This window comes from Bombyx mori, chromosome 23 (assembly GCF_030269925.1).
Source record: "Bombyx mori chromosome 23, ASM3026992v2".
In the NCBI taxonomy this organism is placed as follows: domain Eukaryota; kingdom Metazoa; phylum Arthropoda; class Insecta; order Lepidoptera; family Bombycidae; genus Bombyx; species Bombyx mori.
The window spans coordinates 9119271-9175946 of record NC_085129.1 but is presented as its reverse complement, the minus strand read 5'-3'; the positions used below and the strand labels follow the sequence as shown (position 1 = coordinate 9175946).

Genomic DNA, 56676 nt, shown 5'->3' with positions numbered 1-56676 from the left:
ATTATCCTTGTAGGCAGACGAGCATTCGGCCCACCTGACCACGGTGAGTGTTTACCGTCGCCCATGGAACTCAGCAATGCCAGGGGCAGAGCCAAGCCGTTACCTACCGTTGAGTACTCTCCACAAGTCTCGTTTGAAGAAGGACAAGTCATAGAGCTCGGGAAACACCGTGAAGGGGAGCTCATTCCAGAGCCGGATGGTACGTGGCAAAAAAGATCTCTGGAAACGCACTATGGATGAACGCAGCGGTTCCAGGTAATATGGATGAACTCTATTCCGGTGGCGGGCGGTGCGATAGTAAAAACGAGATGATGGAGTCATCTTAAATAATTACTCGGAGCACTCCCCATGGAACATGCGGTACAAAATGCAGAGAGAAGCGAAGTCCCTCCGCAGACCCAGAGGTTTTAAGGTAGCACATAAATAAATGCAGACTAAGCCTATTTATTGTCCACTTTCATAGTCCAGTCCTCGGCACATAACTCTTCCGCTACGCACTACTTAGCTCGGTCTTAAGCTTTTCCTATCACAATTTGTATTGGAAGAATCTATGTTCTTGAGCGGACGCACTACAACCGTTTCAATAGGCGGAGAGAGGTAGATGCAAAGAACTGTCGTCACCAATAGTTGACGTCATTATGTCAATATTGTTGAAGTTATTACTAACATAGTTTAAATTTAGAAAAACGCTTGATCATCAGTCAGCAAACAAAAATGATTAAATAATTAAATTTCAATATCCACTGCAACAATCTTACTATAACGCCTTAACCAATAGTAATAAGGTAGAATATTCCGTGCAAAATTTATGTTCCCTTCTCAATGGAAACTCCGATTGGAATTACCGATTCGCATATAGCGATGACGACCTCTTTTATTTTTTGGTACCAGTATCGAAACGTAGAGCTCATAATGAATAGAAGTGAAAACTAATAAAAAACTGAATATGTACTTCAAGAGATTTTATACAAAAAAAATCTCTTAACTGGAAAATACAGTTTTAAGTATAATATATATTTTGCCCGTACCAATATTGTATTGATGTTACGAGTGATAACAAGTTTACCTAATCACTACATAGTATATAACAAAGTCGCTTTCTCTGTCCCTATGTAAGATTAAATCTTTAAAACTGCGCAACGGATTTTGATGCGGTTTTTTTAATAGATAAAGTGATTGAAGAAGAAGGTTTATATGTATAATAACATCCATTAAATAGTGGAGAAATCAGTAATAAATTACAGTTTCCAAAGCGAAGCGAGGGCAGGTCGCTAGTACAATATAAAAACTACAATAATTACGATGGTAAGCTAAAGTAATAAAATTGTTATATTAAACATTGGTTTGAAGCATATGCAGATTTTCAAGTTAATCGCATACGTCATGAAATTGGTGAAATTTACGTACTCAGATTCCTTTACATAACTACAAACAGATTAACATAACAAAAGAGTGTTAAGAAACGCCCAATCGATAACATGAGTGTAATAAACGTAAAAAACACAAAATAATCACTATTTCCCAATTTAAGATAAACTAAAATGCCAAATCAGTAACTACGAATATTTTTTTACTCTATAGAAATCTAGGTTTCTGTCTTTGGCTCTTTTTTTAAATCTAAAATGATTTTTTTTGAATGTAGGTTCCTGTCTTTGGTTCTTTTTTTAAATCTAAAATGATTTTTTTAGGTATCAAGTTAGTATTAGTTATTAGTATTAGGTACGTATCTAGTATCCTGTGTAAGTCGTTTCTCCCGCACCGGCAACGGGTTGCGCGCAATCGGCCCTCCCTAATTACCGCCAGTAAAAACTAATTGCGAACGACTGAGCGCCGGCTCGCTCTCTTACACACTCGCGTTACGTACTCGCAAATATCGTGATTAATGCACTGTTCGCAAGGCAACTTCCCGAATTAGCGCAGTTTTGTTTGAGGAAAATTTCCTTTCGAGTTAATTACGTATTAACTGGTGTACTTCGGTGCGTCGTAATGTTTGATTGATGACAGTTTTTCTGTAAGCACATACGTATCTCGCGTGCCTAGTGGAAGTTTAAACTTAAAATAATATATCGATGTAAAGACGCGTAAGCACTATGTTAACGATGCGCATGCAATTATTGCATTATTGTACGCCAGTTGCTCGGTGCCCATGTACCCTCTTAGACAATAAACGGTCTTTTCATTATATATATTAATCTTTTATTATTGACGTCACTATCGCGGTAACAACCTCTATAGAAGTGACCCAAAAAACCCAAACTTTAGTGACTATAGTAAAAATTTGTTAACAAATAAAATCATTTCTTTTACAGTTTTATAAATTTCACTTTTTGTTTATAATATAATAAGTTGAGAAACAAAAAAATTACTTTATTTTTAAAATTAACCAAGTAATTGTTTTGTATTATTTACAAAGACCAGTAAATGCTATGTTTTCATTTAGGGCCGTATCGACGTTCTCGTCCGGTAAACTAGTTGGACTTGATTGTGAAAAAATGAGTTTTACTTACATTTGTTTCTTAAATTGCCGTATTTGTTATTATAGTGTGACAAATGTTTTTCTATTAAAATGGGAAAGTAAATGTTCGAAAATAGAGACTAATATAAAATCTAATATCTTGATTTTTTTGTATTCAGGAACATCTAAAAAACAGTTCATATACATATGGTGGTAGGACCTCTTGTGAGTCCGCGCGGATAGGTACCGCTTTGCCTATTTCTGCCGTGAAGCAGTAATGCGATTCGGTTTAAAGGGTGGGACAGCCGTTGTAACTATACTTGAGATATTAGAACTTATATCTCAAGGTGGGTGAAGCATTTACGTTGTAAATGTCTGTGGGCTCCAGTAGCCATTTAACACCAGGTGGACTGTGAGCTCGTCCAACCATCTAAGCAATAAAGAAAAAATCTATCTACCGACCTTCCTAGCCTTCTCGAGCAAAATATTCATGGTGGAGATATAAATAGCCTTTGAAAACTGCTGTTAAAACCTTTGTGATAACTCGCATACTTGTACCATGTTACAGTTAAATGTACGAAATGAGGATCATATCATTGCTTTAAATAACCCAGAGTTGATATTACAGACCACACTAAAACTACTGACGTAGCTTAATGGATCTAATAACTTATGATTATCGTGATAATACAAATATGAAAGCCAACTTCACGACGCCTAATTTAATTTGAGGCGGGTAATCCGCAGGACACGGGTAGCAACGGGTAATATAATTCAAACATTCAGCTCTGTTTTACGGAGTAAGCCTGTTAGGGTGTGAGCTATGTTATAAGTCCAGCCCAGTAAACGACGTACGAATTAATTCTTAATTTAGCGTTTCACAGTCACGAATCTCTCCATCATCATCATCATCATCATCAGCCTTTCTCTGCCCACTGCAGAACATAAGCCTTCCCCAATGCCTTCCACAGAATGCGGTCCTCCGCCTTCCGCATCCAACGACTTCCCGCCGTGCGCACTAAGTCGTCGGTCCACCTGGTTGGACGCCCCACGCTCCTGGTACACATCCGTGGCCTCCATTCGAGGACTTTCCTCCCCCACCTGGCGTCGTTGGTTGGCTGATTGGCTGTGATAAATGGTTTTTTTCCTATTCGCAAACCAAATCTTCATGAATTCAATATTTTAATCGTAATATTAATAAGCAACTTCAAAAGCCAAGCGAATAACCAGATTTTTTGTATTAAAAAAGAAAAACCTACAATGCTCGATTCGACATGATCGATTGTGTTTGAATAAACATTTCAATCGAAAGGTTTTCATCGGCGGTGACCGGCGGACCGGTGGTCGCACATTCACTCTTTTTCACAGTCCACTGATTTCCAATGAATGGACTCCGCTCGGAATATTAAAGTTCAACAATGTTGGGTTAGATTAGTTATGTATGTAGCGTCAATTGAATTCCTCTCCGTTTAAAATTGAATTGCATCATGCATCAGTGAAGTTGATTAATCTATTTTGGGCAATCAAAAATTTTGCAAAGCAAATCTGTTGGTTTAGCTGGAGATAAATACATGAAAGTGTTTAACTTGGAAAGACAGGTTATACGTGAAATTCCACTAGTTAACTTTGGTGCTAAATTGATTTTATCTTAACGTTAAATCAAAAATTATAATCTTACCAGCTGACCCGGCAGACTTTGTAGTGCCTCAATCGATAAATAAAATAAACATAAAACAAACAAAAAGAAACCGTCCGACGGGGGACACATCAAAGGAAAAACAAAATTGTTATTTTATTGAATTCCGAGCATTTTCATATTTATCTACCTTTTAAACCTTCTCTGGACTTCCACAAATAATTCAAGACCAAAATTAACCAAATTAATCCAGCCATTCTCGAGTTTTAGCAAGACTAACGAACAGCAATTCATTTTTATATATAGATAGATTAATTGAAAGTTTACGTTTTATAATATTCAGAAAGCACAATAGGAAACCTCAAAAACGAAACTTTAATCTGTCTGTCCTTCAAAGAGCGATCAAGCCGAGTTATCTTGACAAGTACTCACGCTAGTTGACTTGCTCGACGTTTAAAGCGGAAACTTTGAAGTGTCGCGAACAATCTACGGTCTTATCATTTATTTATAGCCAATGAGGAAACGTCTTTCGACAAATTAATCATTAAGACGATACTCCGTTGTTACAAAAAAAAAGTTTCATGAACATACTGCGGTTTTCATTTTAGATTAAAATTTTGGAAAACAAATACATAATGGCACGGTACGTAACTCAAACAACAATTTTGAAAGCAATTTGTGTATATTGATTAATGTTTGAGCATCATTAATTATTATAATATTTATAGAGATCAATAATAAACAACTTATGAAATTGTTTTTGTTTCAAGCGGTATTGTTTAATTTTTCTGGAACGCGGTGTTGAAACGCCGTGAAGAAAATTACTGTGGTTACTAAATATTTTTGGTCTCCAGTTGTAACTCAACGAATTGAAACACACATTTTCTCCAATGGACTTGTTTGCGCAGCTTAATGCCAGAGCTGGGTTCTCGGAGTCATCCTCAAGGGACTCTACATCTAAGTTAAGTTTAAGTTAGTGTTGGCTCTGTCGTATTCTATGTGCCTCTAGTGGCACATCCGACGACAAATTTTTGCCCAAGTCATATCCTTCTCGAACCAAATTGAATAAAACATGCTAAGATTTGACCGAAAATCTTGAAAATATTTCAAATTGACATCGAAAGGTACTATCGGGCTTTCGCATTTGAAGAAGTCTTTGAAATAGTGCAATGTCAACCCGAAAATATTTTATGAAAGTCGTTCGTGCAAGGTCGTGCCACGTACTCACCTCGCTTCGAAATGCGCAAAATAAAACAGCAAACAAGAATGTGGAACTGCCTCGAAATCGTAAAGTAGCCGCCGCGACGGCCTGCCTTTTATGCAAATGCTCCGAATTTAAAATGAAATTGATTCATCTCGCAACGAAAATATTAGAGTGAAAATACCATCTCATCCGGAGTACGGTGAACACTAGGAACTGTCAATTTGCCTTATTAATCAGCCAGGCTTGCGCTAAAATAATCGCAATTAAATATTCAAATTTGTGAGTGCAGATTCGTGTCGGTGCATCGGCGAGGTCTGCCGTGGCTGTCGGGACTTGCATTTGGCTTGTCGGCAAAATGAACGTGTCTGGCTCGCTATGGACTCCAGGAATAGCGTCGAACGGGACAGGTCAAACGGAAATAAAGCAAGCTGCACTCACCGAACTTTGGACATGTCTGATAGCTTCACTGGCAGCTCGTGAATAAAATACATGCTATTTCTGTCTGCCTTTTTCATTCCGTTATTTTATTCGTTAACCACGACTATTGTCATGTTTAATAAACAAACATAATGTACTTTTTTTTATTGCCCTTGTTGGCAGACGGGCATACGGGCCCACCTGATGGTGAGTGATTACCGTCGCCCATGGACTCCAGCAATGCCAGGGGCAGAGGCAAGCCGCTGCCTACCACTTAATACTCTCCACAAGCCTGTTTTGAAGAAGGACATGTACTTCAGCATTTTCAATATTAGTCAGTTTTAAACCCAGGCAATTTGTCTTTCCATACCTAAATATAAATCGCATAATTTTCACGACGCGCCAATAGATTTAATTTTTTTATTAAACAACTAACATATGCTCTCCAAGCAAACTTCGGAAAGTGCAGAAACTATACCAAAGTTTAATAGTTTATTGGGGTACGTGTACTGTATGGTGCTTAGTGCACGAATGTAGTCATGCAGATAAAATAATTTTCCACGCATTATCTTCAATCCGAAACCATTTTTTTTTTTTACTAAAACTATAATTTACTTCATTACGATTCAATTATATGAACACATTTTTACATTTCATATTATTGTTGAATGTATTGTATAGAAAATGTCGCTGTATCTAAAATAAATAAAATTACTTGAAAATTCTCAGTCAGCTCCTCAAGGAACTACTCGGGGATAGTGACGAAGCCTCTGCCTTTTATCTGTATTGGATGAGTAGAGCTCCATGTCCTTTATTTCTAGAGCATTAAAGTCAAGATCCGTATTTTATTAGAAAACCGATAACCCGCTCAGTGTTATGGCATGTGAAAACAAATGCACAACACATAAATTTCACAGTAAAAGGTAACGTTATAAGAAAATACATACAGTATATTATGAAAGCGAACGGTTTTATTGTGTGGCCATAAAACCGGTAACACGAAAGAATTTTGCATCGGGAATCGAACCAGGCACTTGCAAATCGACGACGATCGTAAAACCGATCCGGCGACGGTCACCGGTCTCATGAAAACATAATATGTACAAAACGAAACACGAAAGCCAACAAAATTTGAGACCTCGGTATCGGTTTTCTCGAAGGGCTTTGAGAATCGCTAATTTCTGTATTACTCTTTTTTTATTGCTTAGATGGGTGGACGAGCTCACAGCCCACCTGGAGTTAAGTGATCACTGGAGCCCATAGACATCTATGACGTAAATGCGCCACCCACCTTGAGATATAAGTTCTAAGGTCTCAGTATAGTTACAACGGCTGCCCCGCCCTTCAAACCGAAACGCATTACTGCTTCACGACAGAAATACTCAGATTTATAATAAGCTGCTCTTCTTTATATTGCTCCATCTTCCGATTTGTATTCGAGTAATTAAATACGTCTACGTTGCTATGCACACAACCAAGGATAGTCAGGAATGGCGCAGGATAATCCAGGAGAAAGTTATTAGAGGAGGTCACGGCCCTCAGCATTGAGGATTATCGACGCTAGGAGGAGGAGGAACTAAACTATTTGCTGAGTTAGTTTATGTACTGTGTAATTACTAAAGATACTTAAGCTATATTCATAATCATCATCGACCTTACAGCTTAAAATCAAATTTCATTTGTTTCCTATGGTATTTATGACTTCTAAAAAAAATATGTGTGGTGTCGTGGGACACCGGATAGGAACGAAGTTCCTTATTACAAAAATATTAATTTTAAGTTCTATTCGAGGTATAAAGAAAATAAAACTGGAGGTTTCGCAACAACCCACGGTCATTCGGTAATGTGCGAACTTATTGTGGTACACTTCATTCACGGTTGTTTGCATAAGAGTAACGAACGCTCTAAGATCGTGGTCAATGAATAATAAAAAAATAAGTTATTTTTTGTACGTTATTACAAAGTTAAGTCGTACACTGTGTGTGTATATTACTAATCTGTACGTTATTACAAAGTTAAGTCGTACACTGTGTGCATTACTAATAAAAATCTTACGTTATGGACGTTTTTCCCGCTTAGGGTACCCCTCCGCATCGTCCCATAAAGAACTTCGTTCCAAAAACAAGTTAGTGAGCCCTAATAATATCAAGATAATTGCTCCAGAATATAGCGTAAGTGCGTTAATTCTCGTTGAGTTTTTTTCCCATAAACATATCTCACGTGTGTGCGACGGGCACGTTCCGACAATATTTGCCGTATAAAATTCAGCAACTGACTCGGCGCTGTGTTATAAGCAGTCATCACGTGTGTTGCCTTTTTATGGTTTTTCATATTATATTCAATTGAACGCAAGACAAGCCTTTAATCTCTTGTTACGATGTTGCTGAGTTTTCGGGTAGACATTGTTTCAGAAAGCAGTACCTGTAAAATGTTATCCTGAATACATACATAGATTAAACAAAAAAGTAATTATCATGAGACATTAATTGTAGTCAGGTATCAGGAAACTCGACAAATGTTTTTATTTTATTTGCGAAGGCTGCCGAGCATACGGCATATTTAATGGTGGATATTCACCGGCGCCCGTGCTCATCAATAAAGTCAAACAACTACCACCACCGACTCAGAGTTAACTTATAGACACAGCCCACTGAGTTTCTTGCCGGATCTTCTCAGTGGGTCGCGTTTCCTATCCGGTGGGAGATTCTGCGAAGCACTGCTCTTGATAGGGCCATCGTGTTAGTATCACTCCCGGTTTGAGCCCCGAGAGCTCACCTACACGACAAGGAGAAGCTGAAATAGCCTATCAAGGCTATCAGCATAGGTAGGGAAAAACAAAACTCAGATCAATAAAAATTAAAAAAAATGTAAAAAATATCAACTCTGACCCATATATCCAAAATTTCATTTCTACTAAAATTTTAACGTCCAAAGTAAATTACTGAAAACAAATACATATATTTTTTTTTTTTAACTATGTATATGTAGTTATAATATATTTAATACTATAATAGTTATATTTTCTAACGGTATTAAACCAAATATTAAAAAATTTGCCCATAACCACTGGCGCCTCGAGATTTAGATACATTTCTTTTATACATTACCTACCTACATTGTTTTATTTTTGACGTTTGAAAGGCTGACCCTTCTCAATTTCTTTATAGACACATACCCCGTCAATGAAAACCAAACAAAAATACAATTGAGAAACAGAGAAGAAAACATTTATTTATTTATTTAACTATTTAAAAAAAGATTGAAAGTTGAAGTAATGTGCGAAGGACAATAAATTATGTCACACTCATATAGCCCAAGAGTCCCGAGTTCTGAACAAAGTTATGAACTCGACATATTGCTGGTCGAATTCATAGCACAGTGTTACAATATTAATGTTCAAAATAAGCGAACACTGAATTCGCAGCTCGTGCCCCATTATAAACACGGCTTTGTCAACTAGCCTTCTTATTCACATGTCAGTTTCTTCGTTACAATTTTAATTTGAGATTTGAGAATTTAGAACACGAACTGAATAAAAATAAATCACGAACTCTGGATGCCAATGCCAAATAATTAATCTGTCTGATAATAAATGGGCACCGTCCCTCATGCATATGAGCAAACAGCAAAAAAGCCGCTCCGGTACATACTTCTTCTTCTTGCTTCGGTTTCCTCAATACTGAGGGTCGTGACCCCCTCCTCGCAACAAGAGCTTATTACGGATCATTCCACGCCATTTGCCTCTATCTGCCACCGAGTGTAGAGCATCGTGAACTGTGGTGTCGAGGGTAGTGCGGATCTGGTCAGTCCAACGTGACGGGCCTCTACCTCGTTGGTCTTCTTCCATCCACATTGCCAGTCACCATTAGCTTCTCCAAGCTGCCGTTATCCTTTCTTATCGTTATCCGGTTTATACTAGTGTTTTAATAATACACATCGCATTCTCCATGGACAAGGAGTTGCTTGTGTCTTACTCTGGTTCATATAAAGTACACTATCTGTATCACACTGTGGTTTTTACAATATCAGAACTACCAGTTGCTCGGATCGTGTCGTTTACAATGATAAAAAGTATCAGATAACTTCAGGCTAACCCATTCAACCACTGAGTTTTTCGTCGGATCTTCTCAGCGGGTCGCGATTCCGATCAGGCGGTAGATTCTGCGAAGTACTCCATTACCAAGACCAGTGTTACAGCAGCCAACATATTCTCTCAAGTTAAACTCAACTGGGTTCAAACCCACCTACTAATCACAACGTAACTGGATTAGCCCCTTAGGCTTGATACCGTCCTCTCGTTTTTACCATCGCACTCCCCGCAACCGGAGTAGAGTTCATCCATACTACCTGGAGCCACTGCGGTCGTCCACAGTGCGTTTTCAGAGGTCTTTTTTGCCACGCACCATCCGGCTATGGAATGAGCTCCCCTCCACGGTGTTTCCCGAGCGCTATGACATGTCCTTCTTCAAGCGAGGCTTATGGAGAGTATTAAGCGGTAGGCAGCGGCTTGGCTCTGCCCCTGGCATTGCTGAAGTCCATGGGCGACGGTAACCACTCACCATCAGGTGGTATGTAGGTACCACCGTATGCTCGCCTATCTACAAGGACAATAAAAAAAGGCTACCAGGGTATAGGTAGGTAAAATAAAAAGACTACAAATATTATCTTTGTGTGAAATTTCATCCAAACACGTTCAGCCTTTTTTGTATGATAAGTTACAAACATCCAAAAAAACACAAACTTTCACATTTATAACATTAGATAGATAGCATGGTTTCGTGAAAGAAAATCCTCTAAGTACGACGTCAGTTCGATCCCACTTTAGACGTTACAGAAAGTAATTACGTAAATTAGTAACTTCGACACATAGTTACAGGAACAAACAGAGTGTCTAATTAGAAGTTCTTTCTTTCTTTACTCTCGAACCTTGATGTGTTCCTAATGTTTGTTTCTACTTGACTGCTGAATTATTGTTTATTTTCGTTAAAAAATTACGGACTGACCTTGGAAGTTCAATTTTCATGTTGTTAAATCGATTGACATGTCAAAAATGTATTAATACGGAAATATACCGAATATACGCTACGCTAATTTATCGACTAGTCTCCCATATGTTCTGATATGTTCACTATATACCTAAAACGCTATTGCCTGATCACTAGTATGAAATATAACGCTACAATGAAATACTATTCAATAGGTACTGCGCCCAAGCAAGGCTGCCTTTGAAAACAACAACTTTACAGTACGCATTCCATCCCCGTCATGTGAGAGTTGTGTCCACGTGGTAGGACCTCTTGTGAGTCCGCACGGGTAGGTACCACCACCCTGCTTATTTCTGCCGTAAAGCAATAATGCGTTTCGGTTTGAAGGGTGGGGCAGCCGTTGTAACCATACTGAGACCTTAGAACTTATATCTCAAGATGTCATTTACGTTGTATATATCTATGGCAGTAACCACTTAACACCAGGTGGGCTGTGAGCTCGTCCACCCATCTAAGCAAAAAATAAATCAAAAACGTGGTCTTGATTCAGAAGACATAATATTGTCTTTCAGAAACATATTGGCCTTATCGACAGACGAACATACAGGCTATCTGACGGTATGTAGTTACTATAAGTGATGGACATCAGTAGTGCCAGAAGTACAGCCAGTGCTCGTTGAAGTCGTTATTAGAATAATAAACTTGGCTTAATAAATTTTACAAAGCCAACAATTTATTTATGGACATATTGATTTCACTGCTGAAACAATGAAAATTAAACACTGAAGTTATTATGTAATTGAATGAATGATCGATAAGTTTAATTTATGCGGTGGCTCCTACTCGTGGCAGCCGGATAAGAGCCGGTTGTAATTTATTGTCAGGTAGTGGTGATTTAACGTTCACCCGGGTGGGTACGCGGCTCAAAACGTTACGCAGACTATTATTTTTGTAATAACGCTGTAATTTACCGACCCTAACTGTTTAAATGGGCGAAAAATATGAACCTGGCATAGCATGTTTAGTTCTACCAAAAAAATACTCAACCATTTGCAATAAGGTAAAAAAAGTCGTTTTTATAGTTAACGAAGAATGCAGATGGCTCTCGTTCCACCTGATGTTAAGTGGTCACCTGGGCCCGCAGAAGCCCATCCGAAAAATCAAAAGCTTGAAGTTTTCAGTGAGACACCAGTACTTTAAATCTAAACTAGGATATATCTAATAAGAGAACGAAAAGGCGCGTTCCATATGAGCGAGTCTCTCCACCATCTTGCCTCCACAGGACGCCAAGCCGACCGTCGGGTATCTCGAGCGAGCGTGCTGCTACTAAAGTTACAAAATAGTAAAATAGGACCAGTAAATAAGATTTGGTTAATAACAGTATTATTTTCTGATCATCATCACACACAACCACACACCATTATCCAAAAAAAAACTAATCATTTGGATTTGGAACTAAACATTGGAATTTTCTACAATTCAATTGACCACAATTGAAGTCGTCGTGGCCTAAAAAATAAGACGTCCGGTTCATTCGTATCTAGCGATGCAACGAGGTTCGAATCCCGCTGATAAGTATCAATTTTTGTAATGATATACGTACTTAACAAATGTTCACGATTGACTTCCACGGTGAAGGATTAACATCGTGTAATAAAAATCAAACCCGCAAAATTATAATTTGTGTAATTACTGACGGTAGGACCTCTTGTGAGTCCGCACGGGTAGGTACCGCGACCTTGCCTCTTTCTGCCGTGAAGCAGTAATACTGAGCATTTACTTTGTAGACGTCTATGGGCTCCGGTAACCACTTAACACCAGGTGGGCCGTGAGCTCGTCCACCCAACTAAGCAAAAAAAAAAAGAACACGTAAACTAAAACCCGAAGTCCATTTTCAAAAAGTTCTAAACGTTGTAATGAGCTGACTAATAATATACATTCGTTTCACAATTCCATTAAAGGCCCACGACTCGGACAGACATCACAGCCCATCGTAAGAAAGGTAATTTAATTCTGCGGCACATTGTAAAACGCGGACCGAGCCCGCTATAATTCATAACCAGGTGCCAGGATTTACGTCCAGACAATATGTTATAAAAATCCTCCTCATTTTATTTTTACGAACCGACGTAATAGAGGATTTTATTTCGTGCGAGTCCTGCTGCTTCCCTTAACGCCTATAAAACGCAATACGTTGGTTTAATACAAATTATAATGCCGTGGAAACTTTATTTACATATTAACGAATGCTTTGACAATGCAAACATAAATTTGAACAAATAAAAGTGCTGACTGCTGGTTTATTTGGTGTAATAAATCTAAATTTTGCAGCTCAGCACTTTGGTTTCAGTGCACTGAATTCACGTTTATAGCTAGTCGAGTATGCATAATCCTAGTTAGGTACTGTCTCAATAGGAATCCCTCACTTTATCTATAATGCAGTAATTTTCCAAACGTAAATATAAAACTTCGAGTAAAGAATCGTAATTACATTAACGAAAACTAAAACAAAAACGTTGTTTACAAAAAGTCGCGATTCCCATTAATCCCATTAAGAGATCATCCTTCGTAGCAGCCTCGTAGCTAAGAGCCCGTAGCGACGTAGCGACAGTCTTCAGCGTAGAACGTTAATGCAAAGTAACAAGTTTGTAAACTAACTTGGCTGTTGGTCTTGTATACCTGTAGCGGGGTTTCACTGGCCTAAAAGTTTTTGTACTCACTTCATACAGCGTACATATAAATTATAAACTTAAAATTTTGTTTGGAATTGTCTCTTGTATATTATGTGAGATTTCCATCAAAGTAACATAGAGGCAACAAACAGCTTGACAAAATTTTGGAGCGTAATTTTATATTTGTAGTAAAATTCCAAAGGCAGCTTTCAACACAGATTTCAATTTAAAAATAATACCTGATTTGCCACCACCCTTAAATACGTTACCTGGAAGTGTCTAAGAACCTTAACGGCTTTATAAATCATTAAATTAAATTATGCAACTTTTTGTGAAAATTATTCCATCAAAGGGCCAATAAGACCGAACCGAGCTGACCAATTAGCTAAGTGAATTTAAATTAAGAACTCGACCGACGAAAATCCGACCAATCAGCCGCTTAATTTGACAAGTAGATTCTACTTAGTCGCGGCCCGAGGAATTGATTTTATAAGAACATTTCAATTTAACTGTGATCTGTTGTATTTTTACGTTTTAAGGTATATAAGAATAGAGTCATATTTACAGAAGGAGATTTTCTTAAAAGCTAGCAGCAAAATTATCGTGTAGTTGTTCTTATCTCCAATGTGTTTCCGATACCCATAAAATAGAAGAAAACCCTGGCTTAAGTGTGAGATGTTTGTTTACTGGGCAAGATTATCCTGAAATTTCACCTACTTGTGTTTAAATATCTTGATCAGTCCTAATTGGTTTAAAACTTATTGTCAGTTCACCTGCTTTTTGTTTGCTAGGGTCAGGTGCTATTCTGAAATTAACCCCGCTTTTTTCGGAAAAACCACGTGAGTACCGTTAACCATCTTGAGTGTGCAGTATATGTATTTTTAACAGCTACCCTACAAACCCTAATGCTTGACTGCTTCACGGCAGTAATAGGCAGAAAGCTATACCTGCCCGGTGAATACCGATACGCTCTATATACCTAGTATTTATGTTATTAATTTTGTAGATTTAATTTTTATTACCAATCATTCTTTTTGTCTCTTCATAGTTAACATATGCAGATTTTATATAATATTATATTATACGATATATTATATGAATTAGAGTCTCGCTGTTTGTTATTAGATGGCTGCAGCAATAAGTACTGGTCGATTTTGATAAATCTTGAACACTGTGAACCAAGCCTACACATATGGTGAAACCGTTTTGACACATTAGTGACTTTTGTTGCGTGATAATCGTATACTTTCAGTTGTTTAAAAGTGTTTCATTTTGTACCAATTAAGCGTTGTTTACGGGAAGTTGCTGCTTGTATTCTTTCATACTAAGAAACGGTAGCTGAAGTGCATTTAAAAATAACCATAAAAATACATTTTTATATGAAATCAAATTTGTTTGCTTCAATTTTATAAAAATTCTGTTATAACTCTTGTAATTAATAGAGACTAGTCAGTGAAAAAAAGTAAGCCAATTGTACAGCGGTAATGAAAAGTAAATATAGATATCGATCGTTCAGCGCTTCCGGTCAATAAGCACTAAGAGAAACTCAATGTTCCTCTAATATCCGTTTCCTGGAAGAGTTTACGTAATAGTTAAAATTTAATTATGAAATCTACTTGATTTTTATATAACACTAGCTGACCCGGCAGACTTCGTAGTGCCTCAATCGATTAATAAAAGACCTAAACTTTTGTATAAAATAAACTTCAAATAAACAAAAGGAATCCGTCCCACGGTGGACATATCAAAGAAGAAACAAAATTGTTATTTTTATTTAATTCCGAGCGTTTTCATATTTATTTACCTTTTAAACCTTCTCTGGACTTCCACAAATAATTCAAGACCAAAATTTGCCAAATCGATCGAGCCGTTCTCAAGTTTTAGCGAGACTAACGAACAGCAATTCATTTTTATATATATAGAATCTTCTATATATATAAAAATGAATTCTAGATTAGTTTAGTATCTAGATTAGTTTTCATTCTTCGAGGAAATATTCAGGTGGTCTCATGATATACCTTGCACCAAAATATTAATTCATTTGATACAAAGTATCTCTAAGCGACTAAACACTTCCAAACTAGAACACAAGATTACTGCGACACACTATGTACCGCCAGCGCCGTATGAAATTATACACGCAATGTAGTATTTTAACTAAGACGTCTTTCTTACATTGCCCATGAAGTACTATTTTGATCAAGTAAAAAAATAGTTTCTAAGTGCAGCTGTCTAAGCTAGTATATTAAATGAACTCTTTTTCATTGCCCTTGTAGACAGACAAGCATACGGCCCACCTGATGATGAGTGGTTACCGTCGCCCTCGCTCGCTCGATAGGCAGAGCCAAGGCCCCTGCCTATCGAGCCAAGCCGCTGCCTACCGAGCCAAACCGATGGAGACAAATATGCAAAAGCTATATGTAACAATTTTGATACACAATTTGCGATTTTACAAATGTACGCGATTTTTACAAGGTCTGTGTTCTATTCCTAAGGAAATACTAATAAGTGTTATTATTAATACTAATAGTAATTGTCATATCGTAAGCATTAGTTACAAAAAAAAAAAACTGCGATTCGGTACCGTTTAAACTTATTAAGGCAACTAGTTCCTTTAAATGTGTCGGGAATATCGGTATTTTAAGAATGTAGTTATATTTATTTGGACTAGTATATTTTCATCAAAGCCCACATACTGTTATCTTAATCCTGTATGTCCAAACAAAACAACCATCTTTTATCACGTTAAACTATTATCCTTATTTTTACTCAACGGTAGAACGCGTATCGTCACAAAAGAATGAAAAAAGGAATGCGATATGTAGAGAGAGATCGGAATGAACGGAATCAACGATCCGTAAAATAGTCTTGGGACCGTTTCAAGGAATAACCACAAAAAGTGGTATTCCTCATGCGATACTGTAACTTATATTGTAGTTGCGATTCAGGAAATATTCTTTCGCAAAAAAAATCACGAGAACCAGAAGTGGAACAAAATTCCAATGAATTTTATATTCTAGATTATGATGTTCCGAAATAATGATTGAATTATCCGAATGAATGAATGAAAAAAGTCACAAATATTGTTAGTAATATCGTAACAATTGACAACCTAACAAATAATCTACATATGCTTAGTCGTTTCCAAAAATAATCAACATAGTATTTTCAACTTATTATATAGTGGCAGTAGTATATGATGAAAGTACCGGGCACTGGTCCGGGTATTATGATCTAAATTTATTATATCACCTTCGAAATTGTCCCCTTCTAAAATAGTATACTTGCTCCAAGGAATAATCTTATGATCAAAATAATATTACATCTCATTTTTTGAAATCGACTCTGTATTTGTCGCAAATTTTCTTTTTTGTCAGCCATCGATCGAAAAGGGAAAGGTCACTAACTAACATCTTAAGATTTGGAAAAAGCAAATGTCAGCCAGACCCGTATCAAGAGAATATGGTAGCTGTTCTATGTTGGGTTTTAGAGTAGAAATCCATTCACAATGATAGTCTTGTGAGATGGTGCGTTGTCGTAGTGCAAAATCTATGGGCTCTCGTTCTTCATATCTGGTATTTTTTAACGATCTTTTTCCTCAAATGCTGCAAAATGCTCAAATTATATTTTTCACTCATGTCTCAGTTTTGGGCATAACATGGAGGTAATTAAAAACGCTGTCAATAGCACCTCACTTTTGATCTAACAAGGCTTCAAACACCTTACCTTTTTAGACTATAGATTTTTAAGACCTACCTTTTCAACTGTCTTTTGCACAATATGTCACTCAGGTGCACATGCTTCTGGCCATTTGACCATTTGAATAGTCAATTAACATCACAGTGCTAACGCCTTATGTAACATTTCAATAATACCACAAACATTTAAAATTGAGTACATTGTTTTTACGAGCACAGGTGTTAGATCCTAGACCTATATTATGTTAAAAGCCCATAAACATAAGTACCACTGCCCATTTTATGACATGAGGTTGAAGTATCAGATGCATTAGAATAATGGCAGAAATAGGCGTGACGTTATATGCAGTCTTTAGTTTTGTGAAATTATGAAACACTTGTTTACCACTGTTACATACTTTATAAAAACGATGTTCAAGATTGGAAGCTGTCCCATGCGTTCATATATGTCAACGTTATTTGTATTCTTCAAAAATATGCAACCCATAAATATTATTATCTATTTGATCAAAATCATTTACAGCTCAAACTATACTGTAAATACAAACAGAAAACACATTACGGAGCATTCTTTTTAAAAATCAATTGGGAATACCACCCCTTGCGTATCCCAACAGGAAAATTCCATTTTCCGAATACAAAACCGAGAACAGACGACACAAACCTAAATACCTTGTAAGTAAACGAAGCGCAATAAGTAAATAGCATTTTCTGCTTTGAGGAAATTTGAAAACAAACGGCCGATGAAAAACCGAAGGAACAACTTTCAACAGATTTTCCGTTTACCGACGACACCGTTCGGAATTATTTAGATTATGTTTTGTTTACTACTGTGTTGCTTTGTTACTGAGTGAGCATTGTACAAATTTCTTTATAATCAATTTACGTGCTAAATCATTCACCTAAAATCAACTAGGTTTTACTATTTTTTAAATACAATAAACAAAAAAAAAATTATCACTAGTAGATACCATATTAAAATTAAAATCAAACAGTATTATTATAAATCAGTTTAATCAAATATTTACAAAAAATATTTACTGCTGTGTTACTTTACTCAACCGACACAATAATGAAGGGATTTTAAATCGAATCATTACTTGTGATGAAAAGTGATGAGAAGCAGAAGCGCCCGTTGCAATGGCTAAGCCTTGAAGACCCAGCTAAATCCTGCTCTAAACGAAAATAGACTCAGATAATGTTACTTGTGCGTGTTTGATGGACTAGCACCGGTGTCGTTCACTACAGCTGTCTAAAATCTGGCCAAGCGATTACGGCACATATCTATTGTCAGCAACTGCAAACCATGAAGGAGGAATTAGCTGATAAACAACCGAGATTGGTCATTCGCTCTAGGCCACTGCTGCTTCACGACAACGCAAGACCACACACTGCACAACAAACAACCACTGAGTTAGATGAGCTACAATTGGAATGTCCACGAGACCACCGTACTCCCCGGACCTTGCTCCAACAGATTTTTCCAGAATTTGGACAACTTGTTACAAAAAAAAAAATTCAACTCCTATGCGGCAGTCGAAGCCGCCTTCAAAGAGTTTATTGATTCTCATCTCCTATGAGATGACAAAAATGTATAGATAATAACGGTGCATACTTTGATTAATTAAGTATATTGTAGAAAAAATAAATACTTTATATTCCTCCCGTACAAAATGCCAACATCATATGTAAGGACCTAATATTGGACATTTTTAAGATAAGTTTGCATAGAGGTTCCGAAGAATAATAACATTTGGATTAAGTTAAGAATCGAAGAGAAGAAATTAATCGTTTTTTCCCAAATACCCAACAATGCTTAGATGACGTATAACTGACGAAAAACCTGAAAACTACATGTGCATAGAAGGAGGCTTCTGTTCCATAGTGTATAGCTTTTTTTACTAAAAATAGTAGCTAATAAGCATACAACCAATATTCTTATTAATTATTACGGACATCCATGCACCAATCCTAGTGGTATCATTTTAAAGCATTGTTAAGAAAATGTTATAATTCCCGGGAAATAATACGAAAAAAATACATTATATGGTGGCAAAAAATTATCTTTTGAATGCATGGTAGATAAACGGAGCTATTCCAGATACAAAACGTTGACCCTGCTCCAGCGTCGAATGACGCAGCTTCAAGAAGGTAGCTGGCTAAAGATGATAAGAGATCATGATAAATAAGTCATAATATAATAAGTTATAATTATGAACATATGAAGTCGTCGTGGCCTAAAGGATAAGAAGTCGGGTGCATTCGTGTTGAACGATGCACCGGTGTTCGAATCCCAGGCTGGTACCAATTTTTCTAATGAAATACCTATTCAACGAATGTTCACGATTGACTTCCACGGTGAAGGAACAACATCGTGTAATAAAAATCAAACCCGCAAAAATTATAATTTGCATAATTACACCTTTTGTGAGTCCGCGCGGGTAGGTACCACCGCCCTGCCTACTTCTGCCGTGAAGCAGTAATGCGTTTCGGTCTGTAGGGTAGGGCAGCTGTTGTAACTATACTGAGATCTTAGAACTTATATCTCAAGTTGGGTGGCGCATTTACGTTGTAAATGTCTATGGGCTCCAGTAAGCACTTAACACCAGGTGGGCTATGAGCTCGTTCACCAATCGAAGAAATAATAAAAATAAAGCCCGTTTATAAAATATCTATGTTTGTTTTTTTATATAATTACACTATGCCAACCATCGAATTATCAAAGAATGACTAACTGCATGAGTAATTACATTCGTAAAAAGATAAAATAAAAACAGTCATGCAGATATTGTTTTGACTTAAATTATTATACGTTGAGTTTAAAAACAATTTATCATGCTACACAATGCAATATATAATTAACCCTCGCTCCAAAAAAGTTTTGAAATTACTTACATTTTACTAATAATGTATTGATTGATTGATTGATGGATTTTTAAATATGCTTGTTACCAAACATCTTCCATACATACTTCGTGTTTAAATGGAACTACCGTATTCATTAAATGACGGTAAATTAGATATAAAAACCGGATCATGACTATTCTTCAATTATAATTAAACAACTATTCGAATATCCTATTGTGACGACAGACATTGTTTATAAAAATACCGATATCTACTGATTCACTATCAGATAATCTAAGGTTTGTTAGCAATTAAATATTACCTTAGCTGCTGATTCAGATATCTTTGTGGTTTTATACTAATGACTTTCACTGTTCAACATTTTGGATAAAGCTATTAGTAAATCTTTTGGTTTTTTATTTATTTGAATTGCTGCTAGTCCACGTAAAAAAAAATTTTTTATAGACCTAACCTAAAAAATATGTTTAGAAGAACCGGAAACGTAAGCTAGCTATTGTCTTCGAAGGTAATCAGACGATGAGCATTAGCAATAAAAAAAGCTGCTACCTATCACTTATGATTCTTTTCAAAACAGTTTGGAATAAGGACATATTAAATCGCTCAAGAGAGTCACAGTGGAGGAGAATTTATTCGGGCCGTCCAGATGGTATGTGGCTAGAATGACCGGATAAACTATCCTGGATCATCTCAAACGATTTTACAGAATCGGCAACAAGCTACATCAAAAAGTACGTAGGTTAAAAGCCAAATCAATACAGGCTGGCATTATTAGCGATTCAAGGCAGAGTGTTGAGGTATAAGCTACACAAAAGAAAATAGAGTTGCTAATAAAATGTAAAATTATCTTGCTATTAGTCACAAGCTTCGACTCCGATAACAGCTTTATCGCAGAATCGATATCAGATACGCCCATAGATTAAAAACTGAATGATAAATAGTAACATTGATCCAAACATCATTATTCTTTGGAGTTCTCAACTCTGAATACACAAGTGACTCATTTATTAGCGCAGGGCAGAAATAAAATTGTAAAGGTAAATATGTCAATAAAATAAAAACTATGTCGTCCTTTTTCCAAGAAATATTCTTACGAGTGAATTGTGCATTGTGAATTAATTTCACTTTATCGTGCTGATGAATAAAATTTGTCAATAAGCAATATTTAATTTATCGGTTTTCGCGAGTCCTGGACAAGATGAAAATTACATTTACGCTATAACCTCGGATTTATTGTTATTTTAATTTTGTGTATACCATTCATTTTCGTGGCCACGGACGACGAACATTTCATTTTGGTGTATTTATAAGAACGCATTGAGGTTTATGTGCCATTTTCGTATTTGTAACCTATTCTTAAGGATGTTTTTGAAGTAGCTCGTAAGATTAGAGGCAGTCCAGTTTGCAGCTCTAGCCACCTACTAGCTAGCTTCCTAGCTAGCCTCCTAGCTTCTAGCTTCCTACTTACTTACCTCGTGTTCATAGTAGTAGTATCTAACTAGACCCTATCGAACCCATTAATATCTAATTTAAGTGCATTAATCTATCCGGATCTCATTCGCAATCGAAGTTACTCTTTGTAAGATATTAGCATACAAGGCTTGCTTACGTATCCGGTACCATTAAGACAGAATAAAATTATAGCTTGGGGAATTTGAATGTGGAATGTTTAAATAAACTAACATAAATATATGATTACAGGAATGCCACCTCCTCACGCGATGCCATGTGGCCCACACTGTGGCACGGGATACTGCGCCCCACATTGCTACCACCGAAACCATATTATGGGTCCCCATCCGCCGCCGCCACACCACCCACCCCCGCATCACTTCTACCCGCATCCACCACACTATCCTCCGCCTCATCATTACCCCCCACCACCACCAATCCACCACCCTCCACCGCACTATCACTACGATCCCCACCATAACCCATCACAAAATTAGATGCGTTAAGCTCTCAAAAAAATTATTAAAAGGTCGAGTTTTCTAGTAGACTTTTGCGTCTGTGACGATGAAGCACATAAATATTTTTAAACAGCAATAGCACAAAGGATCAAAAGTGCAATTTTAATTAAAGTTTTTAAAAAGGGTGATAATATTTAGATTTTTTTATCGATTATTTATCTGATGTATTATATAAATAATGAGTAGTATATTATTCTTCATATTTTCTTTATTTGTCATGAGTTGAAAAGAGCAAAATTTAAGTGTGAAGCAATATTTGATTTAGATCTGCAGTAGTTAGTATAAGTGAAATTTACATTAGGCGATAACACAGACACAATTTCCATGAAGTACTTATTTATTTGTAATCTAATCAAATTATTCATATTAATCTTTTTGTGAATTTATTTTATCAAGCAGTGCGATTAAGATAATATAAATAAAATACAAATTTAATCTACGTCTGGTTTTATTCCTCAAACGTTTCTATGCACATTCCTCTGATACTCCATGGAGTTCTTGCATTTGGAAGGTAATAAACCAACAATTGAAAGAAACTAAAGAAGAAGTTCAAACCAGCTGACAAATAATAAGGAATGTTTTCTTTTCCCCGCGACTGAGAATTGCGATGAAAAAAATGTTCTTATGGAGAAAGTTTTTGTTGGTAACAATATTACGTAACAGATGTGTTGGCTAGTCGTGGCCACAAAATATATTAAGTTAAATTATTAACAAGACTATTCCACTGAAAGGCAGTAAAAAAGCAACAATATTTCATAGATTTTTTACATAGGAGTAGACGGACTGACGGACGAGTTCGCGGAGATGAATACCATAAAATTAACGCTTATCTGAAACAATTTCAGTCCTTCCACAGTATTGGGATGCCAGTTTTCCTACCACATGAATAGCACATAATTTAAGTATCCGGAAATTAACGAATACAGATTTGTGTTTAATCCTATCCTAATAAACAGATATAAAAATAATCCGTACCTTAGTAATACCTGATAAGACTTTTACATCTATTAGCACTTATTCATCTATATACATAAAAGAAAGTTGTACAGTTACACTATTTATAACTCGAGAACGGCTGAACTGATTTGGCTGAAAATTGTTTTTATTTATTGCTTTGATGGATGGACGAGCTCACAGCCCACCTGGTATTAAGTGGTTACTGGAGCCCATAGACATCTACAACGTAAATGCGCCACCCACCTCGAAATATAAGTTCTAAGGTCTCAGTATAGTTACAACGGCTGCCTCACCCTTCAGACCGAAACGCATTACTGCTTCACGGCAGAAATAGGAAGGGTGGTGGTACCCATCCGCGCGGACTCACAAGAGGTCCTACCAAAAGTAAAAAAGATAGAGAGTGGAGAGGTAGCTTAGAACCAGGAAAAGGACATAGGATACTTTTTATCACGTTCCCGTGGGATGTGATATAAAACGTGGTATAACAAAACGCAACTGATATGGAATAAAAAAACGCAACTGACAGCTAAACGTAATGTAAGTCTGTGGTTAATTATAGTAGAATTTTAAAGTTGACCGGTTGATGTGTTTGTTTCGAGTTTCTATTAGCTTATTGTGCTGAGATATAGCCATGGCTTTCTTAATGATTACCTATCTCAGCACAATAAGAAAAATTTGATCTTTACTGACGAAGCCGTAATGCAACTAGGATTCGAAACAAAGTGAGTGAAAGGACAGAAGAAGAAGAAATAAAAACATTATAATAGTAATTTTATACCTTTAAGCGAGCAATTATTGTATATTAATATATATGTATATAGTCTGAATCTCGGAAACGGCTCCAACGATTTTCATTAAATTAAGTATACAGGGGATTTCGGGGGCAATAAATCGATCTAGCTACGATTTATTTTCAGAAAATGTCGTTTTATTCGTGTTTTCAATAATCAACTCTTCCCGACATCTATTGGCGAATAATAATACTATTTTTCTTAATTGAGGGCAACTAACCGCTTTAAAGACACAACAAGATGGCGTTATCAAAAAAAAAACCGAGCAACGCTCGGTCATCGTCTAGTAACAACTAAAATACATGACCAATAAAGAATCATTAAAATACTTTATTTTTTAATTTACATTAATTATCCAAATAAAAAATTGATCTGACCAAAATCAGTTCGTAAACACAATAAATTTCGCTCATACAATTCGTTCGCATAAAATACGCAGAAAGTACTTTTAATATTGTATTCGTTCACAGTTCGTTACACGTGTAAAGAAACGGAGAAAGCGTTTTTTTAAAGTGAATTACGTACTTAAATGGCAAACGAACTGCCACTTTTTAACATTACCTGGAACACGTCTTTATTCGTTGATATTCATAATACAAGTCGCTTGTCATCTCAATTCAACAAATGCAAGCATCAAAAAAGTCGTATGGTATTATTATTATCTATAGGTATATCCTTTGTATCCCTTTTTACGAAAATTGCTCGGACGGAGGAGTATGAAATTTTTCACACTTATAGAGAATATAGAGAAGAAGTGCACAATGCTAATATTTTTTAAAAATAATGCATAAAAAATACATTAAATCAATAAAGAAAACATTACACACACTACATACCATGTATTTGACGCACACACGCATGCATACTATTTATAGTCAAACTTTTGTTCTTGACGTCTGTGGTCAAATTGAGAATAGATTAAATATTGTTTATATTTATTAATATTTTTTTAGTGTACCCTTGGCGAAATTTGTGATTATAGAAGTATAAAATACAATCATAATAGTGTACAAACTTACAATTCCAATTAATTATAATCGTATTTCGATTACTACGGGACCTCTAGTTATTATTATTATACATCTCTTACCTTTTCAATTTAAGTATCATTTACCTTTCTTTTATAAAAAACACATCAATTTTAATGAAATTTCGATGAATGAAAAAGCACAACTTTTGTCTGATAAAACACAAATTTAAGCTGGTTTAAAATTTAGGTAGGTAAGTACGTGGTGTTGCGAGTCCGCACTGGTAGGTGACACCACCCTGATTATTTTTGCCGTGAAGCAATGTGTTTCGATTTGAAGGGTGGGACAGCCGTTGTACTATAAAAACGAAGACTTAGAATTAAAAGTCTCAGCCCACTGAGTTTCTCGCCGGATCTTCTCAGTGGGTCGCGTTTCCGATCGGGTGGTAGATTCTGCGAAGCACTGCTCTTGCTAGAGTCAGTGTTAGCAACTCTCCCAGTTTGAATCCCGTGAGCTCACTTACACGTTAGGGGTAAAGCTGAAATAGCTTCTCAAGGCTATCAGGATAGGTAGAAAGAAAAAAAAAAGTGTGTGTGTCCGCTCCGACGCACGACTGGAGTTTACTGGATATAAAAAATTAAACGAAACAATACGAGAAATAGTTCTATATTACGACAACACGATACACTACAGATTATTAACAAATTAACGAGACACAAAACAAACGACTAACAAATATATGAAAATACAATAATGAGAGAAACGCGCGATCAGTACGAGGCTTTGTGGCGGACTGCCGGCGCAGCAGCCCGGCGTCACCTGCGATAACGCGGCCGCGCGTTGGCTCCTGATTGGCGCGCGCACGCATCACGCAATCAGGAGCCAATCAGGCGCATAACGCATTTCGTGTGACATGCTAGTACGATTTTGGTCCCCATAATTTTCATACCCCGGGCCTATATATGTAAATCGATTCTAAAGGAGTAAACTCCAATAAACTCCAAAAATTGAAGTCTCATTTACATTGTTGTTATCTATGGGGTCCGATGGCCAATAAACACCAGCTTTGACGTGAGCTCGACCACACATCAAAGCATTAAGAAAAAAAAACGAACGTAAGACTTATATGACGATTTAATAAGTAGTTAGAAAAAAAATTGTAATTTTGCACATACATATTTCTTTTTTTAGTCGACATATTCGCTGCATGTATCTTTGAGTTCATTAATATATTAGGTTCGATTTACAGAATTTGAATTTTCATATGTAAGCATTAATCGATCAACCGAGAGTTACCAGGCAATTTAGTCGATTTGATAGTGTTACGGTTCGCGTGCTGAATTTAAATGTAAAGGCCCATAAAAGGCCCATAATTTATAAGTATGTATAGCCATCAATCTATGTTGGGGTACATAAATAACATATAAATAAATACGTAACATCAATTTTGGAAACTTTTCGACGTTACGCCGTTTCCTGAGTTACGATTATGGCGATCGGCCGTCGACATCCGGTGGCGTTGCACTAAACCTACCGTTTCCGGTAATTCCGAAATACTGTGGTTAACTAACTATTCTCTTAATTGCCTACTGACTTGCAGTTTCTGAAAAAAATCAATATTAAAAACAGCATATTTGTTTCAAGCTATCATTCGTATTCCACTAGAAAATGTGTTATAATAAAACAAACCAGCCAAAATTTACAATTGCTAAATAACTGAAATATAGACCTGAAGAGTCAAAACTAGCGGTTTCTGAAACAAATCCATATTAAAAACAGCATATTTGTTTTAAGCTATCATTCGTATTCTACTAGAAAATGTGTTATAAAAAAACAAACCAGCCAAAATTTACAATTGCTAAATGACTGAGATTATAGACCTGAAGAGTCGAGGTTATGATAGCAGCATTCCGTGGTGATGTCTAAGATCCGATAACAACTTAACACTAGGCGGGCCGTGAGCACGTTCACCGCCTAAAAAAAGGAATCTCCTTCAAAATAACCAACAATCCGAACTATATTTTTTCAGCAAAAGATATATCACGTATACATATATAGATTGTATAACATCATATCTTAATAAATAAAGCTAGTGTAGCGCCAAAGCACTCTATAATCAGCTGTGGATGGCAACTACTACTCGTACTAAGCAACATGAAAAAAAAAACGCGAAACAAACGTTGTGCAGCTCACCGTCTATACTTAATTAAAAACTTAACAACAGGTCGCTTCCAGCCATTTGCGGCAAAAGAAATACAATTCTGAGCGTACCTCTCAACAATAGCCATTCAAAGCTGAACGCGTTTAAAGTCCAATGCAATTTCTCTACATTTTATTTTCGCATAAGCCCTCTGAGGATTTTGGATACGTGATTGCATGTATTTTTGTTTTTGTTTCATTTTGAACCAGGCCTGTTGAACTAACACGGATTGGTATTAATTACTATTTATACGTAATTAATATTTTTTATTTCTGCATTTTTGTTTATTGCTTACATGGGTGGACGAGCTCACAGCCCGCTCGGTGTTAAGTGGTTACTGGAGGCCATAGACATCTACAAAGTAAATGCGCCACCCACCTTGAGATATAAGTTCTAAGGTCTCAGTATAGTTACAACGGCTGCCCCACCCTTCAAACCGAAACGCATTACTGCTTCTCGGCAGAAATAGGCAGGGTGGTGGTACCTACCCGTGCGGACTCGGAAGTCTTACCACGATATGCAGACGACTTTACCAACTGATGTTTAGTGATCACACATCCTTTTTGAAGTTAAGAATAAGAATAAGAAAGCCGCTGCAATGGGAAAGACTTCCACAAAAAGTATATCGTTTAATCAAAATTAAATTTACAAACTTATTGACTCTTCGGGCTCTTTGGGCTCTTCCGTAGTTACTTAATACTAAGTGTGACTTAAGTTTATTTACTGATCTACGCAATAAATAATTAAAAAAAATGGGGAGTATGAAAATAATGTTATTCTTGTACTTAAAGATGATAGAGTGTAGTGGTCAGTCTGACTAAGTGATCAACTTATGTCATGCGTAATCGGTAATACCACATGTATGTGCCTTGCCTTAGAAAAATTTTTCTGAGATGCTCTTCAAATAATCGACATAGAAGTGATTTTGCAAATCCAAAAAAACACAAATAATAAGGGAAGTGATGATTATACATCTACAAAGCATACCGATACACGAATATTATACGAAGAGCTCGAAAAACAAAATGGATATCGTCTTACGGAGGCATTTTTCTTCCGTCGTATTACGTTCGCATAAATATAACGAAATTAAAACAGATTTCCCATATAACGAAATTTATTAAGCTCGGAAATAACAACAAAGCGAATCCTGTGCGTTATTGTGGCTCGTTTCGATGCAAAATGCCGCTCCGTTGAAATATGCGACACCAAATGAAATCATAAATTCCGGTAAATACGAACGAAGGAGGCGAATGGAACACGACCACTTTGACCTGAGACTATTAAGGCGTGCGCGTCTATTGGAATTACTATCGAAAAAAATTTAAAGGCTCTAAATGAACTGTCTTATCCAATGATACATCGCCTACACATTCACATATAAGTAGTAGGAAAATTATAAGGTCGTCAAAATATAGGTACATAATGCAGAGATTGTTTAAAATAAAAAACTATATTTAAAGCAAAGTACATTTGACAATAAAAATAGGTTAACCTCGTTACCAATCCACATGAGTTTTATAAAGTGATAGCATCAACCTAAACTGCTGATATTACAAAAATAAATGACTGAATTTTTTTGTGAATCATTGATAGAAGTACTAATATACTAGTGGCTACCAAATAATAAATTAGTAAATAATTCGGAATTCGTCGTACCATCTCAACATACGTACGTGTAACATAGTTAAAAAGCCGCAGTAGATTTGATCTACATAACTGTCGCTGGTTTCGGCTGATATGATTTGGGAAACCGCAGTATTGCAGACGCTTATCCAGGATGTTTTTAATACGTCATGGATGTCATGAGACGAGTTGACTATTCATGTTATAGCCGTAAATTTTATAATTAGTATTACTTAATTAAAAAATACTTCTAAAAAGTTCTATTTTAAAAAGTACAGTAATCTTCAGTCACCAATTGAAACACAGGCCCATTAGATCCTATAACTGTTGCATTAGACACTTTCAGCTCCAAGGTAGGCTTAGAGAAAATGGTGACCGTACTCGTCGAACTCGCCAAAGAATTCAACGTTCAACATAACCCATGCAACAGCCCGCTGATTTTCTCACCGGTCCTTCTCAGCGGATCACGATTCAGATCCGGTTGTACATAGATTCATTCGCGGAGCAGCTTCTCTTGAGTTGCTAGGTAATCCTTTCTTCCTAAAAAAAACCCAGCTGAAACATGTTCACTGCAGGACGGGCCTGCTTCTAAATTAATATTTATTTATTCATCATTCATTCTTGAAGTAAAATTAAAGTGGTTATTTCAAATATTCAAAAAATTACAATGAAAATATTCCAAAGAATCATATAGTTAGCGTATCGGATTGATAATGGCTTCGTCTACTTATTTATGACTATCAAGAAATGTCAACTCAATTTGGTACATCAGTTTGAGACCGTTATAATCCAATCATTACGAGAATGTTAAGGCGGTTTTCAAAATAGACTCTCCTTCAAATTCATAACAGGATTAAATCTAATAATATTCCACTTTATCCATTCAAGCGTGAACGTTATTACTTCATAAGGATTACGTATGTATGTATATTCATTATTTCTTCTATGACGTAAGATGACAAAATATAATAAGCATACTAATTCACGACTCAACTTTGAACAACGCATCATTCAATTTTCCCCACTTACAACATTTTGAATTAAACTCTCTTTGATATTTTATTAGCATACTTGTACCTGATGTATTACTTGTCACGATGATAGAAGAAACTAAATCCATATGTAATTGTAAGTGCTTACCATTATTGAATATAGTGAATACAGTGAAACGAAATTTTTATTAGGAAGTAATCAGTATTGATGGAAAAGGGCAAGTCATAGCGCTAGAGTAACATTAAGGCGGGAAGTTCATTGCAATAGCAGGAGGGAAATTGTTCTCTGGAAACGCATAGTAGAATACCGTAACAATTCTAGGAAATACGTACGTTTGAAAGCTTCCGATTACATTTATTTGAAGATAAATTTTGAAAAGATTCCGAATATCTTTCTATATATGTGTCTTTCTTGTGACAGGCTAGTATATTTTTTTTTTATTGCCCTTGGAGGCAGACGAGCATACGGCCCACCTGATGGTGAGTGGTTACCGTTGCCCATGGACTTCAGCAATGCCAGGGGCAGAGCCAAGCCGCTGCCTACCGAAAATCCAGACTGGATGTCAATTTGACTAATTGTCATTTATTCGTAGCATGAAGTGTACTTACAAGAGCTCATACTTTAACCGACAATTATTAATGCAATAGACGACAATAAAAATACAGCTAAGCGTAGCTCATAAATAGTATTCTTAAAGAATTCAACGAATAAATTACATAGCTTTAGACGGGTGAAGTTGATTCCTAAATTTGAGATATCATTTACCCAATCATTCGTAAGTTACTAGTAGAACTAGTCCTCCCCCAGTAGTCGAAATTCGACTATAATTCATTTAATTTATATGTTGGTACACTATTATGATTCTATTGTGAAAGGTTATTTATTATACTTCTATAATCACAGGCTTTGCTAAGACCACACTTTAGACAAATATTACTAAGACAAACAATATTTAATCTATTCTCAATTTCACCACAGAAAGCAATAACAAAAGTTTGACAATAAACAAATAGTACGTGTGTGTGTCAAATACATGGTGTGTGTAATGTTTTCTTTATTGATTTAATGTATATTATATGCATTATTTAAAAAAATATTAGCATTGTGCACTTCTTCTCTATATTCTCTATAAGTGTGGAAAATTTCATACACCTCCGTCCGCGCAATTTTCGTGAAAAGGGATACAAAGTATTTGCTTCACGTATTAATATATAGATAACGTAAAAACATCGTTTTAGTGGGAGATTTCATTAATATATTTCCGGAGTTGTGGTCTGCACGTCTACCGGCGAAGCTGTGCTGCGCTACAAATGCGAATCTAATGCTGCTATAAATCTCTGACCCTCCTGCGCATATCCTCTTGCCCGCCCGACTTCCTAAGCCCCGGAAAGTAAGTGAACGTACTGAGAATTAGTATCGATTACGGAAAGGGTATTTCAATCAGTCTGCATTTGTAGAAATCAGTGGTTCGAAAAAGAATAATGTAAAGATATATTATGCTCGAGTATCGGATAAGAACTTTCGTTTTAGAACGCTTTTCCGACTTAATCTCGCATATAATCGAAACCGGCTATTTCGAAGACTTTGGTTTACATTCTCGGCTTTTTTGTAGATTCTTATAATTAATTTTAACATAAATAATGAATAATAAATGATGATGCATGTCTTAAAATTAATTATCGTAATTAATAATAATTTTAACTTTCTTTTTTAATTTAATATATTTTAGAGTGAAGATACTGACAATAGTCCGGTAAACGAAATAAGTAGATATTTTTATTGTTCTTAAGCAATAGACATGATCCAAAATTCTGAGATTTCCCCAAGTCGCATACCATAGTCGTAAGAAACAATTTATTTTATTCCTTTTTACCACTTTTGACGTACTCCGTACCAACTTTACATTTTTGTTCACGTCATAAATGACGTTGGTTGCATTCTTTTTTTAAAAAAATGACTTGAATAAATTCCCTTTGGACCTCATTTTTACAGAATTTGAACTGAAAATATACAAGTTTCCGTTACTGGAGTCCAACTGCGAATCTCGCTCGCATTCCGCATACATTACTCTCGAAGTGCGCTTTCTACGAAATTAAATTTTGATGGGTACCCGGATAACGAGGGTGAGCACACTTTTTCATAACGGTAACAATTTCATCAAATAAAATTAGAACGAAAAATTCAATTCCTTTATTTTTTAAATATATGCACTAAAAAAATTGTTCTTAAAAATATAGGTCCTGTAAAATATGTATAAATCGCAAACTATAACATGCAATAATAAGTTATCTTATAATATAGTGATAACAACCGGTTCTCATCATGTCAGACGAAATTACATAGTTTATAAATGCATGGCAAAATAGAACTAATATTGGAATATTTCAAGATATATTTAAATCACGATGTCATCAAAGACATAAGCGAATACAAACTATCTAACATAATGATATAAAATAATAATACACAGTCACCTAAATCCTAGCGATTATCGAATTATTCTGAAATATGGCGAATACCGTAAGTCTTACTCAAGCAAAAATAAATTGGAATACTAGGGGTTATAGAAGAGAATTTCTTATTTAAAAAACTCCATGTTGTAAAAACTGAGCCCTAGTTACGACCGAATAAATTGGCGGAATTTATAAGCTTTTCGCATTACTGTGATCAATGGAGGCTTCGTAGCGACAAATTTGTCTTAGCTTTTACCTTATATATATGTAATAATATTCGGTATTCATATAAATCAACAAAATACAATGTACACTGGTTTTTAATGCTCTGTATATGATTCTCTGAACAGGGCGCTCCACGCCAAAGCTTCGATATTAGTAATTAATAAATTAATAAGTAAAAAAGCATTCATAATTTACTTTTTACTAAATAACACTGGTACGGGGCTGATTTTAAATTATCAAATCAACCACCCTATATCTTGAGGCTGCGGAGTTGTATGAGGAGAATCGAACTCATTAAACAACGCCTTGTCCGCCCAAGTGTCCGATCTCCACACACACAAAGCACAGGGTGCGGTTAGCGCTACCTAACGCAAATTAAAGCCAGAGCCCCACGGGATCTCGGACCGGTAGTTGGCACATAGACCACATATCCAGAATCCGCCTAGCCAAACGCCACATGCGTCCTCCGAATACCTCGCTGAATCAGGACTGCGTAGGCGATCCCGATTTCTCTTTATCATGCCCATAAATAGCTTAACGTAAATGCGGTCAATCACAACTAGGAAATCATGTTTCACTTATTCAACTTTTATTCTAGAATAGGATGAGCAGTATTTCAATTTATTCAACAGACATAGGTACTTTACGTGTTAGCTTATATATTTTTTTATTGCTCAAATGGTTGGACGAGCTCACAGCCCATCTGGTGTAAAGTGATTACTGGAGCCCATAGACATCTACAACGTAAATGCGCCACCCACCTTGAGGTATAAGTTCGAAGGTCTCAGTATAGTTACAACGGCTGCCCCACTCTTTAAACCGAAACGCATTACTGCTTCGCGGCAGAAATAATGTATAGAAACAATCTTTAAAATACACAGTGACTTCACAATACTCGTAATGACGGTTCTAAAACAACCAGAGCTAACATATTACTGAATTAATTAGTTAAAAGCGACGAAATATTTCGACTATTAAAAATTCAAAAGGCTAAGTGGAAATCGGTGTTGCAGTCTACAATGCATTTAGCCTGTCGAGAGTGGACAGGTCTGGCTGTGCACACTTACAAACCTCGTCTGTTCCTCAAATAAACTGCTCTAAAGTAAGGGAGCTAGACCCACTAACACAATACTACATCAGATACCAAATAAATTTGATATTAAATGCAGTTACTACAAGAAACACACGGTACTTGATTTATCTTAAACCAAAATTGTGACAACTTTATCTTGTAAAGTTTTATGTCAACGGACACACTTAATCTATATATGTATATAAAAGAAAGTCGTGTTAGTTACACTATTTATAACTCAAAAATGGCGGAACTGATTTGACTGAAAATTGGTGAGGAGGTAGCTTAGAGCCAGGAGAACGACATAGGATACTTTTTATCACGTTCCCGTGGGACGTGACATAAAACGTGATATAACAAAACGCAACTGATATGGAATAACAAAACGCAACTGACAGCTAAACGTTATATATTCTATGGTTAATTATCGTAGAATTTTGAAGTTGACGTGTTTAAAACAAACAGTGTGGCGGAACAAAGTTCGCCGGGTCCACTTGTAGTGAAATAAAATGTAACTGAATGTTCCTATGATCATCACAGCTAGAGGAAATTTAATATAAAAACAGTACTTTTAAATTTTTATTCAATAATAGCCTTCACTTTAAAGCATTTTAGAAGTATGCATAAACTATTTTGGTTAGCCGTTTTTATTTAATTGACGTTTTGTTTATATTTTATAAGTACAACATTACACTTTAATCAATCTCTAATGAAATCGGAATGTGTTTTGAAATTATAAAAGGTGTACCTACCTCTTGGCGTACAATTGTAGTCAGACAAAACTGAAAATAGCGACCTGTAAATGTGAAATTGATTTTGACAGAATGCTGTATGTGAATCCAAGCTTGCTAGACTCTCAACTATTTCGAGATTTAGACGCCTACCTCTGTCCTACCTCCGAAGTTCCTATGAATAACTCACTAGAACTAGAGCTACGTATGTTCGTAACAGTAAACGGATATAAAATCTATTAAAAATAGGAATGTATCTTCCAAAATCCGAATGAAAAACGTCACGCGTTTTATTTCGTTCGTATTTTAGATGTCACGCCGCAATTTCCTGTTACTTTTATAACCAGGATTTAGTTTATATGGAAAATGTCAGAAATTGAATGAAATTGATAGCATAAATATGTAGTTTTAGATTTCAAAAGTAACTTTTTACCACAGTTTTCTTTTGAGACAAATGAAGACTCAGTGTTGATGAAGAAAAAACTATTTGGTCTAATTATAAGGACGTGTTACATATTTGTAAATATTTGTAACACGTCCTGTTCAACTACTCCTGTTCAACGTTCATAGATTTAAGAAAACTGTCAAGGAACGTTTGTGCAACAAGGCATATTATAAAGTTAAGGATTTTTTACTAGATGGCACTACGTGGGAATGAGGCGTTCGCTCCTGGCCTTTTCATTTTTCATTATTATTATTATTTATTTGAATTGTATTTTTTTGACTTGTTTTTTTGTATACTGTAAATATGTTTTCTTGTTTAAAAAAAAAAAAAAGAAGAAAATAGTTGAGAAAATACAAAAAAAAAAAAAAAAAAGCCCGCTGAGTTTGTTTCGCCGGTTCTTCTCAGGACTGTGGCTTTTTTGGAACCGGTGGTAGAGTTAACATTTTCTTTTACATTTTGACATTCAACAAGTGTGTTTTTTTTTTTTTTTTTTTATTGCTTAGATGGGTGGACGAGCTCACAGCCCACCTGTTGTTAAGTGGTTACTGGAGCCCATAGACATCTACAACGTAAATGCGCCACCCACCTTGAGATATAAGTTGTAAGGTCTCAGTATAGTTACAACGGCTGCCCCACCCTTCAAACCGAAACGCATTACTGCTTCACGGCAGAAATAGGCAGGGCGGTGGTACCTACCCGTGCGGACTCACAAGAGGTCCTACCACCAGTAATTACGCAAATTATAATTTTGCGGGTTTCAATTTTATTACACGATGTTATTCCTTCACCGTGGAAGTCAATCGTGAACATTTGCTGAGTACATATTTCATTAGAAAAATTGGTACCCGCCTGAGATTCGAACACCGGCGCATCGCTCAACACGAATGCACCGGACGTCTTATCCCTTAGGCCACGACGACTTCATGTTTGTCATGTTTGACATGTTTTTGATGACATCCAAGTTGAAATAAATGATTTTGAATTTGAATTTGAATTTGTACCCGCTTACTTTCTACGAATATTCTACTTTGAAAGAAAGAAAAGCTTCTGCTAGCTTCTGCCGAAAAATGCGTAGTCTGTTTTTTATTAAATCTATAAATAGATAAATAAATGCAGCTTCACAGGACAATTCACTATTTTTGCTCTTCTGTTTGTCAAACGATTTTCTTTCTTTTATTCAGTAGTGTAGCGTGCAACACTGGCACACCAAGTCGCATTCGGGCGTCATCGGGTGCTTTCGGAATTCCCGAACCCGCAGATGTCACCTGTGGGCTTGTGCGAGTTTTTTAACGTTATCGATAGCGTAAGAGTTGACTCAAATCTGTATGCAGTTGGAACAGCGCCCCTAGCGGCATACGTAAGCATACGATCCAAATTTGAGTTAACTTTTACGCTATCGAAAACTGACACACTGGACGTCAATCTAAAAAGATTCGCGCGCACAATTTAACTTTAGTCATAATAAGTGTGTTATATAAAAATTAATTTATGATGACAGTAGCTACAGTAGTTATTAGCGAGTTTCAGTGCAATCCAAAAAACAGTTCTGAAACACGTTTGAAATTTAAAAAAAGTCAATAATAAATCAAATGTGGTCTTATAGCGATTATAGTCGAATTTCGGCTACTGGGCGACAAATACTTAATATTATACTATTATCTATTTAAATTTCCCTTCACAAATTAAAGGCAAAACATGGCGTGCTAAATTAATTCCATTACATCTTAAAATACTTGCAAAAAACCATTTATTTTATACACTAAGAGGGCGTAGAAAAATTATAAATCTTATAAGTCATACAAAAATTTTGGTACAAATTACCGCAACATTGCACAAAAAGTAGTACGTTAAGCGGAATCAGTTTTTGGAACGAAGCTCCTTACTAGACGATGCGGAAGGGTACCCTAACCGGAAAAAAACGTCCGTAACGTAAGATTTTTATTTTATAATATAATTGTTTACATGGATGATCGAGCTCACGGCCCCCATACATAAATGCCGCCACACACCTTGCGACTGCGACATTAAGTCTCACTTTTATACTACGAGTATATAATATACTATATATTGTTAATAGATTTCTTTTTTTTTTCTTCAGTTCTGTTATTATTCGAATGTAAATTTTACGAGAACTTCTAAAAATCAACATTTCTTAAAACGAAAGTTAAAACGTTACCATACAAAAGGTTACGTTGTTTTGTATAAAGTTAGGTACGGTCGACGGGTAGTTTCGGAATCATTGAATGTTTCCTAAGTTTTGCGGAGATCTTGAAAGAACGGGTCTTGTTTTCATTGGTATGTTGTACTTCAGCGACTGACGTACACAAACTTCGCCTTTGGAAATACATAAAACTTGTACGTAGATTTAGGTATGTCCTCATTTAGCAAGGTACTTGAATTCAATACTTTGAACAGTGAGAAATGTTCAGATTATTTTGTTCGTATTCGTTTATATATTTTCATTCATTGAGAATTCGTTAAAATTATGTACTAAATAATAACAAACAAGGAAGGGATTACTGTTCAATTAATTCAATTGTTTTTATCCATCAATATTTATTGTCTACTAAAGTGTCTTCTGACCTTAAGATTGCTGCTTACGGTAAAGTCTGGTTAGAAACTCCCTCGCTATTTTTCATTTATTGCCAAAGCTTGAGGAGCATATCAGATGAACACTATAAAAAAACTTGAAGAATTGAAGAATTGCTATTAAAACCCAATGACGAAATAATTGCTTTATATTTAATAGAAGCATTGTAATGCTCACATTTGTGTACACGTTGCTTTCACAACATTGTTCGAGGGATTCATACGATCACTATAGACCTGGGATTTACGAAGGTACATAATTAATTACAGCTCCATAATGTCCCATTTCATGGCCATTATGGTACCCCTGAGCCTCGTCACATTACTCTGACCGGTATAATATCCTGTAATGTACATAATAAATAATACATTGCTGAAATAATGTCGATACTTTATCTTGAATGTACTTGTATTGATAATCGTCTCTTCATGCGGGTATATATTGTGTCTGTGAGTTTTTTTTATTGCTTAGCTGGGTGGACGAGCTCACAGCCCACCTGGTGTTAAGTGGTTACTGGAGCTCATAGACATCCACGACGTAAATACGTCACCCACCTGGAAATATAAGTTCTAAGGTCTCAGTAGGTATAGTTACAACGGCTGCCCACCCTTCAAGCCGAAACGCATTATTGCTTCACGGCAGAAATAGGCGGGGTGGTAGTACCTACCCGCGCGGACTCGCAAGAGGTCCTACCACTAGTAAAATAGAAATCGTGATAATAAGTGCAACATATTATAAATTTCGTATTTCAGTGAATCGCCCTTTTACGGTTGGCAGCGGTTTGGCTCTGCCCCTGCCATTTCTGACGTCAATGGGTGACGGTAACCACTAAGAATCAGATGAGCCGTATTCTCATCTGCCTACAAGGGCAATAAATATTCTTTTTCAATTATTTTACCTGTTAATATATAGTAACTATTATTTACGTTCTCTAATATCTCACAGCCTAAATAATTAAAAACAAATCTGTCTAGAATAGTTTGAATAAGCTTGAATGAAAACGACACAATGTTTCTGAAAACGGGATCCTTTTGGAATTACCGAACTGCCTGATTCAATTTGAATATTTTAAATTACTGTGTAATCAATCAATCACTTCGGACGGAGGGTTGCTCACCCTTCGAGCCTGAGAAAGAAATTTAGACGTAAAACACCGATTAGCTCTTAATTTTTATTAATAAAATGGAACACGAATAAACGCTTTTTTTTACAAAACATAATAATCATAACAAAAACTTTTTGAGTAAACTTTGCTTTTTACTTTTACGAAGACCTGTCATCCTTGACTACGAAAACTGTAAAGTAACTATTTGAAAGGTCAAAATTCGTAAAATAAAAAAGGATTTATAGAGAAGTAAGCCCTGCAAGTATTTTTAAACAAGTGCATGTGCTAATCTTATTTACTAAGCTCACCTTAATACCACACTTACAGATATCTAACAAGTGTATACTGCATTTTTTTCTTTTTTGTAAAGTAAATAGATAATATTTACAAGGAGCTTCTGAAAAAAACTTGTGTGCTGTTTCCATGCAGAAGCGAAACCTTCAGAAATTTGTCTCTTTTATCTAACATATCATTATTTCGGAAGCTAAATCCAACCGATGTGTTTGTTAACATGTTTTAGTGTCGCTTTTCGAGAATTATTTAAATTTTATTGATCTTTTTTTTTATTGCTTAGATTGGTGGACGAGCTCACAGCCCACCTGGTCTTAAGTGGTTACTGGAGCCCATAGACATCTACAACGCAAATGCGCCAACCACCTTGAGATATAAGTTCTAAGGTCTCAGTATAGTTACAATGGCTGCCCCAACCTTCAAGCCGAAACGCAGTACTGCTTCACGGCAGAAATAGGCGGGGTGGTGGTACCTACCCGTGCGGACTCACATGAGGTCCTACCACCAGTATTTTGCGGGTTTGGTTTTTATTACACGATGTTATTCCGTCACCGTGGAAGTCAATCGTAAACATTTGTTAAGTACGTATTTCATTAGAAAAATTGGTACCCGCTTGCGGGATTCGAACATCGGTGCATCGCTACATACGAATGCACCGGACGTCTTATCCTTTAGGCCACGATGACTTCTGCTGCCATCCATATTCATTTCTAAATTAAAAAATTTCAGTTTACTGGTGGTAGGACCTCTTGTGAGTCCGCGCGGGTAGGTACCACCACCGTGCTTATTTCTGCCGTGAATCAGTAGTGCATTTCGATTCGAAGCGTGGGGCAGCCGTTGTAACTATACTTGAGATCTTAGAACTTATACAATATCATAAAAACCTCAAGGTGGGTGGCACATTTATAATACGTTGTAGATGTCTATGGGCTCCAGTAACCACTTGACACCAGGTGGGCTGTGAGCTCGTCCACCAATCTAATAAATAAAATAAAAAGAAAAAAAGTTCAATAAACAAAAATGTGACGAAACAAAATCACTTTGTCAACATTGTAAAATAAATTAGTTAATCTTTAATTTGAGACCCGCATAAAACTTGAACATAGTATTAAACTACGTCTTCAATATAACGTTGGAATGTCGTAAAAGTGTTTCAGTGTTGCAATATTTAAGCTGTGAATACATTTAAATAGAAATTAAAAGGTGGCAGGAGTAAGCGAGCCGGAGGGAAATGGCGACGTGCTCTATCTACATCGTAACGAAATTAACTGAACACTGCCGTCTAACCACGGTTACCCTGCTTCTTTGTCGCCAAAACCGCACCTTGTTTCATCGTATTATATTCATCATTTTAATTTTAACGCTCTTATAATTATTATTTGACTTAAGATTTTCTGGAGTCTCTTGGTTATGGGATTCCTAATTGCGATCTTTATGTTTCAACTGTTCAGGTTTTTTTTGGAACGAAGTTCCTTATGAGACGATGCGGAGGGGTACCCTAACCGGGAAAATACGTCCGTAACGTAAGATTCTTATTAGTAGTGCACGCAGTGTACGACTTAACTTTGTAATAACGTACAAAAAATAACATATTTTTATTATATATTTTTTATAAATTATTGTGAATAAAATAAAGTTGACAGATTTGTAAAGTAGTTTTTTATTAATTTTTATCAATAAAAAAATCATGATAAAAAATGTATACCCGAATAATTATTTTCTTTATACCTCGAATTGAACTTAAAATAATTTTTTTTATAATAGGAACTTCGTTCCTATCCGGTGTCCCACGACACCACACATCTTTTTTTGTTCTAGAAATTCTAGATAGGCAAATGGCATAGCCTATAGACATCACATGGTTAATGGCACACTCTAACTAGAGACATGATGTCAAAGTAATAAAGTTCATTGTAGAACTACTTTAAGCCAGAGCGTATAGTTGATTCACAACAGACATAAACTAAATGGTAGTACCTTCACGTGCATACTCACACTACATGTTTTGCAGGTGTGATATTCACTACAGAATATTTATTATACCTTCATCGCGGAAGTTGTTCATGAACACATGTTAAGAACGTATTTCCTTCGAAAAGTTGGCAACTGCTGTGTCGTCGCATAGCGGTGGAGTCGCATCACTCGCTGCGAATATACCTGGTGTTTTAACTAAAAAAAGCATTTGTGAAATAAGTTTATAAAAATATGATATTAGTGAAGTAGATGGAAAATTTAAGTAGGTTTCGTATTTTAAATATCTCATACATAAAGGATAAAAAATTATGTTGTAACTTCCGAAAACAAAGATAGACACGATAACACATATTAATCCGAATTTAATTAGAAGGCAAATGCTATTTTAAAATAATACAATAAACACAATTAACAATGAACTGGCACGTGGTATTCAAGTCTGGGATGAGCGTGGATAGGGTCCGCCAGCTTCCAAATAAGGTAGGTGAGAATTTTTAACCCAAGGTATACACGCTTTTGTAGAGTCATGTAAAATAATGAGAAAAATGTTCATGTTTGCCTTAACCAATAAATTCGTTCACATCAGGTTTTATTGTCGTCGTTGGACCTATAATTTAATTACATTATAATTAGCGTAATTACTGGGTAGATACCACCACTCCGCCTGTTTCTGCCGTAAAGCAGTTTCGGTTTGAAGGGTGGGGCAGCCGTTGTAACTATACTGAGACCTTAGAACTTATATCTCAAGGTGAGTGGCGGCATTTACGTTGTAGATGTCTATAGGCTTCAGTAACCACTTAACACCAAATGGGCTTTAAGCTCGTCCACCCATCTAAGCAATAATATATATATATATAATATATAATATAATAAATATGATTAATAATCTCCTTTCACACCCACAAAATGTAACAACGTAATAAAAAATCTGCTAGGAATTCAAAAGAAAGGTGTAACTATCTCTCATTGCATGCATTTGTGTTGATTCTATTCATATTGACGGTATACATAATATATTAAATCTGATAGCACGTTAATCTTTAATCAAGTTGAGTGCATTCGTGATTTTCCAGGTCTGAGCGCGGCGGCCTTGAGGGAAATCAACGCCGCGCTGGCATGCGAACCAAGCCTAATTTTGCCACATAACCGCGACTAACTGATCTTGTTAATATCTCATTAACCTTTACATGTGTCGAAAATTTGTTTAATAAGCAGCTATGTTCGTATTAACATACAGGCAGACCCGTTCACGACCCACGTGACTCAGTCTTATTAGTCATCTGTCCTCAAATCCCTGAATCGTATAAAGACTATTTAAACATTTTAGAGCTGTGCTTATTATCAAATATTTAGCAGAAATTGCAATAGGATTTTTGAAAAAAAGTACCTATTCGAAACTTTAGCTTATAAAACATACAAAAAGCAATGCTAAATTCCCAGAAAAATAATTTCGATTGCTTATTTATAAATGTTATTAACTTATTAAAAACGTTATATATGCGTGCGCAAAGACACGTCCGTACAGGTCGATACCTAATACCTACAATCAAACCGCGCGATAGTCGGTATTCCGACGCTCCTCACTTTATACGCATTAATACAGAGTCGATCCATCGACGGTTCGTGCTTAAAGGATTAAGATTATTTAAAATGATTTAAGAAATCTTGCGTTAATTATCAAACAATAACATTCAATACCATTGCGGCATCAGTCAACCGAGCAAAGACCCCCTGTGGAAAGCATTTTCCTTCACTCCAGCTCGCACAGCACAGTTATTCCTAAATTACCGACCCGACTTGTACGCAACCTTGTGAGTGGCTGTACCATCCTTCAAATTGGAACGCAAGACTGCTTACAGATAGAAACATGCGATAATACTGCCAAACAAACGACATTAGCCGTAAGACCACACCCGCTCTGAAAAGTGAAATAAATTAAGCTACAAACGGATAAATGTTGGAGAGTAATGGTCTTGCCAAAAGATAGCAGTAATATACATTTTCTTGAATATGAATACCGTTTTAAGGATATGCTTATTCCCTGCAGGAATATGGCCACAAGCATATGTAGGTAATGCGACTACCTTTATGAAAATCTATCTTTATAAAAATGAAGACGCTTTTATTGGTGTCCCTTGATAAAGAACTATGTGAAATCTTGGTAGTCGATTCACCTAATCGAACCTAATCGATTTTTACCTTGCAAATATTTATATTACATATATTTCTGTGACCGTATAATTATATAGTACCATCGAAATGGTTTAATGATGAAACCGAAATGTAGATAACGAAATCATTGAATAGCAAGGATACCCTTCGAGTTTTGGATTACCTAATGGATGTTGACTTAACAAAACAAAATAACGCAGTTAAAATATGAAAGATGTGCAAAATAAAATTCTAATAACATAGAAACGGATATGCAATATTACAATGCAGTGAGGTGCATCATAACCATTAAAAGTCCGAAGTAAAGCCTGCTCTTTCAACAATATAATGTAATGTTTTATGACAAAGAACGGACGGCAATCGTAGACATCACTGTGTTTAGTTGTAATTCAGAAGAATAAACTACCTTATGTTAGACAACAGCTTTCGAAGGGGACGAGGTCACGCGAGCGATCAATTAGCGACCGGTGGACGGTATACGACGGTGCTCCGACACGGCCGGCTGATTCTAGTCAAGCGGGGTATTCCAGAAAACCTATGGCGCCGCCTGGGCGACCTGATAAGCCGCCGTACCGAGGCGCTCGACGTAGAGTAGTCGATGCCCTTCAACGATACCGCCTGCCGGGCATCCTTGAGGGAACTACCCGTCTGATTGCAGTGTTCGCGATAACCTACTTCTCCCGGATTCTACCTCAGTTTGGGATCAGACGTATGGACAAGAGTAAAGGGGAGTCATTTTGTGGGTCGCGCCTACCATCTTGTCAGTCCCGCATACCGCGCGAGCTGGCGTGGCACGTGACCTCGGAGGAGTTTCAACATTCAACCCAAAAAGGGCTCTAAAAAAGGTTCTATCTAATCAAGAGCACATGTCTTATAGCTCACAATGACAAATTAGATTTCGAATTAAAAACTTTAAAGCTAAATATAAAATAAACGTATTGATCTTTAAATCCATTTAACCTAATTAATCCTTTCAGAAATAACGGTAACATTTAAAAGTGTTATTTTAACTTGAGACCGTAACTTTTAAAATATGACACCGCCTCCTGTTCCCAAGACAATCGCTTTAAAAGCATTTGTAACACGATAGAAATGTCAAAAATTATTTCTACCGTTGCTTAGTGATAAAGCTTCTTGATACAAATTTCAAATAGTCTTCAGAATTCATTTCCTTGAAAGCAAGTGTACTATTAATACCTACGTGTTTTAGCGTCTATATATATTTTATACACATTCTTTTCTGTTTGAGGGATAGAACAAGATTTATACATAAATAGCTGAGCCTTTTAATTTCATGACTCAATAAGACGACTTTTAGTCGTCGTGGCCTAACGGATAAGACGTCCGGTGCATTCGTGTTGAGCAATGCAACGGTGTTCGAATCCCGCTGGCAAATATCAATTTTACTAATGAAATACATACTCAACAAATGTTCACGATTGATTTCCACGGTGAAGGAATAACATCGTGTAATAAAAATAAAACCCGCAAAATTATAATTTTCGTAATTAAAAGTGGTAGGACATCTTGTGAGTCCGCGCGGGTGGGTACCATCACCCTGCCTATTTCTGCCGTGAAGCAGTAATGCGTTTTGGTTTGAAGGGTGGGGCAGCCGTTGTAACTATACTTGAGACCATAGAACTTATATCTCAAGGTGGGTGCCGCATTTACGTTGTGGATGTCTATGGGCTCCAGTAACCACTTAACACCAGGTAGGCTGTGAGCTCGTCCACCCATCTAAGCAATAAAAAAAGGGACTACTATTATTAACTACATCAAACTCAGTCACAGTGTATATCTATTGAATGTTCGCAGTACAAAAAGACATCTAAGTGTTTGTAAATTTGAAAACGTTCCTAAAACTTATCAATAACAAAATTGTAATTAATCAAACGGGATATTTCACGACTTAATACGACTAATAAAGCAATTTGATTGTACATTTCAAATTAAAATCTTTTTGATGTGGAATGCAGGCCCTCCGTGGAATGTTGCGGTCATGTTTGAAGAGCCGAGAGCAGAGAGGGTTCATCTAAATGGCTTTGTTAAAATATTCCCCTTAATCCAAGAAAACTTTCATATTATTACACTCGGGCCATTCTTTGTTACGGTATTGATTTCGGACGAAAAAAAACTTTGAAGACATGAACATTAATATTATATCTTCAAGCCTTCGCTTACGATTTTGGGTATCACAAAATGTTTGCACATTAATGACTAGCTTTCCTGATATTGTCTAATCAAAAACTAGATAGGATAACATATACTATTGTTTTTGTCACTACTACTATCGCATATGGGTTTATAATACAAGTAAGAAGTCATATTAGTAGATAGATCCTAAAGAAAACGCCAATCGTTTTTTTTTTTAAATCAAAATACCTCATAAGACTTTGTCGAACGCTTTCTCTTTCGAGTGAACAATCGTGCCATCATTATCAAAGACTTCCACTATTGGACATAAGCCCTCCTCGAGCCACCACCCTTAACAGGCCCTAGTGAAATAAAATAGTGTAATAAAATTTAATTCGATAATTTAAAAAAAAAAAACGTTGTTGATAGGAGCCGGACACATTTTGACTATATAGTAAATATTACAGTACCATCAGCTAGTTTATTTCGGTCGCAAATCAGTTATCATAGATTACCACGTAACAATGCCTCCCTAGCTACCGTTATGTTAGATCAGTCTTTCTCAAAGTGGGCGATAACGCCCCCTGGGGGGCGTTTGAAACCTAGAGGGGGGCGTTAAGGGGCCCAGGAAAAAATGGGGGGCGTTGATGTGAGTTAAGGGGGCGCTGTAAAATTTGTAATTTCATTTACTTAATTTACCCATTACCGTCCAATGTCAAATAGTATAGTAAGCCTAAACAGCTCACTTATTGTAAACATTGTTTACTATTTTATTTCTATATAATAATAGGTTGGGGAAAAAGTTTCTTCGCATTTTTTAAGAACATTCACAACATTTTTTTATATAGTTTATTCGCATTTAACTAAAGTATGTCGGTACCATTTTGTTCGATAACTTTTTGCCATCTTGTAGGTAGGGACATGATCCCATTGCTATAGAAAATTTGGGGCTTCTGATCAAAATACCGCAACAATTGGTTTTGGCAGTCCTCTCGTGATGTTAACCTGACACTGCCTAAAGAATTCTGAAGAGACCAAAACAGGTAGAAATCTGAAGGTGCAAGGTCAGGACTATACGGCGGATGCATTAACACCTCCCAGCCAAGCTCTCTTAATTTTTGCTGAGTGGCTAAAGATGTGTGAGGTCTAGCGTTATCGTGATGAAAAATCACACCCCTTCTGTTGATTAATTCCGGCCGCTTTCTCTCAACTTCTTGCTTTAATCTCATCAGTTGTTCGCAGTAGAGTTCAGAATCGATGGTCCTGCCTGGTGGTAACAGCTCATAATGTATAATGCCCTTCCAATCCCACCACACACACAGCATCACCTTGTTGCGAGTTAACCCGGGTTTTGCCAGAGTCTGTGAAGCCTGACCGGCCTTTGACCACAACCTTTCTCGTACGTTCTTGTCGTACGTGATCCACTTTTCATCACCAGTTATCAGCTTCTTCAAAAATGGTTCGGTTTCATTACGTCGTAATAAAGAATCACAAATGAGTACACGGTTCATTAGGTTTCTTTCAGTGAGCATTTTAGTGTACCCAGTTCTTTTCAAATGCGCCATAACTATTTTGTGGTCAATTCCCAGTTCTTCAGTTACGTCGTAACTACTGATATGCCGATCTTGCCCCACTTTTTCAAAAATGGCATCGATTTTATCCGTAATAGGGCGACCAGAGCGACGTGCATTTTTGACAACAAATTTTTCGGATTGAAAACGCTTAAACCAAATTTGTGCTACTCTCACAAACACTGCACTAGGTCCATAAACATCGCAATATTTTTTCACGGCTGGCGTTGCTTTTTTACCTTTTTTGTAGTAAAATTTTAAAATGTATCGAATATCTTCATTAGATTCACTCATCTTGACAGTACGAAAAATAAATAAAATCACACATCTTCCTAATTTTAATTTGGAATTATCTTCTTTCGAACTTAAACTTTTAATGATACCAAAACCAGCCAGATACAAATAGTATAGCCAAGGAGATTTTATTACAAGTTCATACATTTTTAAGCTATTGCATAGCTTTTATCGCAGGCCTTGAGCGCGGCGACCGAATCATGAAATTCCGTAACGAAAAAAACCTAACATCCCTCACTCCGCCTACCATGTAGCTCGCGTTCAACACATTCACACGTTGCGCTTGTGTAGTGTTTGTGAATAAGCGCATGGCGTGACGTCACACTGCATGCGCATCATGAAAAGTCTGCCCATCTCTCTCTCGCGCGGCTTAGCTTATGAGTATGAAGGGGACAGTTAAGGTTTTGCCTTTATTAAGGTTTAATATAGCGTGGTCTTGTTTTATTATTGTTTTAATATTAAATTATCATTGTCTAATTATAATGTCATAAGTTGATAAAAAATGCTATGCAATAGCTTTACCGCCGCAGTTCCCGAGTGCCACACGTTTTTTTTTTTTTGTCAAGAGGAAATCGCCGGACTTCCGCCCTTAACTGGGGATGGAGGGCGGGGCATGTCGGAGTCGAACCGACTAAAACCTCTTGTTGCTCAACAACCAGCATCCAAACCTCGCATGAGACAGAGCTCATGAAAAGGCAAAGGGGGGAAAGTGAAGCGTTTAGTGCGGAGCACATCTCTCCCATCACCCTCCCCCTCGGGACACCGACGACCACCAGCCCTTTTGGTCGGCAGGCTGTCCGAAGCCCGCCTAGATGGCGCCGGTTAGAATGGTCTATCCTACGGAATACCCCGCTGGGTCAGAACCAGCGTGGGTTGAGGATAGCTGGCCTTCCATCACCCGGATGCTCATGCGTAAAACGTGTGCACATCAGCTTGCACGTCGTCTTCTTAGGCCCCCTTCGCCGGTCCCCAGGCCGACATGTGAGGGAGATCCGAAACACTTAGAGGGCCAGGGCTTGGGCGAGATTCGCCTCCCTGGACTCCACTCGATGGCGGCGGGCCTGTGCATCTCTCACGCGCCCCGCCGCCTCCTTTAGCAAGATGGTGCACTCGCAGAAGTCGAGCATCGCCTTTCACGACTCGTCGTCACCGAGCATCGATGCCAGAACACTCGGCAACGACAAGTCGTTTCCTATTTTTGCGACGAGGACACGCCGCCGCCCCTCCCATGCGGGGCAGGCGACGAGCGTATGCTCTGCCGTGTCCAAGTCGCAACCACAATGGTGGCACTCTGCCGTCGGCTCGGCTCCGATCCGGTGCAGGAACTCACCGAAGTAACCATGCCCAGTGAGTACCTGCGTGAGCCGGAAAGTGAGGCGTCCTCTGTCACGATTCACCCAATTCACAAGAACCAGGTGAATCGCCTCGACGGTCCTACGACCAGTCGAAGGATCGACCCAGTACACACGCCGCCTCGAAAGAGATGATACGATAACCACGGATGATCCTGACCGCGATGGTGCGTTGCGGCCGTTGCAGCAACTTCGCTACCCCCACGGCCAGTGACTGGCCCCACGCGGGCGCCTCGTATAAGGCGCGTCACCTGGTCAGGCCCCCCGATGTTGGGAAGAAGCCGGCTTAACACGCCGGCCACCCCCAACAAACGAGGGAGCAGGTTCTGAAAGTGAACATGGAAGGTCCAACGACTGTCCAGAATGAGGCCGAGGTACTTCAACTGCACCCCGACCCGATACGGATGCGTCCAACCACGATATGGGCATCGACAGGTGGCACTCTCAGCGGCCTGTGGAACCACATGGTCTCGGTTTTACTGAGTGTCACGTCGAGGCCTAATCTCCTGATTTTGCCGATGACATGCGCCACCCCAGCGGTGGCAAGACGAGCAAACTCAGCAAAACTCCCCCCCGGGACATGACCAGCGTGTCGTCTGCGTAACAGATTACGCTTAGGCCCGCGAGGAGGGCACCTCTCAGTACCCAGTCATACCCGATATTCCACAAAAGGGGGCCGAGCACCGACCCCTGTGGAACACCGCGCACGACCGGGAACCTGTGCACGATCCCACCGTGCTCAGTGCACGTGACCGATCTGTCCTCCAAGTAGGAAGCCACCAGTCGGCGAAGGTAGGGGGGTACTCCGTGTCTTACCAGGGGCATTTTTTAAATAAAAGAACACTTATTGCGGCATAACTATAATAGTTAGAAATATGCTGTCGCGACACTTTTTGTAAATAATAATGTTTTTTACAAAGTCGTAGTACATTATTTTATTCTATCATCAATAGTTTTCGTAGGGCACGCGACGTAAATAATATTTTAGGTAATTTTTTTTTTTACACCTTGGGTTATTGGAGTTTTAGTAAGGATACCTAATTTTTTTCGAAAAAAGAATATAGCCTATGTCACTCGGGAAGAGTGAAGCTTCCAAATAGTGAAAGAATTTTTCAAATCGGTTTAGTAGTTTCGGAAGTAGTTTTGAATACAAAAAAACAAATCTTTCCTCTTTATAATATTAGTGTAGATATTAATTATTACAAATAATAAAAACGCTGACTTAGACGGCGGTTTTTATTTGAACCAGTTCTAAATTATAAACAAATTCTATGAAAAATTACCCATATTTATCTATAATACGAAATGATATTAATTTATTTTTCGTAGCTTCCTTCCTTCTTGCGTCGATAATCCTCAGTGCTGAGGGTCGTGGCCTCCTCTAATAACTTTCTCCTGCATCATCTTGCGCCATTCCTGCCTGTCCTCGGCTGTGTGGATAGCAACGTGGACTGAGGTATTGAGAGTGCGGAGGTGCATTGGAATCTTGAGCCCGGTAAGAATGGATTCGTTGGTTCTGTGTTCTGTCCAACGAATCCCGAGCATTTTTCTCCAGCACCACATCTCAAACGCGTCGATGCGTTGGCGGTCGGCTTTCTTGAGGGTCCAAGTCTCTGCGCCGTAGAGAAAAATGCCACCCAAACACGGTCCGTTTGGGACATAGCTCTCTTTGCCATACTGATTCGCCTTCTGAGGTCCTTTTCGGAGGATCCATTACTAGCTATGACGGAGCCCAGATAAATGAAATCCTCGACGACTTCCAGGTTTAGCTTATTCGTAGTTTAATAAGTTATTATTGTTAGTAGTATTATTTACTAGTCGAAATATAAATTTTTTATTATCTTAATGAGAAAGATATTCAACAAAAATAGTTTCTTTCTAATAAATTAGCATAGTAATAGTACAGTGAACTAGCAATTTATTTTGGTAATTCTGAATTTCAACAAACATATTGATGAGAAGAATTCATTTTTACTTTGCAAATTTGTAAATACAGGCTCTGTAGCAATGTACGGACATATAATAATATGAAGAAACAATAATAGCATCTACAAATATATATGTACTACGTGGTACTACATTTACTAAAATTAATACAACATTTATTAATTAAATTAATGAAATTGTGGTTTTAAAGTTTTAGGAGTGTATAAAAAATGGGGGGCGCTGAAAAATAATTGATTTTCAAAGGGGGCGGTAAAAGAAATAAGTTTGATAATCACTGTGTTAGATCTTCAATTTTGTTTTTTTTTTTACTTTTTTAATTTTAAATTGTTCGATTCGTTATAAGTAGGAGAAAATTAAAGTGCTGCCATAAATATTTAATCGAGTAAAAAATTTAATAATTATTATAAAAAATGCCTACAACCATGTTATTAGTGAAGTTACCTTTAATAATTACGACTGCATATTTCTAGAAGAGTTAAGTTCCTTTTTTTTGGTGTAGATACTTATGTGACGTCAAGGTCGGCTAGATGTTAAGGGATTAGTCCACCTTGGGATGTCTCAATGGGCGTGATATCATTGATTTTTTTTGAGCCGTGAGCTCATCCACCCTTCGGAACAATAAAGTAGCTACCTAATTTTATAAAGATTTTAGTTAGCACTGATTCGATATTGCTCTAAAATTCAGAACATAAACACACCAAATTATTTTCTTTCATAGCTTATTTTATCTGTAAGAGCTATGATAATAAAATCAATCTACATAACGAATTTTGTTTTGATAATCAATAACTAAAAAGATTTAAAAAATAATAATGATTTAGTACAAAAACTAGACATACGCAATCTATACATTAATACGTGAAGCAAAAACTTTATATCCCTTTTTACGAAAATTGCGCGGACGGAGGAGTATGAAATTTTCCACACTTATACAGAATATAGAGAAGAAGTGCACAATGCTAATTTTTTTTTTAAATAATGCTTAGAAGATACATTAAATCAATAAAAAAACATTACAAACACTACATACCACGTATTTGACGCACACACGCATGCATACTATTTATTGTCAAACTTTTGTTCTTGACACTGAAGTAGGAAACCTATTCTTGACGTCTGTTGTCAAATTGAGATTAAATATTGTTTGTCTTTGTTAATATTTTTTATAGTGTAGTCTTGGCGAAATTTGTGATTATAGAAGTATAAAATACAATCATAATAGTGTACAAACTTACAATTCCAATTAGTTATAGTCGAATTTCGACTACTGCGGGACCTCTAGTACAATTTATTATACCAAATACGTATAACGTGATTTCCAATGACAGTTTACGAGGAGACAGCGCAATGACTCATCAGTCACACAAAGCCGGTAATTCAACCGGGACGTCGCCCTGTTATCCGGATATATCCCGATACGTACTTCACTAAGTATCTATTTGCCTCACACTAATCGCAGATAAACCGGACAGCTTTTAACTGCGCAACCGTTCATGCAAAATATAACTATTTTGAGTACGCTTCTAAGACAAAATTATAAATCAAACTAACTTAAAAAATATATAGGATAGTTGACCGATTACATTTGTCATCAATTCGTATCCTTAACATTCTATTTCGCAATATTGACGGTATGTAATTATAGGAGGATTGTCAATTAAATCAACAGAAAGCGGTTTAATCCGCTCTGATGCTAGACACAATTATTCATCACCAGAACAAAGCCGAGTAATCCGGCCATATTGACCGGTTCGGTCGTCGCACCCCTTCCGTTGTATACGACCTTATTTGCTATTCAATAATGATAATGACAGTAGGTGTTTTAAAGAATTTATATGCTCCACATTTCACACTAATTAATTACAATACATTTAGTCCTCACAATGTACACAAGTTAATAACTTTTCGTTACCATCTTGTGGTACTTATTAAGTTAATGAGACCTACATTATATTTATTGAGTTAATGTAGCTCAGAGTCTTAACATGATAATGTTCATAATTAGTTAATTATTTGGCTTAGTAGTAAAAATATACGTATAAAACTATAGGTTTAATGACATACATACATACGTGACGAAGTGGCTCTACTACCAGCGTTCTTCGTTTTTTCATGCTGAGTGAACCTTTGTGTATTTGAAAGTGGGTTAAACTAACGCTATTTAGGCTATGTTTGCTCCTGATAACCAATCCGAATCTGCATTTTATAACTATTTCATTACAACCTGCTTAGAAATCTAATTTTTATGGGTATTAAAGAAAAAAGTAAACCTAGTAAAAACCCAGAGGCACTTTGCCATTTGCTTTGCGCAAAACAACATAGTTAACAATACGTCATTCTTCCTGACGGTTCAATGGATTGTGAATTTTACTATCCGTCACTTAAACTATTGAGAACAATATATTTTAATTACCATTGATGAATAAGTTTGAGAACTAAAATATTGATAAAACTAAATAATTAATTAATTTAATATTCCGACTTGAAATTTCTTTATTGTCCGAGTTACTTTATATTATGTACGTTGCGACTCATTTTTTCGATAAATGTTTAAATCTAATTCTTTCACTCTCTGGGGGTTAGAAGAGAGATGAAGATGATGATTTCAAATCACATTTATTACTATTGTTAATGATGATGCAGATGATTGCACCAGTTTGTAATTGTTTTTACTTAATTAACCACCATGGTGGTGGTGACAGTGTTTTAAGAAGTCGGTAGTTATTTCCTTGTATTGTACCATACGCTCACGAATATTTGTGAGGAAATGTGGAGGAAATGATATAGAATTATGTGCGGCATAATTTCTCTTCATTGCTGAACTGGCATGGTACAGGAGGTATGCATTCAAACTAATACTTCAATATGAGCAAACGTGGTAGCGATAATATCCCCCACAGCCATTAGATGAAAATACCGTCAATTTAGTTAAAATAAATTATACCAAGGGACCCATAAAACTGTGTAAAACAGCTGTGACGACCGTAATCCACCTGTAGGTAGACAGGTGGACGCCCACTTCATTTAATCCGTTTGGGTGTTATCTTAATTTAGATAAAACCCGATGGGTAGATTCCCTAATTTTATTTATTTTTGTCCGAAATAACTAAAAAGTACATGAACATTGTAAATTCACACTATTTCTTTTTTTACATGCCCTATATTATTATTAAGCCAATATTAATTACGCTAACAGCATTGAGACATGAGGTCGATTTCTGAATTGTACAGCAATAACGGAAATGTCCTTTAAAATGAAACGTTTGACGGTCTGAAATAGGAGAATTTACCCGCGAGTGTAGCAATACGCATTACCACTAGTAAACATAGAGTGAATCATCTTTAAAAATCTAGTAAAAATAGTAGACGTTGAAATTAGGTACCGCAAAATAACTTAATACAATTGTCTCTAGCAAATACTCATTTCATTTCTGGAATTGTTTCCAGTCAGTAATAGCGCCAAGTGACAGTTGGACTGATGCGCTCCGTTACAAAACTCGAAAGGGCATATTTGTTACAAAAAAACGTCGAGAATTGATTTTTTTCTTGCTGTAATGTAACAATACATTTTATTTTTGTACTAGCTGACCCGGCAAACTTCGTAGTGCCTCAATCGATAAATAAAAGACCTAAGCTTTATAAAATAAACAAAAGGACTCTGTCCGACGGAAGACACATCAAAGGAAAAACAAAATTGTAATTTTTATTTAATTTCAAGCATTTTCATATTTATCTACCTTTTAAACCTTCTCTGGACTTCCAAAAAAAAAAATAGGGACCAAAATTAGCCAAATCGGTCCAGTCGTTCTCGAGTTTTAGCGAGACTAACGAACAGCAATTCATTTTTATATACCTATATACCTAGTCAGGTCATAAGTATTGTCACACAGTAAAAACTTTTCTTTTAGAATGCTGGCCACAAAAAAGTTTATTGAATTCGAATTTCGAATTGTTCATTAAAATAAAAAATGTATACTTTTAGAATTATACTTATTTTTAAATATGGAGTGAACGCTTAAAGAAGACCGTGTTGCAGTTATTGCGTTGCATCGTTGCGGTTACGCACCAATTCAAATTTTTAACATACTGAAAAATTTGAATATAACCAAAAGATTCGTTTATCGTACCATCAAACGATACAATGAAGACTCTAGTGTAGATGACAGGTCAAGAAGTGGTCGCCCTCGGTCTGTTAGGACTCCAGCAGTGATAAAAGCTGTGAAGGCGCGAATTCAAAGAAATCCCAAACGAAAGCAGAAACTGTTGGCCCTTCAGATGGGGTTAAGCAGAACCACGGTGTAAAGGGTATTAAATGAAGACTTAGAGCTTCGGGCATATCGAAGAAAAACAGGACATCGTTTGAATGCTCGTCTAATGGACCTGAGACTGAAGAGATGCCGCGCTTTGTTGAAGCGGTACGCGGGAAAAAAATATCTGGAAATACTTTTTTCGGATGAAAAAATTTTTACCGTAGAAGAGAGCTACAACAAAAAAAATTATAAGGTGTACGCACACAGTAATGAAGAAGCGAGCAACCGTATTCCGCGTGTCCAACGAGGTCATTTTCCATCCTCGCTCATGGTATGGTTGGGAGTTTCTTATTGGGGCTTAACAGAGGTACATTTTTGTGAGAAAGGTGTAAAAACGAATGCAGTTGTGTATCAAAATACAGTCCTGACGAACCTTGTGGTACCTGTTTCTCATACCATGTTCAATAACAGGCACTGGGTATTCCAACAAGATTTGGCGCCAGTTCATAGAGCGAAGAGCACACAAGACTGGCTGGCGGCGCGTGAAATCGACTTCATCCGGCACGAAGACTGGCCCTCCTCCAGTCCAGATTTGAATCCGTTAGATTACAAGATATGGCAATACTTGGAGGAAAAGACGTGCTCAAAGCCTCATCCCAATTTGGAGTCACTCAAGACATCCTTGATTAAGGCAGCCGCCGATATTGACATGGACCTCGTTCGTGCTGCGATAGACGACTGGCCGCGCAGATTGAAGGCCTGTATTCAAAATCACGGAGGTCATTTTGAATAAACTTTAGTATCATAAGAATCTATGTTTTGTTAAGTTCATTTTGGTATATGAATGGTTACATAATGAATAAACTTGTTTCAATTATTTTACCTTAAACATGTGACAGAATTTATGACCTGACTATGTATAGGTTTTGTAATTAGCTTTCATAGGCAGACGAGAATACGGCTCCCGTTATGTTCAGTGCTTACCGTCGCCCATGGACTTCAGCAATGCCAGGGGCAGAGCCAAGCCGCTACCTACCGCAAGCACGAAGGTACGAAGCGATCAGCAATTTTCGGAACTCTCCATCGTCTTGGTGCGTTTCTCAAGTTCTCGAGTTGTTTATGTTGTTGTTTATGATTTGAAAACTACAAGTATTACTTACACTGGCTTCCTCTATTCCATCTATAAAATCGGCTCCGAAGATTTTTCTGTCATAAAAATGTACAAGATGACAGTGCGTTCGCAAAGATTTGCGGAATACTTACGCTAATTGATTTCAATTTTGTGCGTTTGATAATCACTACATATCCATTCGTGACATGCTAGATACACATTTGCTTTGAATAATTAGTGCCTACCTACAAAGCTTGAAACTCGATGGAACGTATCACGAATGCTTCTAAAATTGCTAAGCTCCAGTCCGAGCGTAGTAGAAATAGCTACCTACTACCTATCAACTACCTACTAACTGTCAGCGATTAGGTAGGAAAAACCGGTACGCGTTCGTGTTTATCTGGGTAAATAAAAAGTCGATGTGTATATGCATGTTCCAAGACAAGACTTCCGAAAGGCCGAACTTAGATCTTGTAAATCCTGTGCAGTTTGGTCGCGATCAAATAAAAGTCAAATCAAAAACGGACCAGAAAAGTGAACTAGCTCAATGTGGTCAGTTGTTTTCATTTATTCCTATGTACCTCTATTCTTAAGAGACGAGAGAAGTATTTTGACTTTAAACTATTCTAATAATATTCTAATCCTTTGTTATTTAACAGAAATTAATTACAATATATCGTTTCCAAACAAGAGAGTGGCAATCTACCAACACACTTCGTACCTGGATATGGATATACATAATTAACATTTGCATCGTTCGAGTGTAGGTAATTGATATTAGAAATTGCTTGAAATTCGGAATGCTACGATTTCAATATCTCGAATATCAACTTTCAGAGAACAAAGGGTTTCAATACCATTTACAGCAGCTGTTCCAAATTAACCCCATAACAGTTTAATTAATTTTCAATTTAGAATAGATTGTGAAACAAAGACACACAGAAGCATGCAAATACTATTGGAGACTAATTTTGGCTTAACATTTCAATAAATATACAAGCAATTGTTCAAAGTACCCTTATAATGACCGAACTATAGTGAACATGTATCATGAATGAACAAAATGTATTTGTTGATTTTATTTTTTAGGTTAAGTCCATAAAATATTATACATCTGGTCAGAGCTGTGAGCTTGAACTGGATGCATTTACCTCAATGCCGAAGAATATGGTACCTAATACATAAAAAGATAATATTGAATATCGGGTTGCTTAGGATTGAAAAAGAAGAATATAAATTGTCAACTGTAATTTTTTAAGGTCTATGAAAAGTAAATACAATAAAAGTACCTACATGACCCAGTTACACATCAGTTACACACAGTCACTTCAAATAGTTACTGTGTCCATCATCAGTATAAAATAATTATGTTTACTACGTTGCAGCAGGAGAAAATGTTTATATCAAACAGAATCATTTCGTAGAAAATGGCTACAACCACCATAAATATTGATATTATTCAAGTAAAATCTATACTTATTATTAATATTATAAAGAGGAAAGATTTGTTTGTTTGTTTGTAC

The 56676-nt window shown here is 36.7% G+C and overlaps 3 long non-coding RNA genes across 3 annotated transcripts; all 3 read left to right on the top strand.

Moving 5' to 3' along the window:
• The first annotated feature begins 4629 nt into the window (after positions 1-4629).
• Positions 4630-5809, top strand: LOC134201044 (uncharacterized). Its single transcript, XR_009976193.1, has 2 exons — positions 4630-4734; positions 5585-5809. It is a non-coding gene; the product is annotated as an uncharacterized LOC134201044 (long non-coding RNA).
• Positions 5810-20251: 14442 nt separating this feature from the next.
• LOC110386333 (uncharacterized) lies at positions 20252-22341 on the top strand. Its single transcript, XR_002431540.3, has 2 exons — positions 20252-20969; positions 21634-22341. It is a non-coding gene; the product is annotated as an uncharacterized LOC110386333 (long non-coding RNA).
• A 7093-nt stretch (positions 22342-29434) lies between these two features.
• On the top strand, positions 29435-31622 carry LOC110386330 (uncharacterized). Its single transcript, XR_002431529.3, has 3 exons — positions 29435-29572; positions 30676-30827; positions 31430-31622. It is a non-coding gene; the product is annotated as an uncharacterized LOC110386330 (long non-coding RNA).
• Positions 31623-56676: the final 25054 nt, after the last annotated feature.